Here is a 70351-nt window from a genome sequence, read left to right as displayed (position 1 = left end):
TCGAGTGACTGAGATGACCGATACGATATAGTAATGACACCTACGTTGACCAGTCTAGACGGCTATGACACACCCACTCGCGGAACCCATAGATAACTCTTGTGGAGGGTCATTTGGCCTACTCTTCCACGTTGGCCAGACGTCTTGGGCGAGGTGTGAGCAGGGCCGGATGAAGCGAGTGCGGGGCCCATAGAATATGTTATAAATGGGCCCTAAAAACGGGTAAATATTAAAACACATAGATTTTTAACTTGCACAGTAAGCATACTCTTTGGGTCTTTTGCTAAAGTCACGTAGATAGACAAATAAAAAAAATGAATTATTGCAGTCACGAAAGCTTTAAATCAAGATTTGCATAGCAAAGTAATTGTATTTTGTCATTTCCTATACAGCCAGATAACACGACAAATATCGCTAACCTTAAACGCCCAATCGTTCAAAAAAAAGATGAAGTCGGTATAGTACTATAGCAATAGAGCAAGTGCAGAACCACTGAACCGGAATTGACAGCTTGAAGGCGTTGAGCGCGGGGCCCTTGAAAGTGCGGGGCCCGCAGCACACGTGTGCAGCTACTACACATGCAGCTACTAGGGTCGTCCGGTGCTGGGTGTGAGCGCCCACACTCTAGCCCGACGTAACCGTGGGTGTCCCCACGCTTCGGCATGTTGCTGGGGGGAGACAAAGGCGGCCGTGTTAAGGAGAATGGCCGTGTTTTCAACAGGCGCGCGCCGGGAGATAGAACTGGTGGACCTCTAATTTAGATTCAATTCCAGATTTGAAGCTTTCGTGACTGCAAGGATACATACTCTTCTTTGGTTCTGTTCGGTAAAGTCACGTAAAAGTATAAAACAACAAAAAATAAAAAATAATTTTGATTTGAAGTTTTCGTGACTGCAGGGATCCATACTCTTTGGTTCTTTCGGTAAAGTCACGTAGTAGGTAGAACATGTAAAAATTAAATAAATTAAATCACGACGTTTCGATCGCAACACAAGCAATCATCATCAGGTGGGAAACCCACAGCAAGAACATTTTTTGCTGTGGTTTTCCCACCTGATGATGATTACTTGTGTTGCGATCGAAACGTCGTGATTTAATTTATTTGTATCTTTTTATACCTACGTGTCGTATGTTTTGCTCATGGCAGTGGCACTAGCAATCCAGAGTGTGCCAACCATTAGCAACACCACGGAATCAGCCAATGTGCCGCCCCTTTATAATCAAGGTAAGGCACATGAACAGCCCGTTTGTCGATCTACTGCTGGATGAAAGACTCATGTGGGCTCGTGGAGGACACAACGGTGGCTAGGAGATGTTAACTCCCTCGCCTGGTGTGCAGGAAGTCGTGGGTTCCAACCCGACCGTGACGCCTGCTGCTGCTGTATATTTGGAGTTTGCGTCTCTCTCTCTCTCATCATCACGGTGGCTAGGAGATGTCAACTCCCTCGCCTGGTATACAGGAGGTTGTGGGTTCGATCCCTGACGCCTGCTGCTGTATATTTGGAGTTTGCGTGTCTCTCTCTCATCATCATCACGGTGGCTAGATGTCAACTCCCTCGCCTGGTATGCAGGAGGTCGTGGGTTCTATCCCTGACTCCTGCTGCTGCTGTATATTTGGAGTTTGCGTGTCTCTCTCTCATCATCACGGTGGCCAGGAGATGTCAACTTCCTCGCCTGGTATACAGGAGGTCGTGGGTTCTAATCCTGACGCCTGCTGCTGTATATTTGGAGTTTGCGTGTCTCTCTCTCTCATCATCACGGTGGCCAGGAGATGTCAACTCCCTCGCCTGGTATGCAGGAGGTCGTAGGTTCTATCCCTGACGCCTGCTGCTGCTGTATATTTGGAGTTTGCGTGTCTCTCTCTCTTTCATCATCATCACGGTGGCTAGGAGATGTCACCTCCCTCGCCTGGTATACAGGAGGTCGTGGGTTCTATCCCTGACGCCTGCTGCTGCTGTATATTTGGAGTTTGCGTGTCTCTCTCTCTCATCATCATCACGGTGGCTAGGAGATGTCAACTCCCTCGCCTGGTATACAGGAGGTCGTGGGTTCGATCCCTGACGCCTGCTGCTGCTGTATATTTGGAGTTTGCGTGTCTCTCTCTCTCATCATCATCACGGTGGCCAGGAGATGTCAACTCCCTCGCCTGGTATGCAGGAGGTCGTGGGTTCTATCCCTGACGCCTGCTGCTGCTGTATATTTGGAGTTTGCGTGTCTCTCTCACTCTCTCATCATCATCACGGTGGCTAGATGTCAACTCCCTCGCCTGGTATACAGGAGGTCGTGGGTTCTATCCCTGACGCCTGCTGCTGCTGTATATTTGGAGTTTGCGTGTCTCTCTCTGCCCGTGGTCGCGCGGTTTTTTTCTTCGGATCCTCCGGTGTTGCCTCCACATTTAGAAACTGCGTTTAGAGTTGTTGACTGCAATACATTTCCACACGATGAGCCATTCCTTGAGCTATCATTTGTGGTGGCCAGGCCGCTTCTGAAATAGAGCTATATCGCTCGGTGGGGCCTTAGCTGGTAAAACACTTGTTTTTTAATAAACCGTGGCATCCCTTTTGCAGCGTGGGTGGGTGGGTGTTGTTTTATCAGGCGAGCGGAGGGAAACGTTTCGATTTCATTGCCATTGAGGAAAGGGAAATGCGTGATATTTTCCGTCTGTCGCCAGCAGGCGTCACTGTAGGCGAAATTTAACAGCCCCAGGGCGGACGTGACGCTACGAAGAACAGCAACAATAGATTTTGATTTAAAGCTTTCGTTACTGCAGGGATTAATATTCTTGGTTCTTTCGGTAAAGTCACTTCTACGTCACTTCTACGTGACTTTACCGAAAGAACCAAGAATATAGCAACAACAGACTTTAGACTTTTTTTCACTTTTAAACAACTTTTATTGCCGCCAGCAGCAACAGCACTGGATGCGATTCCGATACGAAATACACAAAGTTACCAGCAACACAAATAACAAACACTCTACATCCACGCTTTGTGGTGCTAAATGTGCCGCGCTGAACACAAAAGAATAGTCACGTGGTGGTGGTGGTCACAGAAGGCTCAACGCACTCGTCAATAACACGATCCAGGCTCCAACCTGCCCAGCTTCCGAAATAGAGGCGAGATTGGTCATGTGGGTGACTTTTTCAGAATAAATAAATGTTATAACAGTCCGTTTGTTCGTTTCTCAGTCCGCTTGCATGCTGAGTCGGGTGTCCCAGACTTTCTTTCCCTGGCGACAGACTCTAGTACTACACTATACACTACTATACACTACACTATACACACTATACACTGCACTATACACTACATTATACACTACATTATACACTACACTGTACACTACTATACACTACACTATACACTACATTATACATTACACTATACACTACATTATACACTACATTATACACTACACTATACACTACTATACACTACACTAGACACTACACTATACACTACATTATACACTACACTATACACTACATTATACACTACTATACACTACACTATACACTATACACTACACTATACACTACACTATACACTACACTATACACTACACTATACACTACACACTACACTACTATACACTACACTATACACTACACTATACACTACTAGACACTATACACTACACTATACACTACTATACACTACACTATACACTACATTATACACTACACTATACACTACTATACACTATACTATACACTACATTATACACTACACTATACACTACACTATACACTACACTTTACACTACACTATACCCTACTATACACTACACTATTCACTACTATACACTACACTATACACTACACTATACAATACATTATACACTACACTATACACTACTATACACTATACTATACACTACATTATACACTACACTATACACTACTATACACTACACTATACACTACACTATACACTACACTATACACTACATTATACACTACACTATACACTACTATACACTACACTATACACTACACTATACACTACACACACTACACTATACACTACACTATACACTACATTATACACTACTATACACTACACTATACTACACCATACACTACATTATACACTATACACTACACTATACACTACACTATACACTACATTATACACTACTATACAAAGACTCTAGCTCTTCCTGGGGAATTCCCAGGTGTTCCCAGGCCAGTTTACATTGCAGTATACATTACAGTAGACCTCGAAATCAGATAAAGCCTCCCATATAAAACTCGTGACCTGTGTGGCCACTCCGACTCTGAATCCCTCTTTCTGCCGCCCACTGTGAAAACAGACGCTGCTCTTCCGTGCAGGAGCGTCGAATCCCTGACACAGCCTCCTCCTGATCCTCATCTCTCCTGACCCTGTGCTCCAATTTATCTTCCTTTTCCATCCCTTTCCTCTCATTTCCAATTCGTTCTCTTCTCTCTTCCCCTCCAGCGTTGGTGTACGGTGCTTTTTTCAGGAATATGTTGCTGTTTTTTTTTGTTCATGGATTTTCTGTTTGCACAGTCACATAGTCACTTTAAGATGTTTTTCTTGTTCGTGTTTTTGTTTTTCGTTTGTTGCGGTTGCACCCGATTCAAGAGCCGAATGGCTCACAGGGATATACCAAAATAAATAAACTGAAAAACTGAAAAAAAAAATACCCCTGCCCCCATACATTGCATCCTTGACTCTACGACCTTTCCTTGCCGTGGGGTGCCAAGTGCTACAAAGTTGCGAGCGATTGCAACCAACATTCCCCAAACCCAATCGACATCGCGCATTCTGAACCGGCACGAATATGATTATGCTGTATTTATGATTGTGCATTCGCTAACATTGTTGCAGAAGTCAAGGCGCAATTGGTGACCTTAATTAGAAGCTCTCAGCGCGGATTTATTGTGATTGGAGCGCCGAGCATGTTAATTGCCTGCTTGCTTCGTCAAATTTGTTGCCGTTCACTAATTGCAATTAAAGTTCACCACGGTATCTGCCACTAATGAGCTATGAAACGCTAGGCGGTGTGAGTGCTGCCTCGATGGTTATAATCTCGTAATTTATATTTATTTTTCTACCCAGCAAAGGATTCCCGGGTACCTCAGGAGGGTGCGAATTCGTTGGGATGTTTGGCGAATTCCATTCAGGGTTGTGTTGCAGAGAAATTTAACAAATACACGTGCCAAATAATAATGTGCACACATTCGCAATTCCACTGCTGGATGAAGGTCGCACCCGGACGCCTTGCAGTGCGAATAATAAAACCAACTGGAACACGATTGTCGATGACACTGTGGCCTTAAAAACAAGTATAATAGATGACGTTTCGAGCAATGACCCTTCTTCAGAGCACATAGCTGAGAGATATGTTGCTGGTTGGTGACATAACTCAGACGTAACTCACCACATCACCGTGGGTGAGAATCTAACTCGGATTAATTGAAATTCGTTAAAAAAGAACGTAAATTACCCAGAAAAGCCTCACTAAATCCAATACTATTTTTTTCAGGAGGGTCCTGCTATGCATTGGGTTGTTTGTCACATTCCCATTTCAAACGAAAGTATATTTCTACATATATCCGGAGAAATCTCACCAAGCAAGCACAGGAGGGGATCACACAACCCACTTGCTGTATTGCTATAATCGTGGTCACTCGCGTGACCCCTTCAAAAGTGTCCCCTTCAGCGATACTAATTCCCCGTTGTGGAAATTCCACATTCCATACCACTTCTTGTGCAAGAGCGAGATGGACCGTGGCGTCGCAGGACCGTCACGGATCGTGATGATGTGCGAGCGGCCTTTGTGTAGCAGTGGATAGATCATTACTGATGATGACCATGATGGAGACCTGTAACTGCATAACATACACGATACACGTTATAAACGATTTTCAATGTTTTTAGCAAGTGGGTTATTCAATAACACATTAAGTGTTTCCCGTTTAGAGCTCAATTTATGCGATTTGTAAATTGGTCATCGTCCCCGTAATTTCATCTCTATAAAATGAACATGCCTTCTTTCTCCAGGTTTCCAATGTTTACATACATCATCTTGATACGCTATACAGGATACATCAACGTTATGCACATGAGATGTTAACTTTAAATTACAACCCTTCCACCTTTATATGGCGGGGGATAATCAGTGGATAGATCACTACCGTGCTGACTTTCCAGAAAGTAGTATTTATTGTATCGACCCCGGAGGGATGATGGGCTAATGCAATTCCCGGTATTATGACTATTCATAAGAGCCTCTATACTGTAATTAATCTTGATTTGAAGCTTTCGTGACTGCAGGAATCCATACTCTTCGGTTCTTTCAGTAAAGTCACGTAGGTAGAAAAATCAAATAAAACAAAAAATATACATTACGACGTTTCGATTGCAACACAAGCGGTCGTCCTCAGGCGGAAAAAAATAATCCAGCAGTGTGTTGCGATCTAAACGTCGTGATGGTTCAGCAGTTCCACTCCTGGTTCAGCTGTTCCACTGCTGGATTATTTTTTCCGCCTGAGGACGACCGCTTGTGGTGTTGCGATCGAAACGTCGTGATATTTAATTTTTTAACCTAAGTGACTTTACCGAAAGAACCAAAGAGTATGTATGTAATTAGTACTTATGTAGTGACATAGCGCTGTTGGACAGCAGCAGCAACTGCAGGCGGGCACTTAGCGTAACGCCGCTGAGCATATACGCGGGTGTGCCGGCAGGGCGGAGGAACTGGAGCAAGGGTCACGATATACCTCGTGGGGAAGCCCCTGGAACCCTCTGGAGGGTTCGAGAAGGGAGGCGAGGCTAGGGCGGAGCCAAGCCGCGCCGAGGGGGATAAAAGCAGCGGAGAGCGAGAGCTCCGGGCTGCCGATTCTGGGAGTGGACTCGTCTCGTCGTCGTCACCGCCCCCGTCGCTGCCGCCTTCGCCCGGGCATTGCGCGGCTGGACAGTGGTTCGCTGTCCCGGTCGACGCCGTCGGAGCAACGCGGGCAGCGTCGTGTCGGGGACAGGTCATGCGGCAGCGGGGTCGTGTGTGATAGAGGGGGGGGGGGGCCCGAGTGGTGGCGTGAGCTCGGCAACAACGGCAACGAATAAAGAGGGCAGAGCGGTGCCTTCCTGCGACCACCTCGTCTGTGTGTGCGATGTACGCCACCCGCACGCACAGACGACACTACACCTATATACGTTATTTGTATTTATTTGAGTGACTTGCTTACCTTTACTCCTGTTTGTTGTTGCAACTTGCTGACCCGCCACCTACCATCTATGCAAAAGAGCTTCATAGCTCATCGTATTCCTCCAGTCTCATTCAAATATATCGATCCTCTGCTGGATGAAGGTCTCCGGGACTGTCCATAAATGACGTCACGCGATTTTCGCCGATTATTTACCCCCCCCCCCCTCGTCACACGGTGTCACAAAAAGTCAGACCCCCCTCAAATATGACGTCACAAAGCTCTGCCCCCCCCCCCCCCAAAACCATATTTCCATTTTTAAAATAAAACATGCTTCAAATCACTTTAAACTATTGTCATTGTAATGCATATTTAATGTGGCGCTGCACTCTGATGTTGTAGGAGAAAACATATATTAAAAAGGCGTTGTAAAGATGACATTTAGCATAAAATTCACTTGAGAATATTCATCGTCTAACTAAAACTGCAGATGTTTAGAATATTATATTGAAATTCTCTTACAAATATCAAATATTAAAAGTAATTATAATAAAAAAAGACTTGAAACTTTGTAGTAGAACGAAGCAAAATGGAGAGTACAATTAAAAAATCACATATTCATTCCACAGAATGAAAGCCCTGGTAGAATCATTAGAATCAAAATGTTTAATAACCAGCATAAAAAAATAACAAAATTTATGCTTCTCCATTCTCCCATGGAGAAGAAAAATGCTCCTTCAAAGAATAAACAAAAATATTTTTTGCGCATAAAATACTAAATCGTGCACACGATATACTGAATCGTGAGCGGTTTACAATATTTTTTTAATTTCCATAAGGGAACTCCGTAGTTAAATCAAAGATCCGAAATGGCTAAATTCAGTCACTCGTGGTTTATAGTCGGACAATGGCGAAAAGAAGCCTGCCGCCATTTTCTGGGTACAAAGAACTAAAATTTAACGGAGGAATAATGAATCATGGAGGACGCGTTGGCTATTGTACGCTTGCCGAATGACGTCTATCTGGTAGGTACTCCATGATTATCCCTCCATGCTCAAAAATGGCCGTTTGATATTTTAGTGTTGTTATAACAATTCTATTTAATTAAGTAGAACGTGTTGCTTCTATTTATTTAAAGTTGCGCATTTTTACGTGACGTCACATTTCTCAAACCCCCCTCACCCCCCTAGTCACACATCGTCACAAATGTCTGACCTCGCCCCCCCAGGTGCGTGACGTCATTTATGGCCGGCCCCTCTTCCCACGCGGTGTCGTTCATCAAGAGTTTGTTTCAACATACTCAACCACGTGGGATTAGGTTGGCGGGCGAGTGGTTACCACTGATGTTAGCAGTGGCCCGGATTCGAACTCAAGATTTTCCGAGTACGTAGTGCAGTGCACAAACCACTGCACCACCGCTCCCCCTAAATACTGTACACATAAGATTAGGATGTGCAAGTTGATTTGCTTATTAAGTGTTTAGGAATTATTTAATACTGATTCAACCCATGTATATGTATGAGCATGAGCTCATGTATTTATAAACATAGTTTTACATTTCATGTATATGCATTATATGTTAATATTCTTAATACTTCAATACATTAAATTGATCCTTTATTTAGGTGGATTGTTAGTCCAATGCAATTATGGTAATATCTTATTAGTGCATTGTGCGATACACTACTGTAGTTCGCATCAGTAGCAGCTATGATCGATCCACTGCTGTGTTCTCAGGTGAGCTGGATGAAGACTATATTGAACCGATATTGAACCTCCATTGCACCTGGCTACAAAAAAACATCGTTTTATGTTGAACATACAACATAAAACGATGGGTTTTTGTAGCCAAAACATTGATCCATATTTATTCTCAGGTTCGGCCACGTGGTAGTTTTATGCCATAATTATCATAATCCAACCTTCCACCACCTGCCAAGATCGTCAAGATTACAATATTATTATTATTTATACGTGACCAATGTATTGATGATCAAATTCCTGCCGTGTTATCAACCAATTGACAAGAAATTATTAATTTCTACATTTATTTGTAGATTGGGCCTAGCTACTTTTTTATATAGTCAGCTAACGAGAGCGCTTGGCTTATACACGAACTCACTCATGAAGCCCCTCTCGTCGCGACTAGCAGATCCCCACATTTAGAAACATGCGTTTAGACTATAGCTCTCGGTTTACAGGTCGATCTACATCCCCGCCCTCACCTACGGTGATGAGGAGCTTTGGGTAATGACCGAAAGGATGAGATCAGCAGGTACAAGGGGGCCAAAGCGAGGTTTCTCCCCAGGGTTGCCGGGCTCACTCTCCGTGATCGGGTGAGGAGCTCTGTAATCCGGGAGAGCCTTCGAGTGGAGCCGCTACTCCTCCGGATCGAGAGGAGCAAGCTGAGGTGGTTTGGGCACCCAGTAAGGATGTCCACCCCCCCCCCCCCCCCCCGGTAGACTCCCCCTGGAACTCTACCAAGCAGCAGCAACGTCCCACTGGACGAAGACCCCGAGGCCGGTACAGGACACGCTGGCGGTTGGACTATGTCACTCGGCTGGAAGATCTTTGTCCTATCATCTCCACCATTGACTCACCCACCTACAAACTGGCCCGATTTTTGTCTGAGACCTTACAACCATTCACTGGTAAGACCACCTCAGCTGTACTTAACTCAGCTCACTTGGTATCGTTAATTAAGGACATCTCACTATCTCCAGGCGATTTGCTCGTCAGTTTCCGATGTAGTCTCTTTGTTTACCAAAGTTCCTGTGCCTGACACCATGGCAATCATTGAAGACTTGGTCCAACATGGACTGAATGCTGTTGTAGCAGCCCTGGTAAGACACTGCCTCACCAACACTTACTTCACCTGGAATGGAACTTTCTACAAACAAGTTGAAGGTACCCTAATGGGTTCTTCCTTATCTCCAGTTGTAGCCAATGTTTTCATGGAATTTTTTTAGACAAATGCCATCCAGGCATCTAATCTATGTCCGTCCTTGTGGAAGAGGTACATAGATGACACGTTCATCATCTGGCCACATGGCCAACTAACTCTGAACCAATTCCTCAAACACATCAATTCCATACATCCAGCCATCAAATTCACCATGGAGATGGAAAAGGATGGCAAGCTACCATTCTTGAATGTTTTAATCGAAAGGAGACCAGATGGCTCAATGGGGCACTGTCTACAGGAAAGCCACCCATACGGATGCATATGTAAAACCTGACTCCTACTACCATCCTTCCCAGAAAAAAATCCCTCGTAAAAACTCTGCACCATAGAGCTCGATGTATTTACGACAACCATCATCTAGCGAGTGAACTGAAACACATACACCAAGCTCTCAAGATAAATGGATATTCAGACTACACAATCCGTAAAGCTCTCACCCCAACCGTTGGGAAAGAACCATCTGAGGACCCAATCAAAATCACCACCTTGCCATACATAGCAGGGGTTACCAAAAATATCTCCAAAATCATGAGCAAACACAAGATCCAGGTTCGATTTAACACAGTACATAAAATTTGTGATCTGATCCCATCTGTGAAGGATGTGATCCCTGACATGCAATACCCCGGCATCTACAAACTAAGCTGTGTCTGCAGCAGTAGTTACATTGGGGAAACTAAGGGACATGTCTCGGACCGTGTTCGTGAACATAAGGCAGATCTGAAACACAGTAGGACTAATACTTCAGCCGTGGCTGATCATTGTGGTGGACTCACACGAAATTTATTTCTCTAAGACGAAGGTACTTTGAAAACCCACTGGCTATCAACAAAGATTTGTTCATGAAGCCATCCACATATACAGACACAAACACAACTTCCATCGAGAAGATGGGTATAAACTGAGCAATCATCGGAAGGATATTATCAACCAGTTTAAGTCATAACTGGCTGTGATGTCCCCATCCTACCACTTTCCGATGTCAGTTGTTATTTTTGGCTCTGATTTTACATGAACAGGTTAAATTTCCCACACTAACACAGCCACCTCGCTCGCCGAGCTCGACGGTGCTGCTCTCCGATCTCCCATTAACACGCTAATCTCTCACATTAACATAGCCACCTCCGTGCCCTCGTTGTGGCCACCCTCCCATTAACATGCTAATTCCTCACATTAACATAGCCACCTCCGTGCCCTGGTCGTCGCCACCCTCCGATCTTCCATTAACATGCTAATTTATCACATTAACATAGCCACCTCCGTGCCCTCGTTGTGGCCACCCTTCCATTAACATGCTAATCCCTCACATTAACATAGCCACCTCCGTGCCCTGGTCGTCGCCACCCTCCGATCTCCCATTAACATGCTAATTTATCACATTAACATAGCCACCTCCGTGCCCTAGTCGTGGCCACCATCTGATCTCCCATTAACATGCTAATTTATCACATTAACACACCCACCTCCATGCCCTGGTCGTCGCCACCCTCCCATTAACACGCTAATCTCTCTGACATTAACATCACTAGCCCCGCCCACTTCGTTGATGACCCATAGCCTACACCCATTTTAACCTTTAAAACAGTCTGCCTCAGCAGCTTTCCCCACTCTTGTTTCCTCCTGATGACGATCGCTTGTGTTGTGATGGAAACGCCTTAGGTTTATTTTCTGTTATTTTCTTTGAACCTATTTCCGTGACTTTACCGAAAGCCCCAAAGAATATGAATTCCTCAGTCACGAAAGCCTTAAAAGTCTAGTGTTATGAATCCTCACACATAACAAACAAAAAAAGTCCTGCGTCGTCGACTCTATCGGCAAAAGTTGGGGGAGCTCCGCGGACGCGGGGAAGCTCCCCAAACACCAACACCGCCACCAACAACAACACCACCAGCCCCGTCTCCTCTCAACGCTGTCTCCCCGCTCACTCGAGTGATGAGCGGCGGTGTTGTGGGGGGGTTAGCCCGCCCGCTCGCTCGCTCGCCCGCGCGCTCTATTTAAAGAGATAATACGATTCGAGGGGGGGTGGTGTGTGTGAGTAGTGGTGGTGAGGTTGAGAGAGAAGTGGCGGGGGGGGGAGGAGAGAGAGAAAAACCCCAACGCGGCGGCGGAGCGAAGAAGAGAAGAGAGCGAGCGACATTTAACAACAACAAACCGCACGCGGACACCGAGCGGGGCTACCGACGAGTGGCGAAACACAAACAAGGTGAGGTGAGGAGGAGGGGGGGAAGAAGAAGAAAATAAAAAAGCGCGCGCTGTCGGGATTTATGAAAAATGATAATTCTTGTTATCTTATTAACATAATTTATCAATGTATGAAGCGCCTCGGCACGTTAATTGTGCCGCCGCGTATTTCCGGTAGAATGGGGGCCCGGGTCTTCCCGGGCCCCCGCGCGTCGCCTGGCGGTCGCTGCCGCTCTTGGAGCAGCATCCTCCGGCGGAGCGGTCAGGCAAGACGCCAGCCTCTGCCGTTTCCGCGAACCCACCCCCCACGGCTAGTGGGGTCTTGCCCGTTGAGGCGCGCCTTGTCCGGCCGGGGTGGTCAGGAAAGGGTTGGGGGTTAGGGCTCGCGTGAACAGAATTGGCCCGGCCTTGTTTATGTAGCGTGCAACCCGACGAATGTAATTGTTAATTGCTATGCGATTGTTATGAATGTCGATGCTATTTGAGCATTTTTATGCGGTGTTTTAGATTCGCGTGTTGTTTTGACAGCTTGATCGAAGTTTGTCGATTTCTTTTGCGCGGGGATTATGGAGCCGGTGGCTCAACGAGCGGCCTTTGAAGCAAGCGAATATTTCGGGTGATGTTTCTTTAAAATTAACAGTTAAATAATGTAACGGTTCTACGAAATTAATACATTTCTGAAGGTATACCACAGTACGTAATATCTCCGTTTGCATTTGTATCCATGCAGCTGCAAGATGTTTTTGCACTGCCGCGTTGTTTATTCGGTAAAACTCGCGCCTTCGCAAAACAAGTGCATACTTTTTTTTAAAGACATTGTTTTCAAGTATTTAATTCGCATACGTTGCATACGTTTCGCAGTTTACAACGCTATAGTGTTGGCAATAAGGGCGCAACATGTGGCAATATATACATTATTGGCGAAATATATCTATTACATACACAGTACAGTGTTGTACGTCACTGTGTTGGATTTTTTAATTGCCAGTTCACGAGTAAAAAAAAAAGACCTCATTATTCTATAAAGGTTCAGTAGTGACGAATTTTCTCTCAATATCTGACGAAACGGGCTTCGAAAGCGTTTGTTTATTGGCACTTCAACGAATCGACATGGTGCCGCATGTGTTAAGCAATCGGCAATTAGCAAGCGGCACAATACCTTAATTTATATCAGTAATCTGTATTCCGCAAGTGGCCAACCCCGGAGGCCGATTCGGAATAAAAACTACTTGAGTGCCTTTGCGCGTTGTTTAAGACAAGAGAGTTGAGTGATGTTTAGTCAAATTACTTCCCCCCCCACCACTCGAGTGCTGTTGCGAGAATTGAGGAACCCATTTGGGATTTACTGCCGCTCTGTGTGATTGGTAGACTATTAATGGTCTTTTAAAAGTATATACACACATTTTTTTTGTTAGTTTCAGCTATGACTGATGCACAATGCCATTTTTCAGAAATGTTAAGTTGGGAGATTGACACTTCTGCCGCTTTCACTGTGCGCCGTGACGTCCTAGCGAAATTGTACAGATGTGTCACGGTTAGAACCCAGCGACCGCCCTGATAATTACAGTATTACAGCAAGGGTGCAATAAGTCAAAACAATACGCGCCGTCTACTTTATTACAGTGGACGCAAAGTCCCTGACTTCATTCGCTAAAGTTAGGCCACTGTGTGCCGCCGTCTTTGTGCGCACGTGAACATTTTACCTGCAAAATACTCGATTGGGATTTTACGGTAACATTGCCCTCGAATGCAACAACTGCTTCAGACTATGGCTGTGAAACGTAGCACCTTTTCAGTGATAGCCTTGCATGATTGGAGCGGTGCGAGTACCACCTGCGCACGTGGTTTCGTGATTGATTTGATCAGCCTCATTTCATTTTCAAGTTCACGATCGAGTGAAGCTCAAAGCAGTTTGTGCAAAACGTATGTTATTCCGTCGTGAAAATGAGCTTTATTGGTCAGACTTTTATCAAAACACTGGCACGTATTAATGTATTTGTAAACGTGACAATCTGGTTAGATGGAGGTGGGTTAATGGCCATAACAAAACGACCACGTGGCCTCACCAAAAAAACAAATATGTAAGTTTAACACGTAGGCTTCCGCGACCAATATCCGTAATATAGGTTTTTATGGTTATATCGGGGCCCAATTAACATTTCAAGTCAAACTGTGTACAATCTAAAACAAGCCTCATCTATAATAGAGGTATGTTGGGTTATATCGCGTAAATATAAAAATGTGTCGTTAAACCCGACACCACCCGGCACAGCCAATGGGTTAGGTTTGACACGTGTAAAAAAAACATGACAATTTGTTACTGGTACAGCACATTGGTGTGTTGGAGATTATACCCACAACATTTACAACTCGAGTACGACGTTTCGCCAATAATTACAACTAGCATCATCAGGCGACAGACAAAGTTGTGGAGAAATCCTTCTGTTTAGATCTTAGAGGGATAAATGTGATGACGTCAATCATTTCGCCAATCGGTTACGAACGCCGGGGAGGGGGGGGGGGAAATGCCATTTAGAGAAATATTTTTTTTACCATTCTGATAGCTACAGGCTTACAGGCTTAGTTCTCCTTGGAAGCGAATTATCAAGTAATACACTGTTTAACTGCATGCCTATACAGGTCAGCATACATTGATGGTGATTAGCTGTGAGCAGACAATAACAGGTATTGTGATTTCTTGCACCCAAAAATGATAGAATGTGCATGCATGGCGTGCATGCATAATGCACATGCATAATGTATGTGCGTCGCGCATGCGCGATGTGCATTATGTTAATTGATTACCATATGAATAACCCAACCAACATTGAATATGCATTGTAATTTATATGCATACATTTACCCCCCCCCCCCCCATCTGGCCTGCCCACCTGATTGGCTCACAAGTGAAAGCGTCACATTTAGACCGAAACAGCAATTGTAAATGTTGTGGCTTTACTCTCCAACACACCGGTGTGCTGTACTAATAGCGAATTGGCATGTTTTGTTAATGTGACAAACCTGACTAATTGGCTGTCGGGTAGTGGTGAGTTTAACGACGCATTTATATATATACGTGATCTAACACAAACACCTCGATTTTGGATAACATTTGGAACATCGCTTTTGCGAATATGGATCATTGCAACACTTATGTAATGAAAAATCAATGTAAACCCAGTGTCTTCAACATCTACATGACATTCAAAGGTGGGTGTAAAATATAACGCCACAGCATAACAAGCAGGCAAAACAACAAGTCTAAACCGGCTCAGTAGCGTACGCGCTAACAAATAAATTACCCATGTAAAGGTACTAATCCTAAGAGTCTGCAACCACACTGTTGATGAACCTCAAGCTGAAACCAATTCAGACTTTGCCTGCTTAAACGGATGCTGCCTAGAAGCACGAGGCCAGAAGACCCATAGACTGATGTAAAATGTTCCGTGAGATATTGCTGATGCTGCTCCAACCGTCGTCCGTGAACCATATTTCCTCCGAGGCCCTTGCCTGTTTATTACCGTGTTAATAACACAGAGGTTGTGTTTGTTTGTCTGGTGTACAGGGAGTCTGGTTGGTGGCCTCAGCAAACAGTGGGGCCTCAGTCTGACAATGGAGCTGCTTGCAGGTGTCACCCTAGCCGAGCATGCTGGGCGGGTGAGTGTGTGTGCACAATTGATTTTAAAAAATGTATACATTTTTCTTGTAGCTTTAGGCCAGGGGTGTCTAAACTTTTTTTCCCCGAGGGCCACATACAGTAAAATATACGAAGGACTGGGCCACTCGCTAGACGTGAGGTATACTGCCTCACTTCTCATGCACTAATATTGGCAAAATCAATCAAATGCAGGTAAATTACGTTTGATAATTGAACATGTTTGAAGGAAAAAAGCCTCCATCATAGCTCTCCATTAGTAGATTTTATTTTTTACAAAAAGGTTGGCAGGTCATTCTCTCAGTGACAGCCTCAGATTGGTTCTTAGGGTGCTGATCCCCCTTCATTGTCCTGTATGAAGGGAGAGACAAGAAGATAAATAGGGGATGTGGATATTTCAAGTTTATTACACAAATACATTATTGGGTTTGTTAACACATCAACTAACGTTTGTTAAAAAATTGTCATCAACTTTCATTGACTGAATTTATTAAGTAATTGGGCTTATTAACAAATGAAAACTGTATATTTTTAACTCACCTGTAATGGGAAGAATGTTGCGCTCAGTGGGAGCAGTGATGCTGCGCTTTGGTCTGAAGGATAGCTGGCAGGTCAGGAGTAAGTTTGGTGGTTGAGATGCGAAAGACGTCACGGAGATGGCTGTCGGTCGTTCTGGTTCTCAGTCTGCTTTGTTCAGGGTTAACAGAGAGAATGTCTGCTCACAGACGTATGTTGAGCCGAACAGACTCATCATTTGTTTTGCGTGGCGTCTCATCAGAGGAAACTTGGCCTTTTCCAAGCTCTGGTAGAAGTCAGGTAGGGAGAGAAGCTGATGCTGATTCTTCAGAGAATCATCACACTGAATTGCGATCAGTTCTAATTGCACACTCTCCTCCACTTCTTCTGCATCCATTGAAAACGGAGCCGCAAACAGTGTGATCTCCTTCTCAATGACAGAAAAATCTTGGAAGCGCTGACTGAATTCTGTCATGAGAGATGTGATCACAGACACATTCTCCCATTTTTGCAGAGAAGATAAATAGGGGAATAGGGGATGCGCATTTTATTTCAGTCAGCGTGGGGAAGTGCGCTACATTGAAGTTGCGCAGTTGTGACTCGAAGAGACGGAGCTTCGCACGGAATGCTTTCATGTGCGCATACAGCTGTGGTACCAGCTGCTCTTTGCCTTGTAGTCTCTTGTTCAGGGTGTTGAGATGATCAGTGAGATCAACTAGAAAAGCCAGGTCTGCCAACCATAAAGGGTCACTGATCTCATGGAGAGGTCTGCCCTTTTCTTTCAAAAACTTGTCGATATTTGATCTCAGGGAATAAAACCGCTGCAGCACGGAGCCGCGACTGAGCCAGCGCACTTGAGAATGGTAGAGTAGGTCCCTGTATTCAGCATCGACATCAGAGAGGAACGCTTGAAATTATCTGTGGTAAAGCCCTCGTGCCCGAATTATGTTGACAGTTTTCACAACTGTGTTCATCACATCGCTAAGCTGGATTATCTTGGCACAGAGGGCTTCTTGGTGGATGATACAGTGTATTTTAACAGCCTCACCTCCACTCTCCCGCACCTTGGCACTCACCATAGAGGCAATTCCTTTGCGCTCGCCTGTCATTGCTGGAGCCCCATCCGTTGTAATTCCACACAGCTTGTCCCATTTAAGTCCAGCCTGGTCAATTGCATCTGACACAGCTTCAAACATGTCCTTCCCAGTTGTTATCCCCTTTAGACTCCGAAGATCGAGCAGTTCCTCCGTAATGCAAAAATTATCAACTCCCCGCAAAAAAAATAACAGCTGTGCAGTGTCCGTGGCATCTGTGCTCTCATCACATGCAATCGAGTAAAAATCGAAGGCACAAGCTTTATCTGACACTTGCTGTTTTAAGTTAGCCGACAAGTCTTCAATTCGCCGCACAACCGTATTTCTGGACATACTAACATTGTTGAAATCCTGCATTTTCTCCGGGCACATTATTCCCACGACTTTAGTGAGGCACTGTTTGATGAAGTCACCGTCTGAGAAAGGTTTCCCGTGTAGGGCAATGAGTTGAGCTGCTTCATAACTGGCTATTGTTGCATTCTCTTGAGCTTTGTTAGCACGGAAAAAAAACCTGCTGCTACGTTAGCAGGCTAGCTGCCATCTCTCCGCTCAGCGCCAGTGTAGGACGTGAAGGTATGATGTTTTGTTTCATAATGCCGTTGTACATTGTATTCTTTCATCACGGCAACACTCTCATTACAAATCAATCAAACACACTTCCCCTTGGTTTCTATGAGAAAATATTCATTTTTCCACCGAGTCTGAAATTTTCTGCACTCGCTTGCAACCTTGCGTCTCTTCGGTTCCGGAATTTCTGGTGACCCTGAGCAAATTTTTTTTCATCGATTGCTTGCTTTGTGGAGACGCTGCCTTGTTCAAGACAATAGCGCCACCTAGTTTTAAAACTAAGAAGTGCAATACAGTGGGCCATAGTGCATTATATTTTTAGACTTTGATACGGGCCAATTAAAAATGGATGACGGGCCGCAGTTGGCCCGCGGGCCGTACTTTGGACACCCCTGCTTTAGGATATGTTTCACAGTCAACAGTAGTATCACAGTGGGGACGATGTTGCTGTGTGTAATCCAAATTTTATTAATTTGCAGGTAATTTGGTAAATTTGGACCATGACGCCAGCACACAATGACTTCACGAGATCTCCATTGTCCACCGTGAAGCAGATGGTCCATATTTTATGGGTAATATACCCTCATTAATAACTAGGGCGGCCAGTCGGATTTAATCTGCAAAGCTCAGCAACGAGTAGTGGGTGTTGCTGGGCCACTTTACCTCCCCAAAAATTGTCGTCGAAAGTTGGATTCAGACCCCTGGACGTGCAGAGTAGTGGATTAGCACTCCATCGCCTTAACCACTTGGCCACCTCGTCTGCATATTCTCAGATTAACGTGATTCATTGTAATTTATGACTACATTCACCCCCCTTTAATCTATTTAAAACGCTCCGATCTTACATTAACATGCTAATTTATTACATTGACATCACTAGCCCCGCCCACTTCGTTTATATCCCTTGGGCTACACCAATTTTAAACCTTGAAAACAGCCTGCCTTAATCAGTTTTCCCCCTCCTTTTTTACTCCTGATGACGATCACTTGTTTTGTGATGGAAACGTCGAATTTTATTGTTTATTTTATTTTTATTAATTTGAACCTATCTACGTGACTTTACCAAAAGACCCAAAGAATACTGTAGTAACTAATTAGCACGTTTTGTTTCCATTAATGACTGTGTCGGGTGATGGCGGGTTTAGCGACACATTTATATATGCGCGATCTAATCTAAAAAAAACCTTTATCATGGATAATATTGGTTGCGAAAGCCTTCGTGTTAAATTCACGTGGCATGCTCATGGCAGGAGTACGGTATACGCTTCGATATTTTGCCATCGCTCTTTGCCAAACGTCTCGCGTAGTGAAAGCGACACTCGGTGACCCTGGCAGGAGGTGCTGATGTGCGGAGATCAGTCGGACCCCGTGGGGCAGACGTTCGGGGACGACGTGACGGACGGCGAGAAGGACGCAGGGGACATGACCATGGAGGTGGTCGAGGAGGAGGCGGGCACCATCGAGACGGAGGAAACGGACGGTCCAGTGGACGGCGGAGACACGGCGATGTTGATGAGTAAAGAAGGTATGGAAGCTCTTACGACAATGCACTTGTAAGCCAACTAGGGTTGCCACTTTGGAGGGGGGAATAAACGGGACGTGTTATGGGAAGAATATCTCACAATACCAAAAGAGGGCAGAAATACATTTAAATTCGTTGTCTTGAGTGGTGCATTATTATGCAGCTGACAAAAAGTGGGATATTCAATGTCACGTGAACAATGATAGGACAGCCACATTAATATGAGGACGTACTGGGAAAACCAGGACAAGTGGAAACCTTAAAGCTAACTCTACTTTTAAACAGGATAGTTTGACAGTTATGCAGCTCGGCTGGCTTCTGCAAATAATTTGGTTGCAAGGTCTGGATATGAGGTAGTCAACTCAAATTTCCATGGTGAAGACGGAGGGATTTCCCTGATAAAAAAAAATCACCGATAATGCAGAACACATACAAAGTAGCTGATAAAAAACACATACAGTACTAAAAACACATAATGTAACTGGTATTGGCCAAACATCCCAATGCTGAAGAATTACCTCCAAATACATTGAGATTACACACAGCATCACCTTAAACTGTGAAAACTTGGCAGGACCCTCCTGAAAAAAAGTCTTGAGACTCGGTGAGGCTTTCCAGGGTAGAGAAGCATAATCATAAAATTATTTTTACGGATTATTGCTTACCTCTGTAGATTGGTGGTTAAGTCATGGAATGTCTCATCCATTTGTAGTGCTTCTTAAAGTAATTGAGTCGCGAGTTATGATAAACTATTACTAGGAGTGTGCATAAAAAGGCACGCACCAGCGTGAAATACCTTAATTTATATTTTTCATTTATTTATTCGCACGGATGATTATCCGCCACCACATAAATCTACCCACGGATAACCGAGCATGAGCTGTAGCTTGACATGTGGCGATGGATTCGCCAGGTGAGGTACGCCGTGCATCTGTCTTAAGATGCTGCTCACTGCTGCGTTGCCACACTCCACTCCCTCTTGTTGAGTGGAGCTTAAGCTGAGCCTCAATTAAAATCATCATCTTCATCATCATCTTCTTACACTCTATCTTTTTTGCGAGCCTTGCTGCCCAGCGTCACCCTGTTATCATTATCTCATTATTGATGTTGCTGTCTAATGGGTTTCGTGCGCGATAGGTTTTGAGCTCGTTGTGCAATTAAGAGGTAAGCATCAGGGTAATTGCAGAACAGTGGCCGGAAGTGTGATAATTACAAATGAGTGGACGACCGAATGAATTCCTTTTATTGGGATAATTACGTCTGATTCATGAGAGCGATCAAAATAAAAAAAAGAATACTCTTATTTGTATGCGGTTGCAAGCAGCTTCAATGTAATTTGTTGGTTTGTTTGCGCAGGCACGTGTGATGGGATGCCACAGTCCAGAGCACCCGCTAAAGTGGAAATGACTTCATGAAGCTGTGCTAATGAGACCATGCATGACCTCGGAAAATCTTACAGCCGAGCTCTAATTTATTCAGAATGAAGTGATGACCGAATCCATTTCCATTCCTTTTTGGAGATATTAGGCCATGGCCTGCTTCCAACAGAAAATAGTAGAAGCGCATGCGGCAAGGGGCATTAACTTCCTGTTATCTCGTATGGCGGGAAGGTGATCAACGACATTTATACGTTCATGATGGGGTGGATGAGCCAGTGGACAGCATCAGGCTGAATCTCTGGCAGCGAATGATCGAAGCAGGCAGTGACGTTACTTTGTGGTACATGCTTTAAGATTGCCGACTGTAGTTGGACTGTGCACCCGTATACATTTTTCATCGGTGTAGGAGACGTGAGGCAAGCATGGTGATTGTGCATTTGGACGTGTGTTTTGGCAGAGACTCGGGGAAACCTACAGGAAGCCGCCAGAGCTATCATCGAGACTGGCAAGACAAACCACGTGCCTGGCAATGCAGGCGCAACACAGGTGTGAGCGGCGAGCGTGTGTGTCGTGTGCATGTGTGTGCCCCAGAATGGGGAGCAGTGGACCAGCTGTTCACGTGTGTGCACTATGATCCTCGCATTCTGAGCACGATTCCTGGCCATGGATAACATCAGTGGCGAGTGATATATAAACATTTCCTGGCCCTCTTCTAGATTGATTTTGCATTAAATGAGTACTTGATCCCTGTGTGTATTCATTAGCATTGGTTGTGGTGCTGGCCACACATTACCTCATCGTGTGCGGTGCTCCCCAACAGCACTTGTCCCAACACTTTGTAAGTTTAAATACAGGATCATCACATTTTTGTACCCGCGTGTGTGCCTCTGTCTCACCAGGCACACATGGCGAGTTTTCCAGTGATTGTATGGCGACAATCCCTTGGGACAAGCTTGTCTTAAGGAGATTACTTGGCGGGTGTGTGTGCGAGTCACCATCAGTAACGGAGACCAATGTGCTTGAGCATGTGTTGTGCCGGTTCAGTTGCTCCCGCGGTTTATGTGCTAGCCTGATACAGGGTGCTTTATAATTACTCTTGTGAAAAAAATATGAAAAATAACAGACAGGTGTTGTATATGCCGGGTATTGAAAATTTAATGAAAATAATAAAATGTAAATGAAATTTCCAAAAAATGCGTAATTATCCAAAACTATGCACATAAATTATGCTAATTAGAGATATATTCGTATTACTTTATGTAAATGTATGCGATTATGCTAATGTGCACAGTTATGATAATTAGGCTTAGCTTCGTTGCCCAGGGTCGTATCATCAATCGGGATCATACAATTAATTGTATGAAGTTATGCAGGTGTGCTGTAAGTATGCTAGATTAAGCTTGGCTTCGTTGTCTAGGTTTGTATTATCAATCAGTATAATACAATTATTCTCGCTTTAACATTTACTAATTATGTATTAGTGTGTTTATGTCAGGTCTCCAAATTCAAATCTCACCGCAGGATACAGTTATTATTAAGATTATTACGCATGAACTTAGGAAAGAAACACTCAAACACTTCTGTGTTAAGCAATTTTAATTCTAAACAAAAACATGCCACTCTAATATGCGAACTCTCATGCTTGGAATTACCCCCGGTACCATCGGGGAAATTTCCCTCAGTGAGCAGTACATTTAACCATCAATGGTTGCGTTGTTTCACTTTGGCAACTGCACATATGATTAATTCCACCGCGTAACACAAGCTTAGTCAGTGATAGGGAGAGTCTTTAAAACAGGCATGCAACGATATTCATACGAAAGGCAATAAAAGCAAATGATTATACCCCAAAAGCAAAAGTATACGTCAATAGATTAATCGGCAAGATTATATAATTAACTAAATGTCTTGGAATAAGGGTGTGCGACGGGGTGTGTGCCCTCCTACGGGAGATTCTTATCTTTGGCTAAGCTTTAATTAATTCGTGGACAAGATTACATGATAAAGAAACAGGTTTAACACGATATTCTCTCTGTGAGTGTGTAGATTTGTGACGAAGGTTTAAAAAGTTTAGTTTGTATCTATGAATCTATTGGTAATTTATGCGATTAGAAGTAAAATCACATAAAACAAAATAAGAAGAAAAAATTAATGTACTTATAAACGACGTATTCTTATCACTCGATGAGCCGCGATGCCTTCACGGCCAGCTGATGGTTCATGCACTTTTATAATTAGTCTTCTTATTGTGTGGGTGCGTTGGATTGTCTCTGGTAAATTCTTGTGTGAGCAGACGCCGGGAGCGTCGTGGGTTTGTGAGTGTGGGGGAGGGTATACGAACGACGGCTGGTTCCCTCTCTCGCTCGGCGTGTCTGACGTTAGCCATCGGTTCTCTCCGCCGCTGGATGATGAGCTGCGTCGGCACGATGCCCGTCCTGGAGATGCTCAGTCGCTCGTGCGCTGGCAAGCCGGCACCCGTGCTCGGTGGCGTTGGCGGCGCGACTGCGCGCCCTCTCCGGCTCCGGCTCTCTGGCGATGAACGATGCTTTCGTTCGTTGATGGCAGGCTCGGTCGACGTTTGGCGCTTTCCGCCCTCTCTCGCGGATGATGCTGGAATTCTCATCAGCTTAGCTTGAACTGCAGTGGCTCTTGTGAGTCGATGCCCAGAGCGGAATGATTTTCGAGCGATACTTCTTCTGATGGTGCTGAATTCGCACGGCGTAGCATGTCGCTGCTCGGCGAGCCTCGCCATCCTGGATGAGTTGCGGGGTCTTCTTCTGCTGGCAGGCTTCTTCTGTGTCGGTGGTGATCTCCTGCGTCGGTGGCTGGTTGTTATCTTCGGTAGCTGGTCATCTTCGGTAGCTGATGGTCGCCGTCTTCTGCCGCTGGTAGCTGCGATGCAATGTATGGCCCGTGTCTCTCTTTTTATGCCAAAATGTATTTCTCTGCTCGCCTTCTCACAAAGGACCGGAACGTCCTTTGATCTCGCTCTGTGTTGTGGGGGGGGGGGGGTTGTCCGTGTGTCCGTGTGTGTGTCATTTATTAAGCCATCTGTGTCTCTCCCTGGCTTGATTACTGTCACCCTCCTCAAGCCATCTTTTCATCCTTGGAACACAGATGCCCCACCTGCAATAAAAGCTCTCTGTAAGAGTCATTTCCCTCGCTCTGGGCGTTACATTCTTTGCTGTCCCGTGCTGCGGGAAGACAAAGACGGTTGGGAGGCTCTTTTCCTATGGGATACAGTTTATCTTGGTTGTGTAAGTTTGACCTATTTCACCTCATCTCTTCTGGATAACCCTCGGTTTAATACTGCATAATTATTATTTGGTTTATGTTTCCCAAGATTTATGATTTAACATCATCACCACGTATTTCTTAGGGTTTATTAATTTTTGCTCCACCGCCTGTATCCTGGGTTTGTGCTGTTTGTTCTCGAGTTATTGTTATTATCTGATATCCCGATGTTAGAGAATTCGTTTTGGCTTAGGAATAACCCTGACTGCCAGAATTATTCTTGATGCTTCGGTCAGGTTGTGTAGAAAATTATTTAAGGTGAAAATAACATTAGTATTGAATTAATAAATGAGTAATGATCCACTGATGTAGATTGTAGCCTTGATTTTAATTGGAGTGAGTGTGAGGATCGATAATGTTAGCTTCATCTTTGGTCGCTAAGTTTTGGAATTTTTACCATTTGTTAGCAGAAGCATGAAAAAGTTAACCAAAACGAAACGCCTGTCTGTTATCCTTCGTCCGGAGGGGGGGGGGGGGCGTGTGTGTGTTTTTTTATTTGACTTTATGACTGACCCTTTCTGTTGGTGGGAGGGGAGGGTGTCATTATCTTTGCGAGAGTGACAATACAGCTGCTCGAAAAGGGGGGGGGGGGGTTCCGTTTGTTTGTGCTCCCAGCGACCCCGCAAGTGATTATATATAAAAATTATATATTGGCAAAATCATTATTAATATCAAAAACAAAAAAAATGGGAAAAGGCCTATATACACAACACAGCCGTTTATCAATCCAACAGTGAAGGCCTCCCTTCTAGACAAAGTCGATTATGCAAGTGTGTTTGTGTACTATCATTCACAGTACTGGTCAGTGCATGTTGATGGAGAGTTAGAACCCAGGACCAGTTCAGATATCGTTCACTGCTGATGTTAACTGTGATAAGGAATTCAATTCAGGTGACTGGGTTCAAAGTGCAGTGCTCTATCCACTACATCTCCAATGCAAAATTACTTTCAAAGTTGATGTAATCCTACGCTGAACAATTAAAGCAATTGGCGGGACCCTGGGGTCCCATCACTGCCCCAGGGTGGGAAAAACCGCGTAGCGACAAGAGTCTTGCCTTACCGACAACAACAAAACTAGTGTCAATCGATTGGCCTCGTCGAGAGCTACTCGGGGCACTAAGTTTCGTAAAAAGTTTAAAAATTACATAAACACGTTAAATTCACTGCGAGGGCGGACTCGCCTTGGCAAAGAAGCTGAGGATCGACGGCTGACCGGAGGGCGTTGTCGCCGCGCGCGTCTGCGGCAGACGCCCCCCTGGCTTGCGTTTGGCCGGTGGGGTGGCGCCCATCGTGTCGATCGCCGCCTGCTGCTGGCGCTTGTTGGCGCGAGTCTGGGCGGGCGGCGCGTTGCTGTAGGGATCACGAGTGGGCGGACTGAAAAATAATAATTATTGACCTGATTTTTGCGGGACCCCAGGGTCCCGCCAAATGATTCAATTGCAGGTGTTGCCCTAACCTCTTTAAATGCGAAAAATACTGTGCGTGAACCGCAATTGTCAGGTGTGAATCATTGCAATGATGCAGGAACTGTTCCCAATTTGCACTTTCTGAGAACAGTAGTAGTCCGCAATTACTTGATCTCATTATTGTGAGGGGGGTCGCTATCACACCTGTTGCACATTGCCAAGCAGCCGAATCTGCGGCTCATATTTTTCCTGGCAAGGTGAGAAAATAAGTACACTCACAGTTGTACCGATATATGCAAACACCATGGGATTGCAAATAATTATCCCCATAATAGTATTTTTTGGGTTAGATCACGTAAATATAAATGTGGGGTTAAAACCCGCCACTACCCATAACAATAAAAAATACTGCCCTTAATCCAAGAAATATTTATCGACTCTCAACTATTTTTCACAAGGGTCCTGCATTGGGATTGTTTAGCCAATTCCTTTAAGGAGTGTTTGGTATGTGTTAGGAAATCGGAGTGCCCAGCAAATAATTTACCATACATAAGAGAATATTAACATTCATAGCTCAACATAAATTACCGAATTTACTGCTGTACAGCCATCTCATGGATGACTTCTATCCCGTGTACAGTGTGTGGTATTCTCCCATCCAAACACTAACCAGGCTAAAAATCCTACTTGGCTTCCATGGACCGCATTATAATCATCGTAATTCTCTCCGATGTGTTTACGGGTTGTATTGCATGTTATTCGGCACGATGGCCGACGTTTCGCTCGACGTGCTGATGGGAGCTTTGGAAAAAATGATTAGAGTAGCATTTCTGGCTGCTGCTGGTGGTGGTGGTGCTGGTGTGTCCTGTTCTTGAGGCTGTTTGGTTGAGCTTTCTGACATGAAGGCGGCTAATTGAGTGAAACGTCGGGCATCATGCCGAACGACGTGTGGTACTCAACCCGAGCACACGTCATGGAGCAATACAGCTCAATCCCAAACACCTACACAGCGATATCATTGTAATGATGTCGTGGCGAGATGTTACCTACCTCGCCTGGTATACAGGAGGCAATGGGTTCGATCACGACCCTGACACCTGTTTAGTTGGAGCTTGCATGTGTCCCTCCCCGCGGTCACATGGATTTTTCTCCGTGTCTTCCGGTTTTTTCCCCCACATTTAGAATCAACATGTGTTTAGAGTATTTGGCTGCTATAAATATCCACGTGATAAGCCAGTTCATTGGGCTATCATTTGTGACCAGGTCGCTTCTGAAAAAAGAGCTACATAGCTCAGTGGGCCTTAGCTGGTAAAACATAGTCTACTTTAATAGTTTAACATGGTCGTTGCTCACTCGTTTTCATTGTTCGCTGCCATCGTCGTTTGCGTTTGTGCCGACAGATAATTTTGGGTCAGGCGTTGGGCCAAACGCTGGGCCAAACGCTGGGGCAGACGGTGTCTGCAGGGGTGATGGCCCAGCCTGGAGGTCAGCCCTTCCTTATCCCCATCAGCCTGGCAGGGCAGCTGGGTGGCTCCCAGCAGAGCCTGCTGTTCACGCTCCCATCTGGGGGGCTCGTCGATGCCGCGACAGCAGGAGGCGGAGCGGTTGGCGGCACGAGTGGCGGCGCTGGTGCTGCACCCATGTGGTGGCAGCTGCTGGCTGCCGGTGCCGGGGGATCCGGTGTCCAGGGTGCCTTGATGGGCACCGGCAATGCCGGCGGTTTGGCGGCCAGTGCGCTGAATCTGGCCGGGATTCAGACGCTGGGGATGGCAACGGGTGGGGGAGGGGGGCTGGTGGTGCTGCCCCTACAGACGCTGCAGGGTGCGTGTGTTTGTTTTTGTTGTTTTGATAAAAACAAAATTCAGTCCGTTGTCCAACAAGCTGGTACAAGCCCATCCTACGTACGGGGTGATTTAGTTATTTTGCTAAACTGCTTTTATCTTTAAAACTATAATGAACCCTGAAGCCCGATTAGGGTTCAGCCTCAACTGACCGGTCAATTATGTACATTGGATTCTTGAAAATCAAGCTTTGTCCGCCAGATGGGACAACCACTCATTGAGATTACCACAGGGAACCATTTCATTACAGATTTTGTGATGTAGGTCAAAAATTATAGGTAATATGCAATCAAAACCAAACGTCCCTGGTTACTCTGAGTAAAACGAGTCCTCTATTATAAAAGCCCGGCGTTCCGTTTGTCCGTCCATTTGCCCGTCAACTAAATTACAAGAGCCTTTTAGAAGGCCTGAATCAAAAAATGATAGAAAGTGGACCCCTCGACAGATGTGGGGGTCGAAAGTTTATCCAAAAATCGTCGACCCCCCCCCCCCCCCCCAAAATGTTTTTTTATTTATTTTGTAGGCAAATATACCTACACACCCTATGTATAATAGAGTCCTTATTTCTTTTGTAGGCAGGAGCTAGAATAAGGCCGCTGAAATTATAGTTACTTAAATAAACACTTTGATGGGTAATTGGGTCGAAAAACTTACGTTTCTACGGGTAAAGATTAGAAAGTAGTGAGGTAGTGGTTCGTGCACTGCGCTAGAAAGCCAAGAAACTGAGTTAAATTCCAAGCCACGGCTCACGTCAATGGCAAGGGACATCTGCGCTAGTCCTGGGACCCCCCCCACCGCCCTCCCTCCCCTTCACCAGCATAGTGAAGTATGGTCAACCCCCATGACCAACATGGTGTGGAGAAGCCTTTGTCCAGCATTGGACTGACAAAGGTTTGTAAATTATATTTAACAACTCCTTTCGTTTATTGAGGCAAGACTGAATCTGAAGATGTCTGTTATAGTCCTTGCACTGGGGTGTTTGGACATTTCAATGAGCGAGTGTTTCATATGCGAGAGGGAACCATAGAAATCCAAAGCAATTGACGTCACACAGTTGGATGGGTTGCACAAATTCACTTGCTCTGCTGCCTAATGCTGGCCACTTCGCAGCCCAACACGTATGGGAGTTTCACAAACGCGCACATGATCCGTCAACCGATTGGCACGGTTAGCTACGTACGGTTGCGAAGTAAGTTTAACTTGCATACGCACAACCAGAAGCTTCCACAATAAGGGATTACGGGCATGCGACACTGCGCACGGCACGATTATGATGTCAAGTTACTCCTCTCGGCTGTCTCCCAACGCCATCTGCTGTTCGTTGTCGCCACTACAGCTCCGACCATCGTCGGCTCGCAGATGCAGCATGTGCAGCAGGTGCAGCAGGTGCAGCAGGTGCAACAGTTCCATCAGGTCCATCAGGTGCAACAAATGCAGCAGGTGCAGCAGGTGCAGCAGGTGCAAGCTGTGCAACAGGTGCAAGCTGTGCAACAGGTGCAAGCTGTGCAACAGGTGCAAGCCGTTCAACAGGTGCAACAAGTGATGGCACAGCAGGGCTGCCCCAAGCAGACTGTGCAAAAGGGCCCAGCACTGCCCACCGCCAGCCGCACGGGCCCCCTACAAGTAAGTGGACTTGCATAGCACATGGACATTGTGCTCAGAGGAGACTTCATCATCACCAGCTATGGTCAGTCCGCTGCTGGTTGAACGCCTCTGCAGGCCACCACCATCTCCCATCTCGCGTGTCTGACTTGTGTTCGTGACTCATCGCGTGAATTTTGTGCGCATTGTAAATCTGACATTTGTGATCCCGGGATAATATCAGCGGCGAGTAATATCAGAATCGGTCCCGGGCCTCGCCTCATCAATTCAGCCCAACGTGTACCTTGTGCGGTCTACAAACATCAGCACTGGGGAGACAAAGGTAGCCAGGCGTAGTATGGGCCAGACCACTCCCTTGGGTATGCAGTGTGCGTCAGCAGCATTTTCCCCAAGTCTGTTAATTATAAATTATTCACTCAAAACGAAGGTTTTCCTAGCCAGTGCAATGATCCAAGTTTGTTTTTGGATTCTGCCACAGTAGTTTTATGCCCACATTCTTGTTGTTCACCCGACAAGATTGCCACGTTAACAAAGACGTCATTATTATTTTTACGCGGCCGATGTATTGACGATCAAATTCTGACCGATTTGAAGCTCCTTCTCGCTGGCGACTTAAGACTATCCTTGACTGAATTCAACGTCGACGTATGGCGACGTTTCGCTCAGACTGCTCTTGCACCTCACCAGGGAGCGAACTTGTGCTTCGAGTGAGAGGCTGCTGCAACCGGCTGTACTCAAGTACTGGCCGTGACGTCACCAACTACCAGAGAATGAGTCATTTCCATTTGTAAATTGGACCTGGCTACTTTTAATGTAAATTATTTCACACGTATGCAAATTAATCCATTTCATAAATGGCGTTTACTTAATATCTTTGTGAACATGTTAATCTTTTTGAGTGGTTGAGGGTTGATAACAAAAGCTTTGGCATAAAACTACTACAGATATTGAATGAGTTTTAAATTATAATACCTGGGATACATTGCTTTATTTTAAACTGAAAGTCTTGTATTTCACAAATTGTATTGAGCATTCATGTAAATGTATTTTACGTGAAGGACTCTGAGACGCCTTTACTGATGCAAACTTCGCTATGCAAATAAAGATTGGTTTATTAGTAACGACTTGACGGGAATCTTTGTCTCTTTGCAGCAGGCAGTGAGCATCATCCCGCTCGTGAGCTTGCCTCCCCAGACGACCCCACAGCCGGTGCCGGCACCGCCAGCACCCTGCCAACTGCAGACGGCCACGCCGCAGATCGTCACCAACGCCCAGGGTCAGGTGGTCGGCGTCCTCATCGGCAACCAGCTCATGCCCATCGCCGGTCCCGGCACTCAGCTGATACAGCCCACGTCTCACTTCCTCCCCATGGACCCCAGCGGGCAGCTCTATGCCACCACGGCCGCCGCCACCTCCACGCCGGCGCCCGCCAGCAACCAGGTGGCGACGCCGAAGTACAGCGTCGTCGGCAACCAGTTGATAACAGCGGGCGAGCAGCTGCTGGAGGGCGTGAGCTCGCCGACGCAGATAGCCCTGTCGCCGGTAAAGGTGGCGCAGAAGGCCGGCGGCTGCGCGAGCGTGACGTCGCCTCTGAAGATTGTCACGGCGTCGCCGGTTGGCGCGGCGGAGAAGCCGGCCAAGGCCATTAGGAACGTCCCTATACTCAAGCGCAGCAAGCAGGTAGCGGCTGTCGGGTCCACTGCGGGCAGGGGTGGGGATATTTATCTCGCAGCGTGCCAATGAGCGGTAACTTGCTGACGATTGCACTTTCAAGTGACGGCAACAGAAGCGCCAGCGGAGTCTATGGTCAAACGACGCCACGGTGAATCGCGCTCGCATGCATTCGTGTGTGAGTGTTTTATCTGCTAGATACTCAAAAATAATAGTTAACCGTATTTTGTCAATCATCTACTGGATGAAGGCTTCCCCATATCACCGACGAGATGGTAGACATGGAACAGGTAGTAAAAACGAGACAATGAAGATTACACTAGACGGTATACAATCTAAAAGAGGTTTACATTAGAAACAGTACAGACGAGGCAGGACAGACAGACTGGGACAAAATAATCTATTCTTGAAACTAATTCATGTCAACGTTGTGGGTGGTCAATCTTTGGACGGATGAATAATGTGTAAGAGCGTGATTCATATTTCACCAGAGGAGACTTGTAGACATGGTGATGGTGACCAGACATCATTGTCTCCCATGTGGAATCCTCCCCATACACCACCCCCGCTCCCCCATCCCTGCAGACGGCGCAGTGCAGCTTGCTCCTCGCGCAGCCCAACGGGATCGCCCCCACCCAGACGGCTGGCCAGGGGGCGCCAGCAGTCATCAGCGTGAACCTCTCTGCCGGTTCGTGGACACCTTGACATTTTTGTTTTTACTGCATTCTTCCAACTCTCCCCTCTCATCTCACTCTACTCTCCTCCACGGTGGCGAGATGTCAACTACCTCACCTGGTATCCAGGTCGTGGGTTCGATCCCGACCCCGACACCTGTATATTTGTAACTTGCATGTTCTCCCCATGGTCGCGTGGATTTTTCTCCGGGTCCTCTGGTTTTTCCCTCCACATTTAGAATCAACATGCGTTTAAAGTATTTGGCTGCTATACATTTCCATGTGATAAGCTGGTCGCTTCTGAAAAAGAGCTATTTAGCTCAGTAGGCCGGTCTTACCTGATGAAATAAAACATATATTACTCTTTGGATCTTTCGGTAAAGTCTACGTGACTTTACCGAAAGAACCAAAGAGTAATTCCTGCAGTCAAAAGCTTCAAATCAAAAATATATTCGTTTATATCTCTCATTTCTCCCCTCTCATCTCACTCTACTCCTCTCCGTATAATTTACGCTCCAGCAACTGCCAAAGTTTTGCAGTCGGGATGATTGGGATGTTTGGAAGGAAAACTATTTTGAGAAAACCCATGCAGAACGGAGGGTGAACATACAAACTCCACAGAATCTGAATATTTATATTGGAGGAATCCGATGAGCTCTAAAGCTCTTTTTGACAGATATCCAGTAAGGGGTGGGTAAGAACATCACAACATCAAAAAATACAAAAACACGATTGGAGTCCAAGGTATAGGAAAGGAAAACAAATTGCTTAATAAAATATATAAATAAATCTGAGGCATTAAGTTATTTTTTCAGTTAAGAATCGAACCCAGGGCCTTGTTGCTGTGAGGCACAAACATTACCACTGCCACCATGCCACCCCAATATCAATGATGGGAGTTCAAATCCCGGTTGCGGGTCAACTCGGGGCCCTTCATCCCCTATGTTTTGTACAGCCTTGTGTCAGTCCACTGCTGGACGAAGGCTTCTCCACACAGGGTCATTCGAGGAAGTTCTTTGACCATACTTTACCATGCTTGTCAGTGTGGACGGGTGAAGTTATGGCGCCTCAGGACCAGTTCAGATGTCACTCGCCATTGATGTTATCCGCGGCCGGGAACCCGATTTTAGAGGCTTAAAGCGAAGTGCGCCAACCTGTTGTGCCACCACTCTACCTTGGCTATAAATTATATTGATTTTAAATTAGGGTGAAGTTAGCTGCCTGACAGAAATGTTTGATATTTGTTTGATTTTTTTTACTTTTTGGTTCTTTCGATAAAGTCACGTAGAAATAGAAAATAATAAATTAAATAATAGCATACGACGTTTCGATTGCAACACAAGCAATCATCATCAGGTACAAATGAATGAGAAAACAAACCTAGTAAACTTAGAAATATAATGCAATACAACACAGAGAGTCGGCCAACACAACAGTCAACGCCCTACCTGGTTGATTACGTTCTTCCAAAGATTGCTCAATTTAAGAGAGAGCTAAAAGACAGAACCAGAGACACATAGACAGACACTTAAGCAGAGAGAGAGATAACACAGAGACACACAGAGAGACACACAACATAGACGCACAGAGAAACAACGCCTCTGTGTCGAGGCCTTAAAGACAATCAAGCAGAGAGAGACACAGAGAGAGACAGACACAGAGAGAGACACAGAGACACACAGAGAGAGATAACACAGAGACACACAGAGAGAAACACAACAACAACCGCCAATCGCCACTAAGTGGCGGTGACGTCACCACGACGCTTGTGCCAGGCCATGTGCACCTTGAGGCCACGTGAAGTGTCGAACGCCTGCTGGCAGGAGGTCACGGGGCAGACCCAAGTGCCACGGGTTGACTGACTAAGATGACTGAGATGACTGGCTGATGCACCACCTGTGCCCCCTACTGTGCCAACCTGCTGTGCTTTAGCCACCCGGCGCTCCGCTCGTTGTTGTGAGCGTCGCTCCTCCGCCCTCCGTTGTTGTTGGAGGGCGACTGCCTCCAACTGCCCAGTAGCGTCCTTCACGAGCCTCCTCCACAGAGGCCGATCTTGACACCACTGGTACCATTCATCGGCAAGTCCACTCAGCTCCACGTCCTCCTGTACCACATCACTCCATCTCTTCTCTAGCCCGTGCCGCGCCTGTTTAGCCCCCTCAATCCGGCCGAATAAAAGCTGTTTCAGCATGCGGTGGCTGGGCATGCGGGCTACATGACCCAGCCATCGCTGCCTTGCCCGCCGGAGGAGCTCACCGATGGGACCTTGCCCAGATCTTTCAAGGATGTGTGAGCTCCTCACATAATCCAGTCTGGTTAAACCCAGGATGGATCGTAGGCAGGCCAGCCTAAATGTTTCTAATCGGCGAAGATGTTCCATTAGGGGGGTCCACGTTTCACAAGCGTAGAGAAGGGAGGGAATGACCGTGGCCGAGAAGACCTGAAGCTTAGTGCGGAGCGACAGACCAGGTAGCTTCCACACAGCGTTACGCAACCGATGAAAAGATATTGCCGCTCGACTGATTCGGAGTGAGACCTCTGCTGTTAAACTGGAGCCGGTCATAAGCACACTGTCCAGGTATGGGAAACTCTCCACTCTCTCCACAACTGCCCCATCACCGATTCGGAGTTGTGGGGGTGGAGTGTCCGATGGTACAAAATACCCAGGCAGGTGCTTCGTTTTGGTGGGGCTTATGGTAAGGCCCCACCTCTTAGTGGCACACTCCAGTCTCAGCAGCAGCATCTCCAACTACTCCTCTGAATGAGCAGCTATTACCAAATCATCAGCATACATAACGTGGTTGAGCAATAGGGAGCCATCCCTTGACTGCACCCGAGCATCGATCAGCCTCCCATTATATCTGTACCATATGGAGATTCCCCCGGTACAGCTATTGAAGGATTCACGAACTACGTGGTCAAAATAGATGTTAAGGTGTACAGGGAATGGCTCTGACTCCCGGCCACGTAGTTTTACCCGGGCCCGCTCACCATCATGAAGGTCCTTAATGATCGTGAGCAGAGGGTCAGGTACTCCAAAAGCACGAAGAACAACCCAGAGCCCAGGCCGACTGATGGTATCATAGGCCTTGACCAGATCAATAAAGCAGAGATGTAGGTCTTGCTGGAATTCCCTACACCTCTGCTGTAGCAGACGGACAGAAAATATGGCATCTGTGCAGGACTGCCCTTTCCTGAAACCGCATTGGGGCTCCGCAAGCCTCTCCTCAGCGTGCCTGGCAAGGCGATGTTGAATAATCCTTGCCAGGACCTTTCCCGGCACACTGAGGAGTGAGATGCCCCTGTAGTTGTTACAGTCTGTGCGGTCCCCCTTCTTAAAAAGGGGGACCACCAGGGTATCCTTCCAATCCTGCGGAACCCGTCCAGTGGTCCAGACTGTTGTTATGATGTAATATAGGGCAGTCTGTTCACAAACGCCACCCTCCCTCAGCATTTCGCTTGGGAGATCATCTCTGCCCGCTGCCTTTCCTGGTCTCAGACTCCGGATCGCCTTCAGTACTTCCTCAACAGATGGCACCTCAACCAGCCACTCACAGGGGGTGACTTCTTCCAATATTTGAGGCACCACAGCCTTAGCAGGGTCATCCTCACTTTGTGCCACGGTGTTTTCCTGGCTGAGGGATTTTCCCTACCCCAAGGACCTCACAGAAATGCTCAGCAAATCTGCAAACCTGTTCCTGGGGGTCAGAGATTGGATCACCGTTTTTTCCCCTAATGATGGTAATAGGTGTAGCGCTGCAGGTTACTTTTTTGATGGAGTTAAATAGAGATTTGTGATCAAGGGCAACTGAGGCAGACTCCATCTCCTCAGCAACCCGCGACCACCACCCATCCTTGCAGCGCCTCACGGCTCTCCGAACCTCCGAGCGAAGGCTGCGGTAAGCCTCTGACGTGGGATTCTGTAGCCGATGACAGTGGGCCTGTCGCTTTTTCTCAACCATCCTGAACACCTCTGTCAGCCAGGGTCTCTGGGGAGGTCTGGACCGCGTACCCAAAGCAGCCATTACTGCTGCATGAGTCACAGTCCTAAACCTCGCCCATTTACCCTCGACATCAGGAGGAGTGGGGGAAGATGCCAACCCCAGCCGCAAGTGATGATGAAATTCTCGCTTGCAACTTTCATCAGATAACTGAGACCAGGCCACTTTAGGTTGGAATGGGGTCTTGGGTGTACACCCACCACCGGAGTGGAAGAATGGCAGGTGCATTTTACAGATGACTAGTCGATGGTCAGAGGGCAGATCAGCTCCACGGTAGATCCTGGTGTCAAGCACATGGGCTCGTATCCGCTGGTCCGTCACTATGTAGTCCAGCAGATGTTCTTGCTTGGACCCGGCATGCATCCATGATGTTGTGTGGATGCGCCGATGCCGGAACAGCGTGTTGGTAATTACAAGCCCATGGGCTGCACAAAAATCTAGCAGCCTCCTACCGTTGTCATTGAGCTGATTGGCCCATGCCCTCCAATCACTCGAGACCAGGTGCCAGCATCATGACCAACTTGGGCATTGAAGTCACCCAACATGATGACTCTATCCCCAGGGGCCACTTTAGTCAGCACCTGTGACAGGAGGTCATAGAAGGCATCTGACTCATCGGCTTTGCCTGCATCCCTCCACGGATGTTCATCTTCGGTGGGGGCATAAGTAACCACCACCACCATTCCTCGCCTCCGGTTGATGGGTAGGCGAGCCCAAAGTAGCCTGGGGCTTACAGCTTCCCACACCTCACCGCCACGCTCCCACGCCCCCTTCATTCTTTTGTTCAAAAGAAGAGCCACACCCTGTTGTTTGGCAGTCTGCTGCCCCGAGTAGAGGACTGTCCACCCCTCATGGTGGCAGGAGCCAGAACCGGTCCACCGGACCTCCTGAATGCCACATAGATCCAGGCGGTACCGGTCCAACTCCCGACAGAGGAGTGGCAGCCTCTCCTCCGCAGTGAGCGTTCGAACATTCCACGTGGCCACGCGTAGTGGTTTTTCGTTATTTCTGGAGAAGCCCCGAGGGTAGATATTCAATCTCCTGGCTCCGCCAATTGGGGTTTGGCCAGGAGACGTCATAGACGCCTGGCCCCCCGGGGCCTCCGCATAGACACACAGAGAGAGACACACACATAGACACACACATAGACACACAGAGAGAGACACACACATAGACACACAGAGAGAGACACACACATAGACACACAGAGAGAGACACACACAGAGACACAGAGAGAGAGACACACAACATAGGCACACAGAGAAACAACGCCTCTGTGTCGAGGCTTTAAATAGACAGAGAGGGGGGCAGAGGGGGGGTAGAGAAATTAGCATGTTAATGAGAGACCTGGGGCAACTGCAGGAAGCAAGAGCAGCAAAACGAGGGTAGACGGAGAGAGAGAAAACACACTAAATCAAACAAACTTAGTAAAATTTGGAAACGTAATCCAAATTTTACTAAGTTTGATTGATTTAGTGTGTTTTCTCTCTCACTCTCTGTCTCCCCTCGTTTTGTTGCTCTTATTTCCTGCAGTTACGCAAGTTTGAACCACCTCTACGGCGAGGTTTTAAGTTTGTTTTCTCTCTCTCTGTCTGTGTCTCTGTGTTGTCTCTTTCTGCCCATATGTCTGTCTTTGTGTCTCCGTGTCTGTGGCTTGTCTCTCTCTCAAATTTCACACTTAACTTCTAATTTGGCAATCTTTGGAAGAACGTAATCAACCAGGCCATGCGTTCATTGTGTGTTGACCGACTCTCTGTATTGCATTGCATTACATTTCCAAATTTTACTAAGTTTGTTTGATTTAGTGTGTTTTCTCTCTCTCTGTCTCCGCTCGTTTTGCTGCTCTTGCTTTCTGCAGTTGCGCCAGGTCTCTCATTGACATGCTAATTTCTCTACCCCCCCCCTCTGTCTTTGCCCCCCCTCTCTGTCTATTTAAGGCCGTGACACAGAGGCGTTGTTTCTCTGTGTGCCTATGTGTGTGTGTCTGTCTCTGTGTTATCTCTCTCTGCTTATGTGTCTGTCTATGTGTCTCCGGTTCTGTGTTTGATCTCTCTCTTAACTTTAGCAATCTTTGGAAGAACGTAATCAACCAGGTAGGGTGTTGACTGTTATGTTAGCCGACTATCTGTGTTGTATTGCATTATATTTCTAAGTTTACTAGGTTTGTTTTCTCTTTCACTTGTACCTGATGATGATTGCTTGTGTTGCAATCGAAACGTCATATGCTATTATTTAATTGATTCTTTTCTCTTTCTACGTGACTTTACCGAAAGAACCAAAGAGTAATTCCTGCACTCACGAAAGCGCCAAATCATGTTTTATTTTTTTATTTTATATATGTGGAAACACAGAAAGGCATTGTCCTTCTGTATTCTATTACTTAATATTCTCTGTAGCAATGGACAATGAGTTGGTTCATCATCAGTTTTTCGGGTCAGGCCACGTAACTATCTTGCCAAGACCCTCCGCCACCCGACAATGGCCAAACAACTTTAATTGGTCAGGTGTACAAGCGTTTCAACGTGCCAATTTCCATCGTTTGAGCTCAGACGGTAAATCGGAGGTAAAATTCTGACAGCCAAATGTAAAGAATAAGAAACGGCGTTGTGCTTCCGGCATTAAATGGGGGTGTTTTCTGGGTATCCTGCAAACGCCGATTTCTGCATCAGCGGAAGAGCGCCCGGCCGGTGGCGTCGGCCTCGGCGGCGGCCCCTGCGGTGCCGGCGGCGCCAGCGGCGGCGGCGTTCTGGACCTGAGCGAGGCCGTGGACCTGGAAGAGATCCGCGAGTTCGCCAAGGTGTTCAAGCTGCGCCGCCTGGCGCTGGGCCTCACACAGACGCAGGTGGGGCAAGCGCTGAGCGCCGCCGAGGGGCCCGCCTACAGCCAGTCGGCCATCTGCAGGTACGCGGCGAAAACCAGGAGCGCTCCCCGTCTCTCGTTTCGTTAATTTTTGGCCGTGCAAACGTTTATAGTCGTCGATAAACATGAAAGGGAGGCATAAATGCTTAATTGTTTTTTCATGCTATAATCTCATCGTCATCCATGATCAATCCACTTCCAGATGAAGCCCTTCCCCGAGTAGATAACATCACTCACAGTTATCCAATGGAACGTTCTTCCATATGTGGCATTAGAGTTTTTGGTTTTGCGAATCATGAATGTCGACATGATGAAGCCAGAAGTGCCATTATTGCACGGGATGTGCTTCTCCTCGTGAGGACATCCACTGTCCTCAAATCTCACTCCACCACATCCTTACATCTCACCATCATTCTGCTCCTGCTCTCCATAGCCCTTCTACTCCATGGATGTAAGTTTAGGCATTTATATCATAATGGATGTGTGGCTTGGCTACACGGCAGTTCTCTAATCCATGTGTTCCTCTTTTCCATCTCTCAAAGTAATTCCAAAATTTTTTTAGTTTTTTTCATGAGACTTTTTTGTTAATGACCACGTTTCTGAACAGTACATCACTCTTTGATTTAAAGCTTTTGTGACTGCAGTAATTCATATTCTTAGCTCTTTCGGTAAAGTCACGTTGAAGGGAAACAATGAAATAATTAAATATATATACAACAATAAAAATTCTCACGACGTTTCGACCATAACACAAATGGTCGTCATCAGGTGTGTCGGTTTGCATTATTATTTTATTGTTTCCCTTCAACGTGACTTTACCGAAAGAGCTAAGAATATGAAGTACGTCACTCGTGTTAGATTATAACTTAGCTAAAAACTGTTCTCGGGTGCCTATCCCGCCCGCTGATCCCTCGGCAGGTTTGAGAAGCTGGACCTGACGCCCAAGAGCGCGCAGAAGATGCGCCCAATCCTGGAGCGCTGGATGGGCGAGGCGGAGGCGCGGCACCGCATGGGCACGCATACGCTCACCGACTTCATCGGCAGCGAGCCGTCCAAGCGGCGCAAGCGGCGCACGTCCTTCACGCAGGAGGCGCTCGTCATCCTCAACGCGCACTTCGACGTGGGCATGCACCCGACGAGCGCCGAGATGACGCAGATCGCCGAGCAGCTGGGCTACGACCGCGAGGTCGTGCGCATCTGGTTTTGCAACAAGCGCCAGGCGCTCAAGAACACCATCAAGCAGATCAAGCACCACCAGCACATCCAGCAGAGCTTCGCCGCCAGCGCGCAGGCAGTGGCTGTTAGTTCCGCAGCCCCTGCAGCCTCCGTCGTCACTGCCACCACCACGGCCATGGACACGTCCAACGTAGAGCAGGTGTTAGTGATGGTGCAGGCAGAACATGACGCCGCCGTTGCCGATGCCACCGCCGATGCCACCGCCGATGCTGCCGACACCAAGGCCGGCGCGGGGCATGGTACGAACGAGACAGAAACGTTGGGGGACGCAAGCGCGATGGAGGGGACGGTGGATGGCGGCGGTGCTGGTGAGGAAGTCTCTGCCGAAGCTCTGATGAGGGCGCTGGGCAAGGTGGTGTGAGAGGGCGAGGAGAGCTGACGCGGTGTGGCAGCAGCGTGGATTCCATGTTCTGGTGCTCGCCGCTCCACCACTGGCGAGTTCAACTCGTGTTACCGGGCGGTGCCGCGTTTTGTCTGTTTTTAAACAGGAACTAGTGGGAGGTGGTGTGTGCCATTTTCCACACCACTGTTGTCTGCTTTTTTAGAAAGTACTTAAATTCCAGGAAACATTGCCTTGAAACGTGCCCATTACAGTGAAAGAAGAGGTGGAAAGAGGGGTGGAAGGGGAAATAAAGTATACAGTTACTTTCTGGCAACACAGAACTTGTGGAGGAATGACAATTCTGCCAAATAAAGGGGCAGGAGATAGCTACAGAAAGCGATCGCACCTCTGTAAACTCGTCTGCGATTCTGGACTTCACTGCTTATCACTACTGCCGATACAATCGTATAACATCAGTGCCTGGTTGTTGTGGTTATGCTAGAAATGTTACTCTGAAATTGCCCCCATTGCTTGCCGAGCAGTCTGTTAAGGCACCCACAGTGGTTTTGTTTTGAGTATAATGGTGTAGCCGTTTCAGCATTAAGCCCCCTAAGAGCACTGTCTCAAAACTCGTCTCTGCAGATTCTAACTTTTTAAAACGAGCTACTTAAAAAACATGTTAGTAGGCTGTTCCTCGGAGGCGTTCTCAGCCCACCTTGCAATGACTTGCAGCTATAACATTTAATCAGCTTGCTCATTCGCGTCATTAACACTAAACCACCGTAAGTGTTTGCAGGTTTTATTCGTCGCGTGTTCATTCTACTATACAGCGATCGGCCACACAGGGTCATTAGCTTCGTAGAAGCGACATTGAATCCCTATAGGAGACGCGTGACTTCAACCCAATTTTGTGTGCATTGTTGGTAACCTGAACTCAGTTTCAGTTTTCAGTTTCATTTATTTGGTATAGCCCTGTGAGCCATTCGACTCTTGAATTGGGTGCAACCGCAACAAACAAAAAACAAAAACATGTACAAGAAAACATCTTAAAGTGACTTTGTGACTGTGCAAACAGAAAATCCAGGAAAAAACAGCAAAATATTCCTGAAATACCATCGTACACCAACGCTGTGTGCAAAAATCCCAGTGGGATGCAAGTCAAACAACAACCACAAGACAAAGGTATAGGAATAGGTTTTACCCTTTTAACTGGCACAAAAACTGACACCTTTATTCAAGGCATCATGTTTGCAATAACCACAACCCAAGCAGTCAAAAGGCAAACAAAAAAGACAACTCTGATAATAAGCACTGTCCTTGAATTTGATTGGTCCACACCCGAGACAGCTTTTCTTAGAGACAACTTAGATTAAGGCCATCAGTCTAACTCCGTACTACAACAAACAAACATGGCTCAAACCAAAACACGTTTTAGAAATCACCAAAATAAAGCCATAAAAGAAATGTAACAGTGATCATAGGAACTGTGACCGAATTTGCACAATAAACGACATAAACAACATGTACCACCAAACCCTGCAGGCATACCCGGCTGCATGAGTCACTCCACAACAGCAGGATAGTTTTACTACCCCAATGCATGCTACCACACCTGCACCTTGTTCCAAGAGTGCTGGCTGTCAACAGGTGCTGTTTGCCGGGCTATGACCGCTGCGTGTATCTGACCATCAAAGCAGGGCGGTGTCAAAACGGCTGTGAACGGCTGTCAAGACCGCGTTTTTGCAATTCGGCATTGAAAGCCCCACATTCCCAGCCCTCGAGCCCTCTACTGCCCCGCTGAGTGTAGCTCAGAGCACTGTCTGTTATGTATATAGCAGCACGTGTTTCAGAGAGATAAACTTACGTTTCAACCATCATACTGACTTAAGAAAGATAAGGGAGCTTTTGCAGGTCATATCACTCGACAGAATGTTGACCGGTGGCCGAGGCTAAACGGGAGAGTGACACCTAAAAAGGGAGGGATCCGAAACGCTGGCCGTGAGAAAGTCGACTGTTGTGAAAATGGAGCAATGAAACCATCTCGTCTCATGAGACCATGAGAGAGGGCCGTGGTTTTGGGAAGGCCTCGATCCGACAGTGGATAGATCAGGATTGATGATGGCAAAAAAAACAAGTAAAACCGCACTTTTGTTTGGGTGGCTGTTTGGTAACGTGGAGGTAAGTTGCCAAGGGTTCAAGTGAAGGGCCCACAATTAACCACCAGTAGCTGACGATGATACCGTCTGCTCTTTAAATAGCTCGACCATTATCAATGTCCACTAAGGTTATTCACAATTTCAGAGGTGGCCAGGTGGCCCATGCGTCAGACTACTGAGCATGGTAAAAATTCAAGCTCTTGAGGGAATCAAAAATATCGGGGGGGGGGGTTTCTGCCGTGCGCTGAACATTTCCACTATATACCCACGTGTGTGGATGATAAAGGTTCTAGAGATCTCAGAAGCAGTTCTGCGGTTTTCAACAGGCCGTTCACTTACATGGGACGACGGGACGGATCTGCGAATTCCAAATGGAAACCTTGCCTCGTGCTGCCGTGATGTCCACAACACAGTCGCAATAAAATTGTGAAAATTATTAATAGGGAACAACATATTTTTGTTAAGTTGGAAAAAAATGGAGAGGGTTTACTTATTTTCGTGTTTTTTTTATTTTTTACAAGTATACAGGAGGCTTACCCCTCGTCCCGAATGGGACGGGTATGCACACCCGTGATACATGTGGTACATCCAAAACGTTCTTGTATTTAACCACGTGATATTCCATTGAGGTTATTACAATTTTATATGGGTCATATCACTAACCAAGCATTACCATGGTTTGTTTTAATTGTATGTACAACACACTAACACTGCCCGGGCAATTGCACGGGATACAAGGCCAGAGTGGAGGTGGGGGGGGAAAGCTGTTGGGATGCAAGCGACGTCATCACGCAGATGTGCGTGAACCGCGCACCGCCAGCCAGCAAAACTTGTTTCCAGTACAATTCTGGATCTTAAATTAACAGCGATGTGTCATTCAATTTCTGGATGAGGGCCTTTGCAACACGGTGCGTGTCAATGGGGGTTGTTTGGCCATAACTTCACCACACTGGTCATCAGTCCTGTTTCTAATGTCACTCGAGCCACTGCTTTTCGCAGGGGCCGGGAACTTGACTCGGCAAAGCCAGATGCGGAGCCCAGGGCGCTAACCACTGCAACCACTACTCAGCCCACCGCATCCGAATATGTAATTCGAAAAACATCGGTTTTTACACCCGCGGTTCAATGCGTACATTGCGAGCGTTAGTGATATTCTTTGATATATCATAATTTACCAGCAATTACTGAGCAGATGTGGCAATAATAAAATAGAACCACGTGCATTCAGGCTTGGTATAAGAGTGAACTACGTCTTATTGATGAGGCACATTTTAAAGGAGCAGTATGGTTTAAATGGGGGGTGGGTTATGTTTGCAGTAACAAGGCTACAGTGATGTCTACTGCTGTACAAATACAAATTATGCTTTTAAATATAAAACAAGGTTCTCAAATGGGCGTTGACCGGTGCCCAACGTTGTCGATCCTACACTAGTGTAGAAGTTCCACATTCACGTGACGTGAGATAAGTCTCGGTAAAGGCGTAGCTCTGCAATTGCTTGCTCACCCCGCTGTTGGCGGAAGAACCTAAACGAGAGCTCTAGAGCCCTCTCGAACAAGACGGCCTTTCTAGGGTTAACAAGACTAACCCTATTCATATTCTTAGCTCTTTCGGTAAAGTCAAAATTTAAGACTAACCCTCATAATTGTGATTACATTGTTACGTTCTCGTGGCAAAGACTCGGTCCACCCGAAGTTGCCAATGTTTGCCTTACATCCAAATAACCGGAATTCCATGATCGTGTGGCAAGGCTCAGCCCATCCTTAGCTACCATTGGTTGACCTCCCACCAAGTGGTGAAAATTCCACGTTACTCTGGCTAAGTTCAGTTGATCCTAAACCACGAACAAATCGCTCGCCTGGTGGGGTGCTATTTTAACTACCGTGACGGGGATGGTGGTGATGATGGGAGACTGATGGACTCCAGCCAGGATTTGAACCGATATCCGGCGTGTATACAGTGCGTGTACTGTGCCTGCGGGTGACGTCATTTCCCACTGTACAGTGCTCGGGGTCGACCACGTGGCTGCCTGTCATGCTCGTTTTTATTTAACTTTAAATTAACGGCGCGATTTAACTTTACATGAGATTTAGTGTATGTTATTATTTTATTTCTTACGCGTTTACAATTATAGGAGTAATAAAAAATGATTTGTATGCAACAGCTGTGCGTTCCTTGCAATAGCTATTAAATGACTGCGTGTACACGTCGATCCACTCCTGCACGAGGGCTTCTCCACGCCACCCTGCATCATGCGGGGTTATTTTACCATACTTCACTAGTTCACTACCTCTGGCCACACAGTTGCGGGTTCGTGAATGCGGGGCCGGATAAGCAAGCACTTGGGGCTTTGTTGCACTGCCCCCTGCTGCCCAGAGACCCATGTGACGCACACTCGAACGCATGGCGGGGTGGTGGGTGGGAAAGTTGAGCGTGTCAGGGTCAGATTTGCAAGTTTGTTATTTTGCAAACTCGGCGCTGCAATGGGACTGCGACCCATTATGCAATGTGCCAGTAACGTTGTACAATGTAGCTGCTAATACAAGTCAGTTTGTGTTGTAATATTTTAGTTTTATTGACGAGTTACTCAATGTCTACAAATAGGTACACTTCGTATGCAGATTTGAAAACTTTATTAAAAAAAAAAGTTGAATTGTTATCGGTTCAGTCTCCAGCTCTTAATAACTCGTACCTCTGGTCTCTCTATGTATGTTGTGTGAAGGGCCATTGCCCGAAGCGTCGCCTATAACACAATGTTCCTTTTCAATCCAGTGTTATTGACGAACATCTTGGATATCCGAATGAAAAAGAGACCAGATGGCTCAATGAGCCATTCTGTCTCCAGGAAAGTAGCCCATACTGACGCCTAACTAAAACCTGATTCCCACCACCATCCATCCCAGAAGAATTCCTCATCAAAACGCTACACCATAGAGCTCAATGTATCTCCGACCATGAACACCTAACCAGTGAACTCAAACACGTACACCAAGCTCTCAAGGGGAATGGATATTCTGACTACACAATCCGCAAAGCCATCACCCAAACCGTGAGGAAGGAGCCATCTGAGGATCCAATCAAAACCATCACCTTGCCATACATAGCAGGGGTAACCAAAAATATTTCCAAAATCATGAACAAACAAGATCCAGGTCTGATTTAACACAGGACATAAAATTCGTGATCTGATCCCATCTGTGAAGGACAAGATTCCTGACATGCAATATCCCAGCGTCTACAAACTAAGCTGTATCTGCGGCAGCAGTTACATTGGGGAAACTAAGCGACATGTCTCGGACCGTGTTCGTGAGCATAAGGTAGATTTGAAACACGGTAGGACCAATACTTCCGCCGTGGCTGATCATTATTTAATGTGGCTGGCTCACACGAAATTAATTTCTCTAAGACGATGGTACTTTGCAAGCCTACTGGCTATCAACATAGATCTTCATGAAGCCATCCATATATACAGACACAATTTCAACCCAGAGGATGGTTATAAACTCAGCAATCATTGGAAAGATGTCATCAACCACTTTGGGTCATGACTTAATTTGGCTTTTCTTGTCAACCTCCACCGTCAACAGTGTGGGTGTGTGGAGCGAGGTGCAATGATTGCCTGGCGGCCCTTTGATTGGTGTAGACCCACTGCGTTGGCGTTGCTGCCTCCTACATTAACATTAGCTGCCCCGCCCATACTGCTGACACTTGGGCTACATTAACATAAGCTGCCCCGCCCATGCCGCTGACACACTTGGGCTACATTAACATTAGCTGCCCCGCCCATGCTGCTGACACACTTGGGCCACATTAACATTAGCTGCCCCGCCCATGCTGCTGACACAGTTGGGCTACGCCCATCTCTAAACCTTTATAAACAGTTTGCCTTTAGAGGCTAACCCCCCTTTTCCTGATGACGACCGCTTGTGTTGTGATCGAAACGTCGTGATTTTATTTTTTATTTTCATTACTGAAAGAATCAGAATAAGTCTACATTATAGACTGCCAGTACGCTCACTCAGGTGAATAACCAGGCTACAGCTTACATTATAGACTGCGAGTACGCTCACTCAGCTTAATAACCATTGCTATAGTCTACATCATAGCCTGCCAATACGCCCACCAGCTTAAAAAAACAGGCTACAGTCTACATTATAGACTGCCAGTACGCTCACCTAGGTTAAGAACCAGACTACAGTCTACATTATAGACTGTCAGTACACTCACCAAACTTAATAACCAGGCTACAGTCCACATTATAGACTGCCAGTACACTCACCAAACTTAATAACCGGGCTACAGTCTACATTATAGACTGTCAGTACACTCACTCAGCTTAATAACCAGGCTACAGTCTACATTATAGACTGCCAGTACACTCACCAAACTTAATAACCAAGCTACAGTCTACATTATAGACTGCCAGTACACTCACTCCGATTAAGAACCAGGCTACAATCTACATTAGTGGTTTTTATTTTGTATTCACTTTATTTTTATTTTTATATTAACGTGACTTTATCTAAAGAACCAAATAATATGAACATTTTGGTGTTAATCGAATACAATGTAAACTACTAAGCCACACCCACTTATATAAACATACCCGCGAGGCCACGCCCGCTCATTAGCATAACGCCCTCCACGCAAGGCCAACACCTTAGCACTGCGAAGGCCCCCCCCCCAATTGAATATGCATGAGGCGCGGAAGGAAACGCTCCCTTTGACCCCGCCCACCGGCTTCCGGTTTTGCTAAGTAAACGGCAAGGAGCCGGGGCGTCCATTTTCTGGTGCAAAGCTCAGGGAGCCGCATCCCAACAACAAAAATCCACAGCCATCCTCAATCGCGCAGCCTCGGCTCGAGCCCCGCCGTCCGCCAAAACATAGCCCGACCGATAATTAACCCTCCTGAACGAATATGGACCAAATAATTGGACGCGAACATAAAAACTTTTCTTTCCAAAAAAAGTGATGACCGTCAATGTAAAATGGAGCCCGATCATGAGCTGTAGGCATGAAGGACGACATGGCTTCGGGAGGCCAAGTGAACGCCCATTAATACTACTTGTAATATACTATTAAATACTTTAAAACAAAGAGAGATTAAAAAGAGAATAAACTTAACTAGGGCTGCTTCGTCTGTCTGCCTTCGTCACTCTAGGGTGCGTGTCGTTCAGACCGGGGCGGGCAGGCAGAGGCAGTCACTACTAGTAGCAACAACAACAAAATATACAACTTGTAAATAGAATTATAATAGCAACAATAGTACAAAGTTAGCAGGAGAAAGCGGGAACACTTCCTCTTCGCGTCTGGTTGTCTGACTTAAAATCCCTTGTAAAGTAGAGCCAAGTTTTTCTTTCTATTCTTTTCTTCCCGGCCCGTGCTGAGGCCCGTAGGACTGCAGTCCTCTGGTCGAACTTAACCTAAACAACAACAAACTGCGGAGTAGAAAACCTTTCAGCTAGCAGTGAAACAAAGAGGACTTTAATTGGGGGGGGGGGGGGTGAGAGTGAACCCCGGCGTAATTTAAGAGTTTGCTATAGCTTAAGGTGAAGAAGAGCGCAGGGATGTGTGTCGGCAGTGGGTCGCCCTCCTCTTCATCCTGAGCGCGGCGCAAGAGAAGGCGACACAGGCCTCCGAGGAGGATAAACAACATCACAGAGGCCACAGACATTACGTTAACGGCAGCTGCCGAGTACATTTCGTTACAAGCCATGCCGAGCTCCGAGGTGCAGCAGAGGAGAACTCGCAGCCCGGGGCAATCGAGGGCCCGGGAAAGGAGGACCGAGAGGTCCCAGGGCCGCGACCCGGGCTCTGGGGCCGATGGCTGCGGTCAAGAGACGTCGTCAGGTGGAGGTGTCTCCGATGGTGGCGGCGGTGGTGGCGGTGGTGGAGGACGTCGCTCCGGGACAACCAGGCCGTCGTCGTCGTCCTCTTCCTCGAAGCACAAGCGGCAACGTCGGAAAGAGTCGAAGGAAAAGCAGAGGCAGAAGCAGCTGCAGTTGCTCCAGCATCACCATCAGCAGGAGGTGCTGCGCAGGGTCGAGGTGAGCAGTAAGGTGTCCCTCGGCAGGGCAGTGTCTCTCGTCGAGTACGACGAGATCACCTCGCCTTCTGAGGGACAGTCTCGCAGTCCCTCGCCGGCATCCTTGCCGCCGCCGCCTCCACTTCCTGCTACTTCGTCCTCTTGCTCTGCTTCTGCCGCCGCTGGTGCCAAACGTTCGGAGAAGACCAAAGAGAGGCACCGGTCGAGCCGGCAGGACAGGGAGCACGCCCGGCGTAAGGAGCGGGACGCCGCCAAATCGAAGCACCGAGAACGGACCAAGGACGGTGGTGGTGGTGCTGCTGCTGCTGCTGGTGCTGCCAGTGGCGGCGGCAGCAGCAGCAGCGTCAGCAAGGAGTCGAGGAGACACGACAGGGAACGCGAAAGTGGCGCCATCAGCAGGTCCAGGCACCAAGAGCGGGCCTCCGCCAAGAACGCCGAGCAGCAGGACGTGGCTGCAACCCCCGCCCCGATGGCCACCACCACCACCATCGCCGCCAGCACCTCGTCGTCGTCCTCGTGTTCCAAGGCCGAAAGGAACAAGGAGAAAGAGGCCGCCGTCTCGGCGGCGTCTTCCAGGCATTCGAGGTCGGCAGCGGCGGCGTCGTCGTCATCATCCGCAGCGGCGGCGGCTTCTGCTGCTGCTGCTGCCGAACATGAGGACAACAACGGCAGGCCCAGGCAGTCGTCTTCGTCCGGCAAGAGGGACAAGGAGAAGGAGGACAAGCGAGAGGAGAAGCCGTCCAGGAGCGGCCGCGACAAACGTGCCAAGAGCAAGGAGCCAAAGCCTCCTCAGAAGCCCGAGCGTGAGTCTCGCAAAAGCCACCGCAGCAACAAGGAGGCCCCCAAGGCCTACAGGACATCCCCTAGCCCTCCCCAGAGGCACAGGTCTCCGAGCAACCCCAGGAGGAGCCCCTACCGGTCATACTTCAGCGGAAACTACAACAATTACAGCCCGCCCGGCTCCAACGACGTGTACAGCTCCAAGCGGCGCTCCTCCAGCCCCTACTACAACAACAGGTTGGACAGCAGTCCCTACAGCAGGAGCTACCAGAGCCCCTTCAGCAAGAGGGCCCGCTCGCCGAGCCCCTACGGCGCCAGCAGCAGCAGCAAGAAGAGGTCGCCTCGTTACAGCAGGAGGAGCAGTCCCTACGACTACGGGGTCCGATCGCCGAGTCCCTACAAGAGGCGGAACGACGACAGTCCCGGATCGGACACCAGGTAAAGTCCTCCATCGTGCCTTCCTTCCAGAGGTTAAGGGGGAGGGAGATGAGTTTAAGCCATTGCGTGATGATCGGGTGTAAATTGGTCGTGCCCGTGCCTTGAGGTGGATTTGAGTATGTGAGAGAGTACCGTAATCGATTGTTAAAACCAGGTAGAGAGAGTGTTTTGCTGATTGGAGATGCGTGGTGAGTGTTTTAAAGTTATCCGTTATGTAATAGCACCACCGCTTGCAATGTCCATTCTACCGTCAGGAAGGAGGGGAATTGGAGAACGTGGGATTAATCCATTGTGTTCCTGGTTGTGCGTTGCAAGACAGCCGCCAGAGCTGTAGTGTCCAGTGGCGCCTTGAGGGGAGGTCGATTGGAGAGATGAGGGGAGTAAACCATGGTCTTCTTGGTTTGTGGCGTTGCACAAGTAGGGCATGAGCATTTAAATATAGAAAAACTGAGAGCCCTTTAAGAAAGTGTCATTTTCAAGGCAGGACTGGTCACAATTTGCAGCATCAACAAAATAGTAATAACCAAACCAAATAGAAATGCAATTTAATATATCTTGAGGTGCATAATCAACTTTTTTTAATCTCTCGTGTAAGCCCCATTTAAAATAATTCAAGTCAATCGGGGGAAGCACATGCACGTGAGTTTAATTGAATGTAACTGGCCACTGTGCTGCTTCCAATGCTGCTGCTAGTATGACATGGCATTGGCATCACGAGGTTAAAATGTGGCATTTCCTATCGAGCACCAGATTTCTATCCAGTTCAGGCCACGGTTGTCTTATCCGTGGTCATTGCAGCGCAGCTATCAAATTCGCGTCCTATGTAATCGGCTGAAATCAAATTGAGACCAATACTTTTATGCGTACGATGGAGAAGACTTTGGTTGCTGTGGGTTAGTTGACGGCCTTCGCACTGTTGAGCCTGCTCGACAGTCGTGGCAAGGGGATTCACACGCCGCTCAAGGAAGAAAAGTTAATAAGCCAGTCGTCCCCCCGTCGCCACTGTATGCTACTGAATTGGTGCTTAATGGCAGCTAATGTAGCTTACTGCTAGTGAATGTCTGGCGTGTCACCAAACCGACGTTCTACTGACGCTTTGTCAGTTGTGACATTTATTTCGTCAACGTTTGAACGTGAATATGATGTGCTGAATATGTTTTGTTTTTACTTGGGATCATGGCAATGTAGGCAAGATAAGGACTCAGGAAGTGACGGTACAGCAGGAGATAATTGAATCCATCCTTACGGAGCTTCTTGTGGTTACCCGCCCTAATGTACACGATGTTTGTTTTTCTCCGACACCAAGTCAAACATTAATGCATTTGACCAACTACCCTAAAAGCAGTACCGTCGTCAAAAAAGTAATGAGACTCGGACTTTTCTGGATAAACAAATCACATTAGTGTAAAGTAATGTTTCGTGTCATTCGACCTTGCACAACCACTTACAGAAGTTGGTTTATTTAGGAATTTAATATTTTTTCGTTTAGGCCTCAGGCTTCGTCTAACCTTCAATTTGGTTTTGTGGCCTTTCTCCAACATTCACTTGACCAGAGTGATGGTTTAATTTGTATTGAGCTGACATTTTAATTGCCTGGGTTTAGAAAAGACAGTGTGAGGTAATACTCTATTGATGATGATGATAATTAAAGACTATTTGAATGTAATTACTGATCATTGTTTTTTTGCGTAAATTAACCATGCTATTCTACAGCCATTTTTCAATACCCAAGCCATGTTGGTCAATGGGGGTTGTTTGACCATATTTCACCACTCTGGTCAGTGCAGGTTGGTGAAGGGGGTGCCCAGGACCGGGTCAGAGAGCAAACACAAGTAAGAGACATGGACTGTTAAGAAATTTAAGTGGGTTTGGGGAGGCGACGTCACTTGGAAGAGACGATGGCCAATAGTTGAGGCTTAATGACAGTGGTAGACTCAGGAAAAAAAAAACATGCCTGGGAGGCCATCTGCCAGCGAGGAGATGACACGATATCAGCTCGTGCGCAGGAGCTGTGCTGATGATGTTACATGGAAGGACCGTGAGAGATGGTGACGGTACAGGGAGGCCTTTATCCAACAGTGGACTTATCAAGGCTGATGATTATTTTTGATAATCCATCCCATTACATTTTCCAGAAACTCTTTTTATCCAAATGACGCTTGTGAGGTTCGAATGTTTTTAAAACCTGAACTTTATAATAAAAATCAACCTTGCAGTGTGCCTAAAGAAGAACCTATTTAAACATTTCATATTATCTTCCTGGCATATAAATGATAAAAATGGGCATGACTCCCAAAATTTTAAAAAGAGGTTAACAACCCTGCAATTTCGATTTAAAGCTTTCGTGACTGCAAGGATTCATCTTTTTTGGTTCTTTCGGTAAAGTCACGTATTATTGTATTCTCATTCTACGTGACTTTACCGAAAGAACCAAAGAAGATGAACCCTGCAATTGCGTGCTCACACCACTGTTGGCCTCCACTAGAGGGAGCTCTAAGGAGCCCTTGTCCCTTATAGTGACGATTTTCACCTCATCTACGTTAGCCAGACAGCACTTCAAATGAGCTAATAGATATCCATCGACGATTGAAACTTCGCGTGTGTTTTTAAGGACCAGCCCTGCCGTTTAGTGCATTGCAAGTGCGTAACCCCAGTGTGTTGTGCTGTAATGGCGGTAGATATGTGAATTCCAGGTACCGGCGCTCTGCGCTGTCTCGGAGCCGCAGCCCCTACCACCAGCGCCGGTCGCGCTCCCGCAGCTCGTCCCGCCGCTCGCGCTCACGCAGCCGCCACTCCAGCTACTCCCCACCGCTACGTCGTACCATCATCACCACCAGCCTCATCTCGGAGCTCAGCAAGAACAAGAAGCCGAGCACGCCCAGGTTGACGAAACCGGCCGCCGCTGCCACCGCTGCCACCGCAAAGGAAACAGCCAGGGACTCAAATGCCAGGGAACGCCACGAGGAGGTGAAGCCTGTGAAGACCGAGAGGCATTCGCCAGATCCGGGCGTGAAGCAGCCGGCGCACAATGAGAAGCCAGCGCCGAAGCAGCAGCCCCCGCCACCGCTGCCACAGGAAGCGCCATCGAAACCTGACAAAGAAGCGGCAGTCTTGCCCAAGAGCGAGGCGCAGCCACCGCTGCCACCTCTGCCACCAGCTGTACCAAGCCAGGATGTGGCCAAGACTGTGAAATCTGAGCCGACGGCGCCGGCGCCAACGCCAGCGCCAGAGCGGACAGAGAAGGAGAAGGTGAAGGCGAAGGAGGGCAAGGAGAAAGAGAAGGTGGCACAACCAGCATGGGCCAACAAGGACAAGGTGCTCACTTTGCCGACGTACACCCTACCGCCGCTGCCGATGCCACCCATGTTGCCTGAAGATACGGCCAGGGACAGGTGCGTGGCCCATATTTCGTTTGCGTGTGTGCATGCTTGCGGTAGTGTAGCGGTTAGCGCGCTGCGCAATGAACCTGGCGACCCGGGTTCGATCCCCGCTCACGGCAAACACCAGTGACGATTATCTGAACCGGTCCTGGGCCTCCCCTAGGTCGACGCAGCCTCAAATGAGTGCCTGGTGCGGTGTGTAAACATCGCCACTGGGGAGACAAAGGCGGTCGGGCGTGGTGCTGGCCACCCACCCCCTCGTGTACCGTTCCGGCCTTCATAGGTGCTCGCAAACAGCACTTGCCCCTACAGTCTGTTAATGCTATACGGGGGATCTTTTGTGCATGCTTGCATGGGTGGTGAGAATATAGACGTTAAATAAGTTGTATGTGATGCAATTTGAACGCTTGGAATTCCAGATGTTTTGTTTAAAAAAATGTTTTAAACAAACTTGATCCAGGATTGGGAAGGCCACAGTCCGATGGTCGGTATACAGCATGTTGGTATTACATAAGTTGTTAGGTTGTCTCTGCCTTTAATGCTGATGACCACATGGGTTGTCTTGGTGGGTGAGAGCTAATGCTATGTTAGACCAAGTAAGCACGACCGGGATCCTTAATTAGCATCTAGTTTTCAACCACCCGTGATTAAACTAGTGTTGCAAATTGATGGGCTTGGGTCCGCGAACAATCGCTGAACACTAAAAAATAACCCATCACATTCGGTTTTCACTTTAGCATATTTTAACTCGTTTTTTTTAAACGAATAATACGTGAAGAACATCCTTTTTTAAAGCATAGAAATACGGCCGTATGAGTGACTTTGGAAGTAACTCTGTCACGTCGCATTACAGTGTCATTCTCTAACACGTGATGGCCTACTGCGAGGGTTGCGAATGAAACTTTCCATGTCTCATGATGTCACACCAATTGTATAATTGAAATGGAATGTAGTTGTGGGGAACACACAAAAAAGGTACTGCGAAGTAAAATGCCTTGTTTATATACCTGCTGATTTTTATGTTTGTGCCGCCGATTTCGGTACGATGCAGCCCGCTCGAGTCGCGGCCCAGGAAACCGCCGAAAAAGGAGAGCGACAGTAAACCGCGCCGCCTTCTCACCGATCTCCCGCTACCACCCGAGCTGCCCGGTGGGGACTGCTCGCCGGCACTCACCAAAACTCCGCCGGGAGAAAGGACACCGCCCGTACAGACGCCCACTCGCCGCAGGCCCAAGTGCGGTTTTATTCCGTGGTGTTTGCCGTGTACAGATTTACGAGATGTGTCAAAGTGCAATCGATGTAGTGTGAACGAGGGATTTTATTATTAATGGAGGGCAAAGATGGCTTTGTTGCAAGATCCAGAAAACAAACCGTTCTTGTCTTGTAGGACAGCTTTGGAAAACTAATGAAGGTGTAGTCCTTTAATGATGCATCAATTCATTAATGACAAACAATTCTTAAACTTGAGGTCTCATACATACAATTGTGCGTTTTATGAATTGATGGAGTGAACAAAACTGAACAAGTTGGAAGAAATGAGATCCGATATATGTTTGTATAACGTAATAATAGTTTGCACATTTGGGTTGCATCTTTAAATAATAGTATACATATCTATGATGGTTTGCTTTATATAATGGCATTATATACATTAAGTCCTCGTTTAATGCCGTAGATACTTTTCTAACAAGTGCCGCGTTAAACGAAAAATGCATGAAGCGAAAACAATTTCCCCATAAATCATGTAACGATAAAGTTTGGTAAGATGCGATGTATGCACACAAAGTAAGACGGTGGGCTAAATAACTTGAGGGTATGTTGCCTCGTTGCTGTATAATTCTGCGTACTCTATCATACAGCTGCGCAGCCCAAGAAAGTAGTTTGTTGTCGACCGCTCAGAAACTACGTAATAATAGGTATTGCTTGGACGTGCGTTAAGCGAGGACTTAGTGTAATGTTAGAATTTTAATCGGCCCTAGCATTTTACTTGATAACAAGGGAGCCGTGCAGTATCCACCTTCATTATCGCCACAGTATTCATAGCTTTATATGTGTGACATCACATTTGTTTCTTGTGATATTTGTACATGTGCGACCCTATTGTAAATCCACTATGGAAAGAGGGCCTCCCCACTCCGTGCAGGTCATTTTGTGTTATTTGCATGTTGAAGGCAGGGAGCATAGATCTGGCAGCAAATAAGTACAATACAACAATGTATTTTGCTGCACATCTCTCTCAGCTGCTCGCAACAGCCCCGCAATTTGTGCATGGTAGTCACCCATCGCGGCACTGTCCAGGCTCATTCCTGCTCAAGTCTCTTGTGATCTCATGAAGTCTGGTGCGCTCCGGGTGATTCTGCATGTAGTAGGCTTGTGCTATTTACTGAAGCGTAATGGCAAGCGTGACGTTCGGGGTCTGTGCCGTGCGCAGGATCTGCGGCCCGCGTTACGGGGAGATCAAGGGCACGGAGGCCGACTGGGGCAAGCGCTGCGTTGATAAATTCGACATCATTGGCATCATCGGGGAGGGTACCTATGGGCAGGTGTACAAGGCCAAAGACAAAGACACAGGTAAAGGTAATTATCCATCCGCTCGCATCGCACTTCTCACTCTCACGCTGTCCATACGCCTCTCTCTTTACACTTTGCATCCCTGTGGCTTTGGGAATGAATCATTTAAATTGTTGCTGGTTTATACACACAATACAATATGATGACAAGTTATAGGCAGTGGCGGCTATATACATGCCTGTAATCCAGGACTGTAGAGGTGGGTGTCGGTCGATCATGCTCCCTTACCATGGGCATCTAGCTGCCATACCCTGGCTTGTCAGGAGATTGCAGTACAACAAATGTGGACCCCACCTGTCCCATCTGTAGGGGGTGTAGTGTTGCCCCCTCGCACGCGTGGGTATTCTTCGGGATGCTCTGGTTTTCTCCCACATGTACACGCTAATATATTGGCCGATAACTCTTTAATATCTAGAGAGTACCACCGAGTTTGGTGGGAAATGGTGGCCAGCTCACCACGCGGCCACCTCTCCCCAATGTCTGGCTCCTCGTGCCTAATATAATATATTGGCCGATAAGTCTTTAATATATACAGTGAGGGAAAAAAGTATTTGATCGCCTGCTGATTTTGTACGTTTGCCCACTGACAAAGAAATGATCAGTCTATAATTTTAATGGTAGGTTTATTTGAACAGTGAGAGACAGAATAACAAAAAAAATCCAGAAAAACACGTCAAAAATGTTATAAATTGATTTGCATTTTAATGAGGGAAATAAGTATTTCACCCCTCTACAAAACATGACTTAGTACTTGGTGGCAAAACCCTTGTTGGCAATCACAGAGGTCAGACGTTTCTTGTAGTTGGCCACCAGGTTTGCACACATCTCAGGTGGGATTTTGTCCCACTCCTCTTTGCAGATCTTCTCTAAGTCATTAAGGTTTCGAGGCTGACGTTTGGCAACTCGAACCTTCAGCTCCCTCTACAGATTTTCTATGGGATTAAGGTCTGGAGACTGGCTAGGCTACTCCAGGACCTTCATGTGCTTCTTCTTGAGCCACTCCTTTGTTGCCTTGGCCGTGTGTTTTGGGTCATTGTCATGCTGGAATACCCATCCACGACCCATTTTCAATGCCCTGGCTGAGGGAAGAAGGTTCTCACCCAAGATTTGACGGTACATTGCCCCGTCCATCGTTCCTTTGATGCGGTGAAGTTGTCCTGTCCCCTTAGCAGAAAAACACCCCCAAAGCATAATGTTTCCACCTCCATATTTTACGGTGGATGGTGTTCTTGGGGTCATAGTCAGCATTCCTCCTCCAAACACGGCGAGTTGAGTTGATGCCAGAGCTCCATTTTGGTCTCATCTGACCACAACACTTTCACCCAGTTGTCCTCTGAATCATTCAGAAGTTCATTGGCAAACTTCAGACGGGCATGTATATGTGCTTTTTTGAGCAGGGGGGGACCTTGCGGGCGCTGCAGGATTTCAGTCCTTCACGGCGTAGTGTTACCAATTGTTTTCTTGGTGACTATGGTCCCAGCTGCCTTGAGATCATTGACAAGATCCTCCGTGTCGTTCTGGGTTGATTCCTCACCGTTCTCATGATCATTGCAACTCCACGAGGTGAGATCTTGCATGGAGCCCCAGGCCGAGGGAGATTGACAGTTCTTTTGTGTTTCTTCCATTTGCGAATAATCGCACCAACTGTTGTCACCTCACCAGCTGCTTGGCAATGGTCTTGTAGCCCATTCCAGCCTTGTATAGGTCTACAATCTTGTCCCTGACATCCTTGGAGAGCTCTTTGGTCTTGGCCATGGTGGAGAGTTTGGAATCTGATTGATTGATTGCTTCTGTGGACAGGTGCCTTTTATACAGGTAACAAGCTGAGATTAGGAGCACTCCCTTTAAGAGTGTGCTCCTAATCTCAGCTCGTTACCTGTATAAAAGACACCTGGGAGCCAGAAATATTTCTGATTGAGAAGGGGTCAAATACTTATTTCCCTCATTAAAATGCAAATCAATTTATAACATTTTTGACATGTGTTTTTCTGGATTTTTTTGTTCTGTCTCTCACTGTTCAAATAAACCTACCATTAAAATTATAGACTGATCATTTCTTTGTCAGTGGGCAAACGTACAAAATCAGCAGGGGATCAAATACTTTTTTCCCTCACTGTAGAGGACCACGGAGTTTTGTGGGAAATGGTGGCCAGCTCACCACGCGGCCACCTTTCCCCAATGTCTGGCTCCTCATGCCTCCTGAGTAGTACTCTCGCTTTGAGAGTGAGCGAATACTGTGCGGCGCATTACAAGTTTAAATTATTATTGTCTCTAACTTTACTTTGTTATATAATACATGCGTTCTTCTTCATATCTTTCAATGCCATTCCGAGCATGCTTCTTTGTGCATGCATCAGTTTTTGTTCCATATTTTTATCGACGTCCATTTTTGTGACATTTTTTGTGGACAACTTAAAATTAAGTTTACGCAAGGGTTATGGACCAGCTAAGCAAATAGTAAAAAGAATGACACCCTTCATGAAAACATGAATGTTGAATCACCTTACAAAACATGTACGACAAAAGCAAACCGTGACTACTATCTAAAACAATTAAACTGTGATAAAACTGTTCATGATAACGATGGCAGCCCACCTCACCGTTTTTTCTCAAGGCAGGATAATTGGCCATTTTAAGTGTGTGTGTCTATGGAGTGATTGTTATTTAATTAGGTCTCAACTCTCCTTAAAAGCTGCACACTTATATCATTAAGCATTTATAAATATCCCCTTAACCTTAGGTAACAAGCCACCATTTTTATATGCTGTACTTTTATAAAACGGCAGTTTATCATAGTTAAAACAATATCCAGGAAAGATTCGCTAAATCTCAATTTTCATCTCAAGTTCAGCTTTACAAAAGCGCTTCAACCTGCTCCCGCCTCTGTAGTTCACCTCGTATGAAAAGAGATGGAGACACGTGAAAACATACGTGGTGTAAACCGCCGAGGGGGCCGCGTGTCTATCGTTTCTTCACACCCGCCCCCGTTCCCCCCCTTCCCCCTCAGGCGAGCTCGTAGCGTTAAAGAAAGTTCGCCTGGACAACGAGAAGGAAGGCTTCCCCATCACGGCCATCCGCGAGATCAAGATCTTGCGACAGCTCAACCATCGCAGCATCATCAACATGAAGGAGATCGTCACAGATAAAGAGGATGCCATCGACTTCAAGAAGGACAAGGGTGAGATTGTCGGATGGCTTGGGGCCGGCCAGGTTGTATTATATGTATGCTGAACTTCTTTCGCACTGTACGTGGCCACCCGTGCTAATCGGAGGAGCTGGACAACAAACTAAAAGCTACTGATTAATACCATGTTGGAGCCATGTTCCAGCATCATAGAGACCACCCTGAGTTTGAAACTTATTTTTCAGCCACCCTGTGATTAAACTGGGTTTTCGAGTGTTGTGAGTTGATCTTCTCATACCGATCACCCATCATTGTCACATAGCCATGCTTTGGTCCAAGGCAGATAATCGTAAATCATTATGCTTCGTCCGCTCATCATCAATGACTAAGATAAAAAAAAACACTTAGTTGATAAATTATTATTGTCACTAATTGCGTGAAACAAAATTAATTCTGGTTGCTTGTGCGCTGCCTCTTGCGGCAGGCGCCTTCTACCTGGTGTTTGACTACATGGACCATGATTTGATGGGCCTGCTCGAGTCCGGGCTGGTGTCCTTCAGCGAAGATCATATTAAGTCTTTCATGAAGCAGCTCATGGAGGGCCTCGACTACTGCCACCGCAAGAACTTCTTGCACCGTGACATCAAGTGCTCCAACATCCTGCTCAACAATCGGTAACGCTCCCTATGCTTGCCTCCCCAGCGTCATCACCTTCGTTTAAATTATTCTGCAGCTCGTTAATTTGCAAAGTGCTTTCAAGATGCAGTCATTTGAATGCTTATCTATGAGGGGGGGGGGAAGGGGTTGCAGTTGGATTTTGCGATAGAGATTGACCACCAATTTGCTGCAGTACAATGACAACGACCAAGTCACGATGAATCCAACCGCTCTCGTCAGATCTTGAAAGCCTGAATAACACATTTAAGTCATCGTTTAATGCTGTAGATGTGTTCCTGAAAAGTTCAGCGTGAAGTGAAAAATGCGTGAAGTGAAAACATCTTCCCCATAAATAATATAACGAAAAAGTTTGCCAAGATACGGTGTACGCACACACAGTAAGATGTCCGGGCCAAATAACTGAGGGTATGCGGCCACGTTACTGCATCATTCCACTTCCTGTATAATACCTCTCAGCTGCGCTATTCAAGACAGCAGTTCGTCGTCGACCGCTCAAAAACCGCGTTATAACGGGCGCTTTACGCTTAGTGCCGAAAGTGTTCACTCATGGAAGAACCACGTTCTCGCAAAAATGCTTTGTGTGAAAACCACGCGTTCAGTGAGGACTTGCCGTATTGGGGTGGGCCTCCAGCGTGTGAAGCAGGTAGGATACAGAGTTAAGTGGTGGACAGTAGATGGCAGTGCTGCCGTAATACAGAAGAGGCCCTACTTGCGTAAATCCGACTTTACGGAAATGCTCCCATAAATCACGTAACAAATGTAAAAACAGTATGCATAAATGTTTGCATTTGTTCCACAAGCACAAATAGGAAATAATTAAATATTTGTTAATTGTTTATTGTTTTAGTTTTAGATTTTTTTGGTATACACACACCAAATCATGCAATTGCCTGCAGACTAGAGTACCTGTAAGATTCTTAGGATTAAGTGTTAATTGTCAAGTCTCGGAAAGCCAGACTAAGACACCTTTCGGAATCTTTAGCGTTTGCTTCTGCGCACCGTCTAAATGTTTTGCTGCGTCTTTCAGGGGCCACATCAAGCTCGCAGACTTCGGATTAGCGCGATTGTACAGCTCGGAAGAGAGGTACGTTCTGCGGGGGCCTACGCACGTTGCATGAAGGGTTCGCTTCTTGTTTCTTAACGTATTTTTTCCGTTCACGTCAGCCTGTGCAGTTAGCATTCCTTTTTTAGGAAGATGCGACCCAAAATGAGGGTTTTGTAGCAGTAAGAGTTGGTTATTCCTGTAACAGGATTAAATACCATCCTGCTAATGAGGCTACATTCTACGATGAATCAGGGTGCTCATGGGATATATTGACAGTGCATTGGTAAGATGAAACTTGAATTACATTTTAAATATAAAGCTAACTGGTTTCAATTTTATTCAGTTTTGAAGATTTAGATCTGGCTCTATTGGTTGTGGGCATTGAGCCATTGTCTTATTCCGTGCATTTTCCCTCACGTTGCTTCTCTACCTATGGTGCGCGTACGTACGTCTTTCCTCTAGCCGGCCGTACACCAACAAGGTGATCACTCTGTGGTACCGACCGCCGGAGCTTCTCTTGGGCGAGGAGCGCTATGGCCCAGCCATCGATGTTTGGAGCTGCGGGTAAGCACGAGAGAGGTCTCTACGTGTGTGTGTGTGCAGAGCGGAATGGTGGGTAGCAGCAGTGTAGTGATCAGCGCACTGCTGTGACTGGTTTCCTGAGTTAAATTCTCACTCGCAGCCACTCGGCCTTAAATAAGTAACTGGTGCAGTGCACAAACACTAGCACCGGAGAGACATGCGGCCGAGGTATGGTGTTGGCCACCCACCAGCACCCTCTTGTGCCATTCCAACCTCAGTAAGAGCTCTCTTAACAGCATTTTCCCCAATAGTCAAAGACTTTACGGGGGATCTTTGTGTGAAGTGTTCTGGCGCAGGGAGTACGCGGGGCCCTCCCTTGACACGGCCCTGCCGCACCCTTCCGAAACGGATGCTCATTTAAAAACCACTGTCCATCTTTGGACGTGGACGAGCCAAAAGTAGCTGCAGTAGCGGTGTCTCTCAATGGTTGAGGCAAGCAAAAACACAGCAATAAAAATATGTGAAATTGAAACCTTTACATCCAAAGACATCCCCCTACCCAAGCACTGTGCTAGGTTGGCCCAATCGTGTTAATGCGTTTTTTTCTGGCACCTTTTAGAGTTTAGTGTCGTAATAGCTGCCTCAAGGTGGCAGCACAGACCTACAACATCCATCTGGAACAGTTATGTTCCATTCTTCCCTTGCCCACTTGTTAGTGTGGCTTTCATTAGCCTACATGTCTTTAGTGACGAGAGATATGGAGTGTGCATTGTGAATGGTCTTTAAATGATTTGTAACGGGTGTGAGATATTTATTGTTCTTTGCTAAGATATATTATGGCTGTTTTAGCATTAGAAAGGCATTGGTAAAATATTAAACATGATTTGGTGATGCTGCACTTCCAGTGCTGCACACGCACAATTAGCAAATTGGTCAAGAAGACTGTAAAAATATATATAGGCGATGGTTTGGGCAATGGCCCTGCTTCCTTTCACATATCTAGAGAGGTAGAGTGAACAACAAAGTTAAGTGTGTTGTGTTTCATTGGTAAAATATTGATGTTAATGAAATTAAGTCGAAGTTGAAAGAATGGTCTTGCTCAATCAAGCAATGGCTTAGCACTCAATCACCTTTGTTTGCCCTGAACTATGGATATAAATTACTCATTCTCTTGGTACGGGACCAGTCTAGTGGTACTTCTTTAATCGACCCCAGAGTTAAACTACTCCCATATCTCTGCCCAGTCATATGGTAAAATTAAGCTTTTGGTGAATTTTACGAGTTTGCGGTGGCGTGCATGTGTGGTGCCTTACAGCTGCATCCTGGGAGAGTTGTTCACCAGGAAGCCCATCTTCCAGGCCAACCAGGAGATGGCACAGTTGGAGCTCATCAGGTCTGTACCTTACCAGCCCTAACACTGGCCACTGACCCCCTGCCCCCCACTCAACTCTAGCCCAGTCTGTAGCCCAATGCTGCATCTCTGTCACTGATTCTCCCTCCCACACAAGCACCTCATTCTTACCAGCCATCTGCAATTTGAATATTTTGCATTGTCCTACAACCCACTTAGCCTGCCATAACTCCTCTGGCGAGTTGCATAACTGTTGTTATGCAACTCGGCTCTTGAAGCAAGCAATGTTGTGTTTTATTACTTAGAAATAGTGTAATATATCTACACCAGCATGCACCTCCTTGGAGGACGAAGTCACTTACTGACCTAGGTCATCTTTGTAAAATGAGACAGTCATTATTGGTTCACACCGAGTAAAATAAAAGTCACTAGCTAACAAAAAACACTTAACTGTTAATTTACAGCTGTTTGCATAGAGTGCATATCCGAAGCTGTCCTACTCAAGTCTGAAGCTTTGTCGATAAGATAAAAAGACCCTTCAACATTTCTGACATCACTTAGGAGAGTGGCGCTGCTGTGATGTCACAGTGGTGTGATCTTGCAAAATTGATAATGCACCTTGCTGAGCTACCGTCAAGTTGCATAAAACACGTGAGATGTTGATTTGGAAACTTAGCGGTTCCAACTTCATGGGTACTCTTACCTATGTGTAGTGCTTTGTTCACTTGTGCTTCATAACTCCAGTGGTCCCTAGGGACTAATTTTGTACTTCCCTTGGTTCATCTGGAATTACGCTTGCGGTGATTTTTTGGCAGCCGCCTGTGTGGGACACCGTGCCCCGCCGTGTGGCCCGACGTCATCAAGCTGCCCTACTTCCACACCATGAAGCCCAAGAAGCAGTACCGGCGCCGGCTGCGTGAGGAGTTCTCAATGTGAGCAGTGAGCAGTGAGCGCGGGCGTCGCGCGTGTTCCGTAAAATCGCCAACTCTCAATAAAGAGACGTGAAAACGATGTTCACGTTGGAATACAGGTACGGCGGTTAGCAAGGTGAGATGGGTAGCGCGTGAAGCGCTCGTGAGCTTTGATTCCCATCAACAGCTAACATCAGTGGCAAGCGATATCTGAGCTCGTTGTGTGCCCCACAGCCTCATTTCACCAAACCCGCACTGACTGTTGTGGTGAGTTATGGTCAAATAATCCCAATGACTGATCGTGTGAAGAGGCCTTCATCCAGTAGTCGATTGACACAAGGGCTGTACATTGTATGTTTGTTATAAAGTAATTTTTTGCATTACATGGAAATTTGGAATATTATGTGGCAGTAAGGATTGTACAAGTATTGGTCATATTTTCTCTTTAATCGCATGAAAGTACATTTGACTCGGTGTCAAAATTGTAGGGTAAATTATCCAACTACCCCCAACACCTTAGGACTGCTGGATACAAACATGCGTTCCAAACATTTTACGTTCATTTGTACGTGCTTTTGAGGGTTTCCTTGCACACATTAATCTATTAACAAAAATAGATATTCCATTGAAGTCCTGGCTTTCCAGCTTGTAACTAATCCCATTCTGAGACAAACACGTTTGGCGCATCTACACGCGTTTACATGTGCGTCAAGTGTTGTGGTGATAACATTTTATGCGGTTGTGCTTTTTGTATAGTAAGGTGCACTTAGTCTGGCACAAGTGCCACACGCGCGCATTCCCGGGAGTTTTATCGCCATCTCTGTATAATGTATGTGTAACCCCAGGCTCCCGACGGCCGCCCTGGACCTGTTTGATCACATGCTGGCGCTCGACCCCAGCAAACGGTGCACCGCAGAGCAAGCCCTCCAGAGCGACTTCCTGCGTGACATCGACCCCTACAAGATGCCCCCACCCGAGTGAGCCACACCGCTTACAAACACACGGCGGACATTGATAACGAGAATAATAATTCATAATAAAGGTTTTTGGGTTAGATCGCGTTATTTATAAATGTGTCGTAACCCTCCACCACCCAGCACGGCCAATCAGTAAAATGCGTCACGTTGACAAAAGACAAATAGTTCACTACTTTCGCCTACCGGTGTGTTGAAGAGTGAATCCACAACATTTACTATTTTTGTAATCTATTATATAATTACAATAACCCCCCCCCTCCGCCACCTCTGATTTCTGCACATGATTGGGTATAGTGATTGGGTACAGTTATTAAATAATACACATTACAACTAATTACTAATCTACAACTGATTACTAATCATAACAATTAACTGATTACTAATTTATTATATAATTACAATACCCCCCCTATCTGCATCTGATTGGGTTAAATGATGACGTCACCCTGCTGCTCTATCTAAGACCGGGAGCAGGTGGAGCGCTTCACGATTCTGGCAAATTGCCCCATGATGCTGGATGTTATTACCAGCGAAAAGTCGTACTCAAAAATGTGTAAATGTTGTGGATTCACTCTTCAACACACCGGTAGGCTAAAGTAGTGAACTATGTGTTTTGTCAACGTGACAATATTTACTGATTGGCCGTGTCGGGTGGTGGAGGGTTACGACACATTTATAAATAGCGCGATCTAACCCCAAAAACCTTTATTATGAATAATATTGGTCGCGAAAGCCTACATGTTAAACTGAGAATAATGTTTAACATTTAGGCTTTCGCGACCAATTTTATCCATGAGGTTTTTTTGGTTAAATTGCATAAATATAAATGCGTCTTTAAACCCGCCACCACCCAACACAGCCAATTAGTAAGGTTTGTCACGTAAACAAAACATGCCAATTCGTCACTAGTTCAGCACACCAATGTATGCATTATTATCTCTATCCGCCCATAACAGAGACATGTTAGTTAATTGTCGCAAAGATGATCTAATTTGAACCAAAGTGCAGTGTAATATTGTGTTGCTCTTCGGGACATACTCCATTGAAAACCGACCACATTGATGAAAGGTTTGCCTTGGACTTGGAGACAAGCTAGAGTAAAGGGGGTGATTTGCTAATGTGCAAAAGAGTTTAGCCTGAACTCTACTCGCCGAATTCCGTACTGCTACTTAAATACTTCTGAGGACAAACGTGTTTTGGAAAGTGTTGCATACTCCATGCCTTATGCATGCTTTTTTTTACTATTATTCGGAGGAAAGATCTCCATGCTTTAACTAAAATATATATTCTCTGTGTTGGGCATCGGTTGAGATGCCTTCAAATGTATGTATATTATATTTTTACAATGGGAATTTTAAATGTCTTGGAAGAGGAGGATTGGGTTGCTATGCAGGAACAGTAACCATACGGTTCAGCCAACCTCACCTCATCTCATATAACCCTTTCCCCTGTATACTTACCCCCCCTCCTCCCGGCCTTGCGCTGCGCCAGCTTGCCGCTGTGGCAGGACTGCCACGAGCTGTGGAGCAAGAAGAGGCGACGGCAGAAGCAGGCGGGCGGCGTGGAGGAAGCTGTGGCGCCGAAGTTGACGCGCAAGGACGGGCTCAGCGGTGGCACGGCTGACGAGAGCCGCAACAACACCCCACAGAAACAGCCGGCGCCGCCCAACGACTCGGGCATAGCCGGTAAGAAGTCTCCTCCCGGCTGTGATCCTTCTTGTTGTTAGACAACAGCACTTGTCCCAACAGCCCGCGTCTGTGTATGTGTGCGTTTGAGTGCAGCAGGACAGCCGCAGCAGTTGTCCGCCGCCGAGCTGGCCATCCTCGTGAACCTGCTGCAGTCGCAGGCGACGCTCAGCCTGGCGCACCTGGCGCAGGCGTTGAACATCCAGGTGACGGCGGAGATGCGCCAGCTGCTCAGCGGCCTCACGCTGCCGCTCGGGCTGTTGGGCGCCGTCGTGAGGCAACAGCAGCAGAACAGCGGCGGCAGTGGTGGGAGCCAAGGGGAGGCGCCACGACCGCCACAGCCACCACCGGTGGCGGCACAGGTAGCGGCATTTGTTCTGTTAATCATCAAAGTGGCCATGAGAATATCTGTGATCTGTTTGAAAATGTACTTATCAGTTGCCAACTAGGAAGAGCAGCAATCCGATGTGGAAACTTTTGTTTTAAATTGCCGGCATTGTCCCGAAAATACTCGCAATCGGAAAGTTGCAACTCAATCTAGGTTTCACATGGCCAATCATCTTACCTCTCAAGGTTGATCAAAATGAGTGCTACTCTGTGGGAAGTCAATAACAGCTGTCCTCTGGATTAAATCAGCCACGCCATAAGAATATGGAGTTTCACCATTGGCTCAGGGCTGTAAATGGGAAGAATAAAGCTACCCAAATACTCAATTGAGTGGAGCTACCACCTAATTCTGTCTCGTGTCATGAGGTATGTTTAAAATAAGATGACACCACAATAAAAAAAGTGCCCCGTATATACACACCTTGGCGATATCTCACTAATGGAGGTTCACATCTGCATTTTGATAGCCTAAAATATACTCGACTATAATAGCTTGAAAATTAAGAGGTTGCTTTGTCTTACTCTATCAGGCCGCACACCCTACCGATGAGACTCAGTGAAGTTTAAACAAGTCCAGGGTTTGCCTTGCATTTGTATACAACGCTGTTGGGATATTAAATCTAATACACGTGTGTGTGTGGGCATTGCGCCTTCACATCGCCTTGGTTTGCTTTGTCCTGTTAACGACACGACATTGAAGTGTCACACGACACTCTCGTCCATGGTGGACTTAACACTCCACTGAGTTATAACATCCACCTGTCTTGACCGTCTGTTCGCAGGCGCCGAGTAACTCTCAGCCCCCGGCATCTGGCGGCCACGATGGTGATGCGGCCCAGAACGTGGTGGCGCTGCTGCTGGCTCAGCTGCTGCAGGGCGCGGGGGGGCAGGAGGCCGGTGGGCAGCAGCAGCAGCAGGGAGCACTGGGTGGGAACAACCCTCTCCCAGCGCCGACAGCGGAGCAGCACAAGCCCCCACCACCACTGCCCACCACTCCCTCCACGCCCGTCACCGTGGCGCAGTCCAACTCTGTTCCGATGCGAGCGACGGAGGAGGCGTATCCACGACAGTCGTACCAGCACAAACCGGACTCAGGTGCCCGTACCATGTGGTTTTCTTTATTATCACAGGTTGCCGAGCGCAATACCAAAGGCCCAAGATGCCAAGAGGGCCTGGACGTCACTTTCTGCCGCTGTTAGCCATGGTCAGGAATCAAACTCGGGTCGCCAGGTTCATATATCAGTATGCCAACTGATGTCCACCGCTCCACCCCCGTCCTATACAGAATACCAGGGATGTAGTGAATTCAATTAATTGTCAAGATATGGGAGTCGCGATTCGATACAGAATGGTTATTCTTTTGTATTGTCGGTCCCGTATGTCCTGTCACACGACCTTCCTGTGTTTCCCCCGACCCAGGCTCTGACGGCTTCTCTGCCCGCTCGTCTGCCGAGCTCTCCAACGTGTCCCCGTCTCCTCCGGATGAGCAGCATCAACCGGCGCTGCCGCCTCTACCGCCGTCGTCAGCGCCGCACACGCCGCTGCACCGACCGCGCACCCCGCAAACTCAGCCGCAGCAACAGCAGCAGCAGCAGCGCATCCTGCCCCCAAACCAACGTCCGCCAGAGCCCCCTGAACCACCGCCCCCCTCCTCGTCCGATGCCGACTTTTCCGGCACCGGCCAGGACTTCCGGGAAGACAGCGACGGCAGGCCGCCTCTACCGGGCGACCCAAACGCCGGCGTGAAGGCGGCGCTGATGCAGCTCCTGGTGCAGCACCGGCAGCAACAGCAGGGCGACGGCAGCGGCGGCGCCGAGGACTACGACTACGACTGCCGGCGCCAGCTGCCGTCCGACGTGTTTGGCGGCGGCGGCGGCGCCGTCGGGAGCTCCTACTCCAACGAGGGTTACCGCAGCGCGGACCGCTACGGCGGCTCGGATCACTACTCCGCCGCGGCGGAGGGATACGGCTCGGAACGCTCGCGTCACCGCATCGACAGCCTGGGCTCGACGGCGAGCGGCGGCGGTGCAGGCGGTGGGGCCTACTCGGACCCCTACCCCCCCGGAGCGGCCGCCTCCAGCTTCCTGTCTGGCGGGCAAGCCCTGCAGCAGTTCCTCGGCGATCAGGACCTGAGGTTCGAGTTCGGCCATCGGCCTTCGGCCGAATCGGCTCTGCGGAGCGCCGGGAAGCCCCACGTGTACAGCGACGGCCCGGCGTACGGGGCCGGTGGCGGCGGCGCGAACTCTACGGCCATCGGCGGCGCAGGGCAGCCGGCGGGAGCGGCGGTGAACGCGTCGGGACTTACTCACACGCCTCCTGGAAACGTCGCAGCCGCCGCCGGCGTGCCGGCACCGGCATCCTGGGGCTCACCGAAAACGGGCATTGGCTTCTCGCACCCGGCTTACGGATCGGACGGGAACCGTAACCGGGGTGGTTACCCCTACTAGCGCGGGGACAAGACAGGATTGGAACAGAGGGAGTGATGAGGGGCCAGCCCAGCTGTCTTGCTTGCCTGCCTGCTCCATCGCTCTCTCACATTCGCGGAGAGAAATGCCCCGGCAGTGCTGTCCTGGCTGCATTGAATGTAGATCCTTTGCCAGGAGTGTCTATAGGGCGAGGAGAAACTTGCCCCCTACCCGGCATCTGGTGTTGTGAGTTCTGTACGATAAAAGGAAGTTAAATTTAAACGTAAAAGGACGTTGTGTGAACATACGTTTCGGTAAACTCAACCGCCGTTAAAATTGTTTTTTTGTTTGGTCCTTTGTTATAGTATGGATTTTAATTTCGTTTTTGTACACAATATAAATTCAATACAAATACATTTAATACCTAATGCATAAAAAGAATACAGGAAAAGCTTAAAGTACGGTAATTATTAAATGAATTGAAGCGCACGTAATTATTCCGTAAAGAGCTGAAATGAACATTGTTACAAAACTGATGTGACGACGTCCTCTGAAAAGGGGTGGGCGGCTTTGACATGGGACTGTCGGTGACCTTTCGTCCTTCTGCCCCAAGGCCAGCGGGCTCCTTTGGCACGTGCGTCCGCCAATCTTCGCTTGTCCGCCATCCTCGCTACAACAAGCGGTTGCTCCAGTGTACGTCACCGCCAATCGAGAGCCTCCACGTCCCCTCCATCCCTCCTGCTCCCCTCCCCCCCGTGTAGTCTCACGCGACGCTCTCGATATGTGAATGGTTTCGGGACGGGAGAGGCGGCCAGAATATACCCAGGCATTGCTGCTGAAACGGGGGACTTCCCGTCGAATCGCGCGTGTGTGACGCCTTTTGCGAATGCTCGATCGATCGAACGAATGACCGAACGATCATCGGACGAACGGAAATTAATGCACTGTCCTTGTTTAAGGTGAACCTCGTTGGGGGGGTTGGGAGGGGGGGTTGGGAGGGGGGGCGGGTAAGCGCGGTGGTCTGCGTGTGAGGCCACGGACTCTGGCGTCGGGCCTCCGCCGCACATATCCCCTCGCCAGGGGGTCTGTGCAAGGGTCCGGGGGGGGGGGGTGCCCCCTGTGAACCCCTGATTTGGGATCCTAGGCGCAGTTGTGCTGCACTGGGCAAGAAAAGCAAAAATCCCTGTAAAGTCCCTTCTCGTGTGCTGTTTATTACGATATTTTTACCGCAACAAGGAACTGTGGAGGGTGGGTGTGGAGGGGTTTTTGTTGGCCGTCGTTTCCATGTTCCAGATTTGACCGATGAGCGCTCCTGTGAGCGTCTAGGCATTTAGGGGCTGCCCAGCCTCGCCGCGGAGCGGTTACTGCGAAGTGTGACGCAACAAAACACAAATAAACTTGTATGGGAGGGCTGTCTGCACACCCGTTGTTCGTCTCCCTGTGTGCGCCTGTTTGTGGATATGTGTCGGTGGTGTGGGGAGCGGTAGCCCGCTCCGAACCTGGCGACCCGAGTTGAATTCCCCACTCAAGGCCACCAACACCGGTGACGATTATCTGAACCGGCCATGGGCCTCCCTCCTAGGTCGACTCAGCCTCAAAGGAGTACCTGGTGCGGTGTGTAAACATTGCCACTCGGGAGACAAAGGTGGTCGGGCGTGTTGCAGGCCACCCACTCCCTCGTGTGCCTTGCCGACCTTCATAGGTGCTCGCTAAGAACTTGTCCTAACAGTCTGTTAAAGGCTATACGGGAGATCTTTGTAGTTAATGTACTGGGCTGCAAACATGCAGCCTTAAGTTCAATTCCCAGCCTGGTGCAGTTTGTACACCTCATTCACGTGGGGAATACATTTGGATCATTGGAGTGGTACTGGACACCCCTGCCCTTCCTGTGCTTTGCCCACCTTTGCGGGTGCTTGCTAACAGCACTTTAGAAGCTTGAATATA

General features: G+C 47.3%; 2 protein-coding genes across 11 annotated transcripts; both read left to right on the top strand.

Moving 5' to 3' along the window:
* The first annotated feature begins 11691 nt into the window (after nt 1–11691).
* LOC116943757 (uncharacterized) lies at nt 11692–44270 on the top strand. Of its 6 annotated transcripts, none has more exons than XM_032956951.2 (10): nt 11692–12336; nt 15880–15971; nt 19482–19671; nt 21505–21593; nt 27148–27568; nt 28925–29211; nt 30343–30870; nt 31447–31549; nt 38206–38437; nt 39314–44270. In XM_032956951.2, exons 2-10 carry the CDS (start codon nt 15927–15929, stop codon nt 39990–39992), a joined length of 2574 nt encoding a protein of 857 aa, XP_032812842.2. In that variant the 5' UTR covers nt 11692–12336; nt 15880–15926; the 3' UTR covers nt 39993–44270. The 6 variants fall into 6 exon arrangements, with proteins under 6 accessions (XP_032812842.2, XP_075924190.1, XP_032812843.2 ...); XM_076068075.1 differs by lacking the exon at nt 11692–12336 and adding an exon at nt 12365–12575 and having other exon boundaries at nt 30346–30870; XM_032956952.2 differs by lacking the exon at nt 11692–12336 and adding an exon at nt 12369–12580.
* A 2550-nt stretch (nt 44271–46820) lies between these two features.
* Nucleotides 46821–69827, top strand: LOC116943756 (uncharacterized). 5 transcript variants are annotated; one of them, XM_032956947.2, is made up of 16 exons: nt 46821–49371; nt 51159–51203; nt 52065–52763; nt 53803–53985; nt 55183–55328; nt 58330–58500; nt 58931–59120; nt 60152–60208; nt 60632–60733; nt 62007–62084; nt 62858–62974; nt 63799–63930; nt 65422–65615; nt 65712–65977; nt 66785–67097; nt 67422–69827. In XM_032956947.2, the coding sequence occupies exons 1-16, from the start codon at nt 47822–47824 to the stop codon at nt 68447–68449; spliced, it is 5271 nt and encodes a 1756-aa protein (XP_032812838.2). In that variant the 5' UTR covers nt 46821–47821; the 3' UTR covers nt 68450–69827. The 5 variants fall into 5 exon arrangements, with proteins under 5 accessions (XP_032812838.2, XP_032812837.2, XP_032812836.2 ...); XM_032956946.2 differs by having other exon boundaries at nt 52050–52763; nt 55183–55322; XM_032956945.2 differs by having other exon boundaries at nt 52050–52763.
* Nucleotides 69828–70351: the final 524 nt, after the last annotated feature.

Source organism: Petromyzon marinus, chromosome 19, assembly GCF_048934315.1.
Source record: "Petromyzon marinus isolate PM22_M1 ecotype Great Lakes invasive population chromosome 19, UKy_Petmar_22M1.pri1.0, whole genome shotgun sequence".
In the NCBI taxonomy this organism is placed as follows: Eukaryota; Metazoa; Chordata; class Hyperoartia; order Petromyzontiformes; family Petromyzontidae; genus Petromyzon; species Petromyzon marinus.
This window is presented reverse-complemented; position numbering and strand designations above follow the sequence as displayed.

Excerpts from the sequence above, each read along its gene's own strand:
- LOC116943757 (XM_076068075.1), top strand. The coding sequence starts at position 12,398 with ATGAAAAATGATAATTCTTGTTATCTTATTAACATAATTTATCAATGT. Across the intron at positions 12,576-15,879 it reads CAGCATCCTCCGGCGGAGCG|GGAGTCTGGTTGGTGGCCTC; the intron begins GTCAGGCAAGAC and ends TCTGGTGTACAG. Across the intron at positions 30,871-31,446 it reads TACTCAAGCGCAGCAAGCAG|ACGGCGCAGTGCAGCTTGCT; the intron begins GTAGCGGCTGTC and ends CCATCCCTGCAG.
- LOC116943756 (XM_032956945.2), top strand. The coding sequence starts at position 47,822 with ATGCCGAGCTCCGAGGTGCAGCAGAGGAGAACTCGCAGCCCGGGGCAA. Across the intron at positions 51,204-52,049 it reads GGGTCAGAGAGCAAACACAA|ATATGTGAATTCCAGGTACC; the intron begins GTAAGAGACATG and ends TAATGGCGGTAG. Across the intron at positions 52,764-53,802 it reads GAAGATACGGCCAGGGACAG|CCCGCTCGAGTCGCGGCCCA; the intron begins GTGCGTGGCCCA and ends GGTACGATGCAG.